The sequence below is a fragment of the Pimephales promelas genome, chromosome 18, assembly GCF_988280905.1.
Source record: "Pimephales promelas chromosome 18, fPimPro1.hap1.1, whole genome shotgun sequence".
NCBI lineage: Eukaryota > Metazoa > Chordata > Actinopteri > Cypriniformes > Leuciscidae > Pimephales > Pimephales promelas.
In genome coordinates, this window is record NC_142786.1 from 25,631,798 (window position 1) to 25,703,886 (window position 72,089).

General features: G+C 37.2%; 1 protein-coding gene and 1 long non-coding RNA gene across 2 annotated transcripts; one reads left to right on the plus strand and one right to left on the minus strand.

The window, feature by feature from the left end:
* Positions 1 to 5,194: 5,194 nt before the first annotated feature.
* Positions 5,195 to 6,745, plus strand: LOC148970993 (uncharacterized). The gene is made up of 2 exons (XR_016147331.1): positions 5,195 to 5,623; positions 5,697 to 6,745. It is a non-coding gene; the product is annotated as an uncharacterized LOC148970993 (long non-coding RNA).
* Positions 6,746 to 25,076: 18,331 nt separating this feature from the next.
* Positions 25,077 to 57,001, minus strand: angpt2b (angiopoietin 2b). Its single transcript, XM_039681013.2, has 9 exons — positions 56,204 to 57,001; positions 47,258 to 47,404; positions 41,068 to 41,189; positions 37,290 to 37,522; positions 36,943 to 37,067; positions 34,036 to 34,137; positions 31,435 to 31,601; positions 27,801 to 27,931; positions 25,077 to 26,098 (listed from the first exon to the last, which is right to left on the minus strand). Exons 1-9 carry the CDS (start codon positions 56,483 to 56,485, stop codon positions 25,938 to 25,940), a joined length of 1,470 nt encoding a protein of 489 aa, XP_039536947.2. The 5' UTR covers positions 56,486 to 57,001; the 3' UTR covers positions 25,077 to 25,937.
* Between the last annotated feature and the right edge of the window lie 15,088 nt (positions 57,002 to 72,089).

The following is a 72,089-nucleotide window of genomic DNA, read 5'->3' on the forward strand; positions in this document are numbered from 1 at the left end:
AATCAAAGACTTCCCTCTAGCCGCTATAAAGTCTCAGTCTGTTAATTTCCTCAAGGACCCAGTACCTCAGTCCAGGGTTTAACCTTTCTGAGCGTACCCTTGCCCTTCTTTTGGCAACAGCACTCTTTTGACTTTAAACTCTGTTGACCTTGCTCTCCTCTAAGAGGATGTGTTACCCAGACTGCACATCAACTTCAAACCTCTCAGAGAGTCCAGTCTATAATTTTTTTTTTCCTGACATACTCAATACACACCATATGATTACTGAGTTCATTCTGAGAAAGTAATTTTTTGAACCTTTAAATTTCAGTAATGATGTATTTACCATTTTAATCTGTTAATTTGGTTTACACTACTCTGATGGTCCCTTTCACACATTCTGTTTAAGGAATGTATCCCCTACATGTCTACCAACTCTCAGAGAAGTGTTGGAAGAGTATTAGTGGACTTGTTGGGTTATGCTTAGAATAAGTTACTTATAGTCAGTATAATGTCTGTTGAGAGACCATCACAATAAAGAGTTGGCTGATATTAAGCAGACAGACTACTCTAATGAGAGTTAGTTGACATAAAGTTGTCATCAAAAATATCACCAGTTGTGTTCCGAAGATGAACAAATGTCTTACGGGTTTGGAAGGACGCAAGGGTGAGTAAATGATGACAGAATTTTTGCTTTTGAGTTAACTATCGCATGTCATGGTCTCTGAGAACATGGGAGGGGTTCTCTTGCATTCATCTCATTGACCTTCACAAACAGCTCTGCCCTATTACTTACGTCAAACCGCAATTTCGGTCTACAGATGATAAACCTTCTGTGAAACTTCAGGAGGGTCATGGCAGCATCAAACATAGCAGAATCATTGATGGAAGGCCCAGGTCTCTTTGACAACTTATTTTCCTTGGTATATCCGTCACCCATGTTGATTCCATTAGCTGTTGCTGACGGAGAGCCTAAGCGGCTGGGAATATATCAGTCTGGTGTCAGGCAATGCAGAGTGACTGAACCCTTAAAGCATCGCATTCTTCTTTAAGAGCCCCTGGAGGTCTGCTCCACTCTGAGAAATATACAAGTGAGTGATGATAGTTTCAGTGTCAATGTGAAAGATTGGATTACACACTGCCTATCTACTCTTGAAAAGGGGCATCAAGGTAACAGTAATTATCAAACGGTTATGTTGTGATACAACCGTGAACTTCGGCCTCTGATTATAATGTTGAAATGTTCTGCTGTGACTTGTATGTATCTTTTACCCTGTGGTCCCCTTCACACTACAGTTCACAAAATTGAGGTCAGTAAGATTTTTTGTTAAATAAATTAATATAAAAATTCAACTAAGTCTAAATAAATGGATCAAAAGTAACAGTAAAATCTATTTAAAATAAAGACTGTTCTTTTGAACTTTCTATTCATCAAATATATAATATCCATTGCAATAGAGAATCTATAGTGACTCGGATCTCGCGTTTGTCGAGGCAGCGCGTAGATTCGGTCTATTCTGCAATAAAGATTCTGTGTGGGTGCGAGGCATGTACAGTCAGCTCCCAAGAGTGCTGGCTGTGTTCATTGAGAAATATTTTGACGCACACAGCCGTGCGTTTTGGGTGTTTTCTGCCTCGGGCACGTTGTCTTTCTTCTCGACAGATGAAAGCCAAATATTGTGAATGACTTGAATCTCGCGTTGCCGAGGAAGCGCGTAGATTACGGGGCTACAGTAAAAGGGACACACAATCTAGGAAATAATACTGTTTTGTGCGAGACATTCACAGTCATCTCCTGGGCATGCTGGCAGTGTTCATTGGGAAAATATCTCGACGCGTAGGCCTACAAATAATCCGTGCGCTTCAGGATATCGGATGTTTCAGCCTCGCACCTGTTGACTTTCTTCTCGAGGGATGAAAGCCAAATATATTGTTATGGCTACGAGACTGTAAATAAAATTAAAACAGTATTGTTGGTGCCCTATTATGGCTGCATTTAATTCTGATGAATTAAAATGGCGAGCAGCGAACATCAAGAATCGTTTTCAATTGTTCCCTGCCGGTCCTGCGCTTCAGGGTATCGAAAACGAGACGAAAATAGCAGGGCTGTACACCCCGTGGAGGGATACGAAAATCGCTCCTCCACGGAGCCCTCAGAAAATCGATATTTGTATCCAGCGTCAGGTGCGCTTCGGGACACATTGGTTTTCAGCGAATGCGAAGCCAGTCTCTAAACCGATTTCTGCTTACTCTGACTCGTACTTGTTCCTTCAGAGACTCGGTCTCGGACCACAGTGGGAGGAGAAGGACTCGTAATTTTCAGGCCGATTCCTCGAGATTTTATTTTCCACCGCATTTTTTTTTATTTTATGTACATTTAAAAAAAAAAGACACACAACACATAACAACAATAATAATAAAATGCAATGTTGACGGTCATTATTTGAAAATGACATCCCATGGTGCAATGCAAAGATACTGCCGTCAGAGCCATTAGTGTCTTCAGTTGCTGCCTGGTGTGAGTGGTGGCAAAATGAGCAACGAGTCTGCCATCATCAAATTCGCCTTTCAGAACCACAAACCATTGGTGACCATACATCTGCATTATATGACTGACAGACAAGAACGTTTTTTTTCTTGAAATTATCAAAACTACTGCAGAAACTGACATCTACATCTTGGATGCCCCTGAGGTAAGCTAAAGCACCAAAAATGTATTTCAAAGTGAACTGCCTTTAAGACGTTAAGATGACTGCTCTAAACAATTCCCAATCTAGCTGAGTCTTTATGCCTAACTCTTGATTATTAACTGGGGTGATATTAAATCATGAATATCAAAACTGATATGTCGGTACAAAATTTTGTCTCGGACTTGCTTCCTCAAAGACTCGGTCTTGACTCGGACTCGACCCTTCAAAGACTCTGTCTCGACTCGGACTCGAACCTTCAAAGACTCGGTCTCGACTTGGACTCGACCCTTCAAAGACTCGGTCTTGACTCGGACTCAACCCTTCAAAGACTCGGTCTCGACTCTGACTCGATCCTTCAAAGAATCGGTCTTGACTCGGACTCGACCCTTCAAAGACTCGGTCTCGACTCGGACTCCAACCTTCAAAGACTCGGTCTCGACTCGGACTCGACCCTTCAAAGACTCGGTCTCGACTCTGACTCAACCCTTCAAAGACTCTGTCTCGACTCGGACTCGATCCTTCAAAGACTCGGTCTCGACCCGGACTCGATCCTTCAAAGACTCGGTCTCGACTCGGACTCAACCCTTCAAAGACTCTGTCTCGACTCGGACTCGATCCTTCAAAGACTCGGTCTCGACTCGGACTCGACCCTTCAAAGACTCTGTCTTGACTCGGACTCGACCCTTCAAAGACTCGGTCTCGACTCGGACTCGAACCTTCAAAGACTCGGTCTCGACTTGGACTCGACCCTTCAAAGACTCGGTCTCGACTCGTACTCAACCCTTCAAAGACTCTGTCTCGACTCGGACTCGATCCTTCAAAGAATCGGTCTCGACTCGGACTCGACCCTTCAAAGACTCTGTCTCGACTCGGACTCGTTCCTGCAAAGACTCGGTCTCGACTCGGACTCAACCCTTCAAAGACTCTGTCTCGACTCGGACTCGATCCTTCAAAGACTCGGTCTCGACTCGGACTCGACCCTTCAAAGACTCTGTCTCGACTCGGACTCGACCCTTCAAAGACTCGGTCTCGACTCAGACTCGATCCTTCAAAGACTCGGTCTCGACTCAGACTCGATCCTTCAAAGACTCGGTCTCAACTCGGACTCGACCCTTCAAAGACTCTGTCTCGACTCGGACTCAACCCTTCAAAGACTCTGTCTCGACTCGGACTCGATCCTTCAAAGACTCGGTCTCGACTCGGACTCGACCCTTCAAAGACTCTGTCTCGACTCGGACTCGACCCTTCAAAGACTCAGTCTCGACTCAGACTCGATCCTTCAAAGACTCGGTCTCGACTCAGACTCGATCCTTCAAAGACTCGGTCTCAACTCGGACTCGACCCTTCAAAGACTCGGTCTCGACTCGGACTCAACCCTTCAAAGACTCTGTCTCGACTCGGACTCGATCCTTCAAAGACTCTGTCTCGACTCGGACTCGATCCTTCAAAGACTCGGTCTCGACACGGACTCGACCCTTCAAAGACTGGGTCTTGACTCGGACTCGACTGTTTTTTGAAAACCAAAGGACTCTGTCTCAACTCGGACTCGATCCTTCAAAGACTCGGTTTTGACTCGGACTCGGCAAAGGCGGTCTCGTCCCCATCACTAGAGAATGAAATGCATGTTAATTCAGGGTATAAAGAGGACCTGAGATAAGTATATTGCTGGGGAAATGTGCCATGTAATACACTGCATTTCCATTATTAAAATTAATTCCCATGAACTCGTGTTTCAGAAGAGTCTTCTCTAGCTGCATTTGAGCATCTCAAAGCTCCCTCTTTATATAGTTTGGGGTAAAAAAAAAATAAAACAAATATGCAGATCAGAGACAGTAATACTGACAGATTAGAATTTTTGTCTGTTTGCACTCTCTTCATTTCAGAGACAGTGCCAGCAATCACAACATCCAATAAGCAGATTCAGCCCTCTTCGATGGGAATGGGAATCTGTCCCCTTTTTTGGAGTGCAGATTAGGAAATCAATATTCTTATCCCTCTTGACATTTTTATTAACTTCATATCCTGCACATTCTCAGATCCTGAGATTGCCATGCACAGCAGTCACAAGCTGCAAATGTCATAGGAAAATAAAATTATAGGAGATCTCGAAATTTCAGTCAAGAAAACAGCTAAATGACCTTCCGTTTCAAATACATTATACAGCTTGTTTTATTTCATTCTGTCTGTGAAGAGTCATATACTAATTATATTAAGGACCGTAATGCATTAGCTTACATTTGAATGAAAAACACATTTATTCCTTTCTTTGGAAATCATTTAATTTATTATGCGTTTTTTCATGGAGTGAGAAGGTATACATTTATTAATGTTAATTACCTGTGTGCATGGTTGGACATAATTCATAAAAGTGTGGTGAGGTCTCTAAACAGGTTTCATTGGACAAAGGTAGACAGAAAAACAAAGTTATTAGATTTTTTTTTAGGTTTAGAAAGCTATACAGTGATTAACACAATTTGAATTGGCCTCTGTTAAGGTAGTCATTTATATTGTTTTTTTTTTTTTTTTTTTTTGTGTGTGTGTTTTTTTTACTCATTTCTATTAAATGGCTCCACCAGTTATTTGACTAATTACAGAGTAACTGTTAAATTCACATGCAGCAGTGAGTGTGAACTGAGATGGAGAAAAACAGTGAACATACATACTGTACATGTCTCTGATAACTTGAAAACTCTTGATTAGAAAGAAATGTGTGAAAATTGAGCCCTATAATATGGTGTAACCAGGGTTTTCTCTCTCATGCCATGTTTTTACAGTCAACAAGCAATTACTTTGTGGGTTTGGCAGAACGAGATGCGTGTCTATGTGAAAAGAATATGCAATTTTCCTCCAACAGGAGTTCCCTAAGGCCTCGCTGTCTGCTGAAGGAATCGTCTGCATCTGTGCTGGTTGAATCTCAGTTCAAAAGCTAAACATCACAAAGTGCTGTGGAAATTGTAAGTATATAATCAGCGTCATTGGGAATTCATATATACTGTATGTACACACGCTCGCCCCTTTCCATTTCAGGAAATGATGTGATCGCCTCTTGAGATAAACTCAGAAGTGCAAATGCTTAAGGGGTTTATCCTGCTGTTTAGAAGAGCGCAATGCATTTTAGGGGGCATAACTAATGTCCTTGAACATATTGCTGCTATGGCTGGTTATTCTCATCTCCAGCTAATGAGCTTTGCTGAAATCACAATTACCGTCACAGTGAACGAATTAATAAATGAACGGGTTGCACCCTGCTGGTGAACTCTTATGTCTGTCATTATATATTAATCATCAGTTCTCTCTATGTCTTGAATGAATCTGACTTTGTTCAGAAGGGGTTAACCCACACAATAATAATATTAATTATTATTATTATTTATTTTTCTTGTATTGTCCAAAATAATTAGAATGTCTTTAATGGCAGTAAATGGAACGCTACAGAGTGTTCAAATGTAAGCTAATGCGTGTGTGTGTGTGTGTCATGATTCTGCCTTAGTGTTCTTGATTTTCCCTGGTCGTGAGGCAGGATCATGACAGAATCATGTTTTGTGTACAAGCACATGGTCTGTCATTTGGGCCATGTGCTTGTGTTGTCTTGTTATGTAACTCCGCCCCCTCGTTACCCTCGTCTTGTCATTATTGTCTAGTCAGTTTCACCTGTCCTCGTCATTAGTGTTCCCTTTATAATCCCCTTGTGTTTGCTGTCCTGTTTCAGTTCATTGTTTGATGTTGTTTGATATTGGGAGATATTGGGAGATATTGGGAGATATTGGGAGATATTGGGAGATATTGGGAGATATTGAGAGATATTGAGAGCTATTGAGAGATATTGAGGGATATTGAGAGATCTTGAGGGATATTGAGAGATCTTGAGATTTTTTCCTGTTTGTTAACGTACTGTGAGTACCTTGTGACAGTTTTGTCTCGTGAATTACTGATCCTGTTTCTGTTGTTAGTTTATAGTCTAGTTTGTCAAGTGTTAGTCTAGTTTAGTCTTCCCTTGTCAGATTTGCCCTTGTTTTACTCCCTCGTGGGTTTTGTTTTCGCTGTTTTCTGTCTACAATAAACCTTTTGTGATTGCATGCTGTATGCGCTTGGGTTTATCCGTCACCACCATAACAGTGTGTGTGTTTGAAAATATATGCATTTTTTTTTTTTTTTTTTTTATGATAAGTACATGACTGGAATATGCATGTTGAAATCAAACAGAAATAAAACATAAAAAAATAATAAAATCAATTTAACCTTATTTTACAGTATGTGTGCTTATAGTCTATAACCCAAGAAAGTATAGCAGTATACAACGCATTCTCACCCCAAGGCGTCACCTTTGACCATGCTTCAATATTTGACGTTTTAGGCGCCCTTTAGCGTCACTTACATGACGCGATCCTACGGCGTCATCCAACTGACGCTAAAGGAAATGCTTATTATTTTGTTTCGCACAAAATCGCAAATGGAGGGAGAATTACCTTTGACCCTTACCGATTTGTTTGCCAGTATGTTTTTTACACTCTATTTTCCAGGGTACATGTTCCGTATATATATATATATATATATATATATATATATATATATATATATACAGTATATATTTAAATGATTATAGTACTGACTGTTTTCCCCTGCATCAAGACCAGACTCATCAAGTCTCTAATTGCCTTGACTTAAAAAAATAAAATAAAAAATAGGGCTCAGTTGGAGAAAAGTACTGATTCGTATTGGCTTGAAGTGATGTACAGTACATTTAGCTTTAATTTGAAGGTCAGCTCCCAGCAGGCATTTCACTACTGCAGATGCCAAACTGTGTGTCCTAACCAGACCCGATGTGATAAGGGGTTCTTCTCAAACGGAATGTTACTGTCCTTCCTAGTCCAGTCCTTCAGAGGCTTAGGCTACAGTCCTCAGCATTAAACGTTAGAATGGGACGGTCTTTTAAAGGGATAGTTCACTTTGAAATTAATTTTTGATATGTTTTAGCTTACCTCAAGGGCATCCAAGATGTAGGTGTCTTTGTTTCCACAGTATTTTCAATTTTGATATTTTTAGGTCAAACCGTTCTTGTCTGTCAGTCATATAATGGAGGTTTATGGGGTCCACCTCAAAGAGCATGCACAGAGAAGTCCAAATTAACATAAACTTAGTCCCGGTCACATTGGAAGCTGGGCACTATTTTTAGGCGCTGTGTCATAACATTACACCTGCCGCACTCATGGTACGACAGTGATGTTTCCTGATTATTACGCAGGATTGAGAGTATAATTCCTAGTCATATCAGCCTAGAAAATGGCAACTTTACATTTTCTGTCTGTCTTAGTGTACAATGTAACTAAAGAAGAGTTAAGTTTTAAATAGGAAAAATATCGAAACACTTTGGCATTTTTTTTTGGGAGAAATGGTAATGGTCTTGTGCACTTCAATGATGTATGCTATATGCTAAAAGTGGGACCGCCAGAACCAGAGATCGGCTGAATGGATTCAAAAAAGGTCAAACTCAACAGTTTAACTCTGGGGGAGTTGTAAAATGAGCATATTTCCCAAAAAAAGTGGAGTATCCCTTTAACATTATTAAAAACACATAGTGTGACATAGTTTGACTGACTGACAGAGTGGCTGAAACAATCTTTGCAGAATGCACTTGTTTGTTCACATTGAGTTGACAGTTTGAACGTTCTTGTTTCCTTAAATTGTTTTCTAGATCTCAAGTGAGTTAGGCTGAATGATATTCAAACTCATATTAGACCCTTATAACATAAAACAAATAAGTAATAATATGTCACAGAAATACAAACTACAAAATACAATCCCTGGTGCTCCTCGTGTCTGGTTAAGAACATGAACAAGACATATTTCAATAAATTTAAAAGAAATCATATTTTCCTTTTGAAATGTGTCAACATACTGGTAAAGTGGTAATAGCAATGAATTAGTATTTTCTTTGACTGAAAAAAAAAAAGGTAATTTGAATCATTGTTTTTTTGATTTGCAGCCAAACACACTTGCTAAACAATTGAACAGATTCCTTTTCATAAGTATTTGAGAGTGGAAAAACAACCCCTCACACCTCTCAATCTCTGGATTTGACTTTCATGGACTTGAAGAGAAACAAGGGCTTGATGAGAAACAGGCCCAGAGGTATCTAACTGTGGCGTATCTAAACACCCTGAAGTCCAAACATACTTAAGTTGCCGTTTTCTTTCTCACAACATAAATTGTGAGAGTCTTAGCTATTTTTTAAGTCCTTAGGGCTGTGTCTGGCATACCTCATATTGGAACTTTAATAAAAAAAAACAACCCTCTTTTTCAACACACTTATACATACAGGGGTAGCCACAACATTAATGTTTACTTATGGGACAATTAAACTTTATTTAGCATCTTTTTTTTTTTTTAATATATAAAATAATCACCATAAAATTATTAAATTAGTTAGCTATTTTCAATGCAAACAGCACATCTCTTGCTGAAACTGAATCTGTCAGTCAGTTTCTGAGAAAATTTCCGAGACTTCCTAAATATATATTAGGATAAATTTCAACCTCGTCTCTTTCCTTTTTGATGGTTTTGGAGTTCTATATGCCATATAATTTATAGCGGTTACTATTTGTTAGTAAAACCAAACCATTTTGGTTACCAATGACTTTTATTATGTATAAAATATATTCTTTTATGTCTTAAGAATTAACATCTTTGAGTAAACTATCGTTTTAAACTAAATGAAGATAAGTTCAAGTTGAAGCAGTAAAATGGCTAAATAAATAAAAACATCTAAAAATTGAAAGGGTTGCATAACATCTACATTTTTAACTAAAATTAAAATGAAGATGAAAATATAAAAATAAAAGCTAATTCTAAACATTATGCATAGCAATAAAAAGTGTAACTTGGCTGTAAACTGACTAATGAACTTTGAATATCATGGAGGAACACACTCATAAGGTTCATTTATACCGCGACTCTTGAATGAAAAGTTTTGCAAATTTGAAATGGCTCAGTGGATTCTAGAAGAGTGTCATTTACTCCCTCTCTCTGCACAGCTGCTAAATGCTAGAGCAAATTAAAAATGCTCATAGGCATATTTTATCATGCTACTCCTCACCTAAAATTAGCTGGGGTCAAATACAGTTCCTCTTCAGAGTTGACTAGAGTTAAGACTCTTCTGACCGTGGTGAAGTTTTTCTTCTTCATTCATCCTGAAGTCCTTTAAGCCCACGAGAGACCTTAAGCGTTGCTAAAGGACCCTGCAGAGCAGATGTGCCGCCCACCTGCTATATAAACACTAATACTTTTCATTTGCTTCTCCCCTTCTTCATCATCTCCCTCCTGTTTCTCAGTCTCACTTGGAAGCTTTGGGCTCTCAGAACAGGTGATGCATGCCAGAGGCCTTTAAACACACACACAAACTTTTGCCCCTTCTGACACGTAGTGAGGCAGTCATGTGGAGAACATCATGGCATCATGGTTCCTAATTTAAAGTGAACTGAGTTTTCTATTGGCATTTGTCAATTCTGATTGATACATCACATGACCGCTTAGCTGAATTATGATATTTTTGCCAAGTACACTGTATATTTTTTGAATCTATTTCTATTTATTGTTGAATTCATCTAAATTACAGTAATGTGTTTATATCTGTCTGTGTGTTAATCGAATATCTCTCGAACCGTTAGTCCGATGGATTTCAAACTTGACACTTGACTTGCTTGGGGTACGACCTCACTTGGGGTACGTTGTTTGGATTAATGCAAAAGATATTGTTAAATATATCTGTAAAAGAAGCACACATTGAAGATGTGGTTCAAAAATAAACATTCTACACAGTGTTATTATACATTTGTTACATTATTATTATTATTATACATTTGCTAATTTTTTTAAAAGTAGTGATTCCTTTTGAAAAAAATAGTGATTCTTTTTTTGAAAAAAGTAGGGATTCTTTTTGAAAAAAGTAGTGATTCTTTTTGGGGAAAAAAATAGGGATTCTTTTTGAAAAAAGTAGCAATTCTTTTTGAAAAAAAAAATTGATTCTTTTTGAAAAAGTAGAGGTTATTTTTTTGAAAAAATAGCGATTCTTTTTGAAAAAGTAGAGGTTCTTTTTTGGAAAAAAGAACATTGATTACATTGTTATTATACTTTTTTATACATTTATCACAGGTTATTATACTCTTAATACAATGTAATTATATAGTTAAATTACTTTGTTACATCATTCTTTTTGAAACAGTAGTTATTCTTCTTTAAAAAGTAGCGATTCTTTTTGAAAAAAGTAGTGTAAAAAAATTAATTATACATTTGTTAGTGTTATTGATTAAAAAAATGTACTATACATTTATTAAAATGTAAATATACATTTATTACAATGTAACTATGTTTATTACAGTGTTATTCTAAATATTAAAATAAATTATATACAATATACAATATAAAACATTGTATCAAATAAAAATATATAATAATATAATATGTAAAAATTACAACTTTGAGTCTTAGATCAATAAATCGTTTTGGTTTTTTTGTTTGTTTGGTTTTTTTCAAGATACATGGCTACACGCAGTTGAATATACTGCCATCTGAATTACTTCATTTTTTTTTTTTAAAGCATAGCAATAGTTTTAATAATATTGAAATACTCCCTTTATTATAATTGTCTGCTTCGGCTTTTTACTCAATGATTTATCGTACTTATTATAAACACACTCTTAAGTTGGGTCATCAATTACAACCTGATTGGCCGAGTGGAATGTTTCTGGCTTCCTTTTACAAAAACTAAGTTGTTCATAATGTATCATATCGCCTGCCAAAATTGACTTCTCCTGACCATCTGCTCAGGAATTCTGGAGTTTCACATGACAGAAAAGAAGCACTTTTTTTCAAGCCCTCGTGAAAAATGTCCCATTTATAGCTGTTGTAACACAAACACATTCTTCATCATGTTCCGCAATCTTTAAATAAAACAGTTTTATGAAGAAGAATTGGTCCTTATGTTTGTTGCTAGACTACAAACAATAATGTTAAACAGACTCTGCTGGTTTTAGATAAATGGTACAAGTTCAGAGTTAGGAAATCATTCTTCTCTGGACTGTTGATTTGAAAAAGCCATATAAAGATTGAAATTACAGATAATATTACGAATTGGGATTTGCTGCTTATGAGAAGACCAGTGCTTTAGAGAGGAATACCAAAATGAGCTCAGACATGTGAGAAACAGACAATTATACAAAGGAAGTATTAAAGAGGTTTAAAATAAAATACAATTTCACAGGTTCTTGACAAAGTATCCATTGAGAGGCCATATTTAATGGGCTATGAGGTTTTAATGCAGGCAAAATTAAAAGGATTGCAACAGCACACAAAGTTAAAATGCATCAGTGTCCTTTCTAAATGGACCCTTTGAACCTCACAATTCCACACATTTCTAGGTCACTCTAGGAAGTGGACTCAGAAAGGTAATGGTGTTTTTGCCAGGTTTATCAGCACCTTCTCCTCTTACCATGCTTGTTTCACTTGAAGGATTGGGATGAATTGAGAACGGATATATTGGAGGGTCGAGTGTAGTGACTGAGCACAAAGTGGCTGAGGAACAGTGGTGGCAATGAGCTGCAGTGTGTAGCGAGAGCAGAAAATGTCATCAGACAGGGGGGGGGGAATCAATTGGCCTGAATTAATTTCTTCCAGCCATCAAATATGCCATGACAACTCGTGCATGAGCCTCATTTCTGCAGTTTCAGATGCACTTTGAAGATTAAGATGGAAAGGATGGATTTTTCCAGAATTCTACTCAAGGATGTAACCGAATGGCCAAGATTTAGGGGAAACAAATGTAAAAGTTTAAGAATGTTATTGAAAACTGTAGTGATAGGAGTAGGTTGGCTTTTCAAAACTTTAAATCAATTGCTTCACAAAATGATCCACTCTTTTAAAAGCACTCAAAAAACCTCAAACAGAAAGTAACTTCTAACATGTCTTCACAGACAAGGCTTAAGCAGTCCTAGACTAGTATGAATGTTTGAGTTGTTTTAACTATAATCAACTTGCACTGCATATCTTTTGTCTTTTATCTATTTATTTTTATCTTTTATCTATTTTGTCTCAAGATGCACACCAGCAATGTTTAAAATGCCCTATTTGAACTAAGGCCTAAAGCTAACTGAATCTAATCCCTGTCTGTAAAAGCTGGCCTTTGTAGATAGTTAGTAGGCTATAAGTAGACTGCTTTATATCTGCTAGAGCAGCGCGATTAATCATTAAAATGTATCCATTTATATTTATTTATTTTTTCTGGCAGTTTTTTGATCCAAAGCGACTTACATTTGCTACACATGTCGAGGTCACACACCTCTGGAGCAACTAGGGGTTAAGTGTCTTGCTCAGGGACACATTGGTGTCTCACAGGGGATTCGAACTTGGATCTCTCACACCAAAGTGTCTTATCCACTGCGCCATCACCACCCCACCACCAAATTATCCAGAATTGCAGCCGCTAACACTTTATTTTTATGCTCCCCAGATATTCTTATATACCTTTGCATGTACGTGTAATCTTATTCTACTATTCTATTCGTTCTACTATAGTTAGTAGAATGTCTAAAGTGAACTATTTAAATAAAGAGTAACCTACAACTATTGCAAATGTTTGGCAGGCAAACGCAAGCAACATTCTGTTCATTCTGTCAATCCAAAGCAACAAAACATGAATAAAACAGCAAAGCGGGCATGTTCTTGTCCTGAATCATCTGGTAAAACTGTGAAACGAGCCTGAGACTCACAAGCTTGAGGCAAAGTGGTGTCAGGAGAAGGGCATTTGATGGGAATGGGTCCTGATGGAGCTGATATAAAATTTATTTGGGGAGCATATGGGACATTGTCCGGATAAGCAAATGTAAGCACATGTAATGTTCGTATTTCACCTGACCTGTATTTGTCTCCACATTTTTTTATCTTATATAGAGACAACAATTGCACTGGAAAAAATAAATCTGTGCAAGTTACAGTATGTTAATAAAATGCAGCTGTGGTTGACAGACCTTAAAAACGAAAATGTAAAAATAAAAGTTTTAAAAAGATCAAATGCTCGTGTTGCTCTGTTCTGTGATGCAAGTTCGTGAATCTCCTGTTCGAACTCGTAGTCATTTGGTTCATTCAGAGCAAGGCGAGCATTTGAGCTTATAAAACTTAAACTTTGTTATTATTATTATTATTATTTTTAAATAGCGATCGTTTCGCTTGATAAGACCCTTATTCATCATCTGTAATCATTTAAAGCCCTTTGAACAGTTTGCAGTTTGCACTGAAACTGTCTTTTGTACCTTGAACCATTTGGTTCCCATTGAATGTTTTCATCAAAAACCTTAATTTCTTTTCGACTGAAGAAAGAAAGACATGGACATCTTGGATGACATGGGGGTGAGTAAATTATCAGCAAATGTTTTTTTTTTTTTTTAAAGTGATCTACTCCTTTAAGAGGGGTGTTGATTTCGCAGTGGATAAGACACATGCCTTTGGTGTGAGAGACCCGGGTTCGAATCCACTGTGAGACACCAATGTGTCCCTGAGCTAGAAACGTAACCCCTGACATATATAGCAATTTTAAGTCACTTTGGATAAACGCGTCAGCTTAATGAATAAATGTAAATGTAAGAGAAATAATGTTTATATAGAAAATTAAGAAAATCTCTTTTCCACAGTTTTCACAGAAACTGTTCACAGAATTCTGGGAATGTCAATTTGCATCTTGTCCTTTTTCACTCCCAAAAAACATGTGAGAAGAGATGTCGTCACAAGAGGGAGGGGGGAAATTTTATGATTGGGGGTGGGACTAATTTTATTTTTTATTTTTTCAATCGATTAACCTATAATCAGTAGAAGCATTCGGCGCAAATTGACTTTACATAATTGATTACGTCAACACATCTTTCCAGCCCAAATTCTGATTAAAGATTATGAGAGCATATGTATTTAAAATATATATATGTGTGTGTGTGTGTGTGTGTGTGTGTGTGTGTGTGTGTGTGTGTGTGTGTGTGTGTGTGTGTGTGTGTGTGTGTGTGTGTGTGTGTGTGTGCGCGTGTGTGTGTGTGTGTGTGTGTGTGTGTGTGTGTGTGTGTGTGTGTGTGTGTGTGTGTGCGTGTGTGTGTGTGTGTGTGTGTGCATGGATAAATAATTTATAATAAATACTGCAATATTTCCTAAACAAATTAGATTTGTATTTTTTATTTCTTAAACAGTATTTTAAGAAATAAATTTATAAAATGACATGCAATGTCCCATTTTGATTTACTAAAATAATTACGATCTACTTGTTACTTTACGACCTAAAGTAATGATGTTATACAAAGGTCAATAGAGCAGAACAACAAGTACATTTGTTTCGGTCCATTAAAGAACATTTTAAAAGGCCACAGCAAAACTTTTTGAATGGAGGCCTGAAATAGAATGATATCCCTCCCTCCATTTCTCCTCATTAAACACACAAGGTCATTGAAAAATCGCTGCCTGTGCCTGGAAGGGTTGCATAAGTCAGGAAACACATGCAGCAGGTGAAAGAACTACAAGGGGGGAAAGGAGAGGCAGCACCAAACGTATCATAGTCTTTCACTGCATCGATGCGTCCGCACATCTGATATCTGCCCAGCTTTTTAAATGTCAGGCCTGAAGGTATTTGAATAAAACATCAACCTGCTTGCTCGAGTTCATCTTTGCCTCAGCTTTCACAGCCGTGGGCCGTCTCCTAGCAGTGACCTCCATCCACATTAAGAGTCAGAGAGGTGTCGCTTAAAACTCACCTTACCCTTCAACGGCACTCCCAAAGAGCCACTTTACTCTCCAAACAAACAAGGAGACCTTGAACAAACCTTGACAGTGGTTAATAGTCAGTTCATAAATGCATAAATAAAGTGTTTATTCATTGTACACAAACAAGTTCATCTGTCCATGCCACTGGTTAATGACAGTCCATGCGTCTCTAAACATAGGATGTTTTCTGTAATGATGAGTAATGATGGACAACATGGCCAGTGTAACCAAACCTCATTACCTCTCCCCGTTCAAAGGCAATGTGTTAGCGCTGCGGGAGCTCTCTGAGGATCACTGGCCATGTGGCCTAGTCCCTCTGTACTGTTGCAACAGTAACAACACAGTCTCATGAAGATGCGTATCTATACCACGAGTGTCATTTCTCGTGGCATTTATACGCCAAAAGTGTTTTTTTCGTGTATATGGTACGCACTAAAAAACCCTGGGTTAGGTTTAGGGGGGAGGGGGGTGGGGAGTTCGTGCGTATTATACGCAAAAAAGTGCGTATCATATGTACGCGAAAATCGCGTGCCAAATACACGCAAAAACTGTTTTTGGCGTATAAATGCCACGAGAAATGACATTCGTGCCATAGACACGAACTTTCATGAGATCGGGCTGACAGTAATGGTATCCGTGCAGAGGTGAAGCAAGTGCGATGTGGTATGTTTCCTCAACGCTAAAAGAAATGTAAGGTAATCTTATTTTCTAGGCTTTGAACAACAAACTTAAAAGCCTTGAAACGCACAGCATTATTCAATGTGTTGACGTGATTTACACTGAAACGGAAAGACATTTCAAACAGCTCCTCCCTATTTTAAAATAGCCAATAGCGTTTTGTTTATATCACAGCTCGGTCAGAGCCGTTGAGCTCAGTAAAGCCGCAGTTTCCTTCTAATCTCTAACCGTTTATCCTTCCATTCGCCTCGATATTGCTTGTAAAATATAGCATTCTGTGCAGAATTCAAATGGGTTTTGTGACCCCTGCGAACTTCATTCGCCCCAAAGGAAGGTATGTACAAATATTTAATGTCTGAATTGTGCCCTGTCCCCTACATAGTTCACGTTGTGCCAATCGCCATGTAGAAAATAATAAACGTGTGAACAAGAGATTTTAGCCACAGCTTCAACGTCTATTTATCATATAGGGGGCGAAATGCTTTAGATTCTAGAGTGAATTTGATTGACCCATATTGGTGGAAGTGAGGGACTACAAGTTTTGAATGCTTATGTCTTATAAATACGAATTTTGTCATTGCGTTGGAGCACACTGACGCATACGGTCGTCTGACGGAAGCAAGATTTAGATATGATATTTTTCTTATGAACGCATAGCTTCACTTAAGAAGATACAGTATTTAATAACCCTGCAAAACTACTTTAATCATGAATAGATTCGCTTTAATGGACTTCCATAGTCATTCAGCCATTCACTCCCATTATTTAGCCTTGAAGAACCAGGACATTTTTTTTTCATATATATATAACTCGGATTGCATTTATCTGAAAGAAGAATGTCGTACACCTGGGATGGCTTCAATTTTCATTTTTGGGTAAACTATCCCTTTAAGGCCGTGTGTCCACATCAGTTGAAAACGCTTGGTGCTCGGCTGAAAACGCCAAGCTGTGGGCGATTGAGAGTGCAACGTTTTTTTATCAATTGAGACGGTTTGCTTGCTATGATCAGGGATTTCCGTGAAAGTCATTTTCTTGAATCTCATTTCACTGATAGTTTGTTTCTAAATTGTTTCTATATAATAATGTTGAAGCAATGTAAAGTTTTTAAGCATGTATTTAAAGTGTAAAGCAAAAATGTGCTTTTTTTGCATTAATTCATGCATTTTGTTCCATAAATATGCTTGCTGTTGTTGTACAAGGAAAATGTGACAGCTGGTCGGTGTGGTATTTGTCCCGCCCCTCCTCCACTCTGATTGGATGGCTGGAAAAAAAGTGACAGTGATGAGCACTGCGTCGATAGATGAGACCGGACTGAGAACAATGGAGAGACCGAAGGTTATGCTGCGTTCCAGGCAGGTTTTTGAGAACGTAAATCACGACGTCAAACCACAACTCACGACTTTGTAGCATTCCAGTAGCCTGGGAAAACCCAGACAACTTCACGGCCCCAATCAGAAACGTTGGGGCGGGCTTTACACGATGATGACAGCGCTGAGATTTTGAAGCAGATTTTGTAGCCTACATTACAAAGATGGATGCCGCCATCAAACATCACTCGTTCGAATCAGCTATCGCATCTGTTTTAAGCGATTTGAATGTTTCCTTTTTGTTAAAAATCGAGCAAAGAACAACACTCTGAGATGTTTCTGAGATCTCCTTCATCGCTCTGATTGGTTTTAGGTCTGCCCGCGACGTCCGTTGGTGACGCCCCTCTGGAAATAATTTGTCTATGACGCTTTGCCAGACCATAACTCAGTTACAACTGAGAATGGTCTGGTTTTAACCAGGCTAGCATTCCAGGCCAATCACGCCAAACTACCTGAGCGCAAGGAATTGTGGTAGCTAGATGTAAACAAACCAGCATGGCGGACCTTACGGGGCTTATGCGCATTTGTAATAATTTATGTCGCCAAAGGTGCTTACTCCGTGTTTATTTGAGGGAAACAGAAAAGGAAAAACGGTGCATAAGGCAAGATAAGCCGTTGTACCTTTTACTTTACTTTATTTGCAAATGTATTTGGTATTAATTTATCCTTGCACTCAATGGACTGAATACTAGTTAACATTATTTTGTCCTAAAGTGTATTCTCACTGTGTACCGCCTGCAGAAACACTGCATCTGTAGGGGCTGCCATTGTTGTTTTGTATGGTTTCGCGGGCTATGTGACGTCAGAGCTCGTAACTGGGAGTAACTGGAAAATCACGGATTACAGGTTGCCTGGAACGCGGCATTCCAGGCAACATGTAACCTGTGTTTTTACAACCCGATCTCACGACCAAGTCGTGCGAATTCAGCGAATGATTAAAAAGTGGTTAATTCGTAACAATTCATACGACCTCACTCGTACGAATTAGTACGATTTTGCTAAATCGTACATATTTTACGAATTGGCCAATTCGTATGAATTCGTACGAATGACCTACCCCTCACCCCGCCCCTAAACCTACCCATCACGTGGGTTTAGACAAATCATACAAATTCGTTACGAGTGAGGTCGTATGAATTAGTACGAATTAGACACTTTTTATTCATTCGTCGAATTCGTACGAATTGGTCGTGAGATAGTGTTGGTTTTTCCAACCTTATACTCGTGTAAGTACACTGGAACGGCAGTCAAACCCGTGACTTTCCACCTGTGAACTCGTACGAGTCGTACTAGATCGATGTACTCCCAGTGACGAGATTTGATGTCACATAGGTGAGTTTTCAGTATTCAGGGGATGATGAGCGGAACAAAAAAGTATGTGTTGCAGAAAGATTTGTCAAATGATAATGTTCAAATTTGTGAATTTCTGAAGTTTTCAACATCATAGGCTATGAATGCATCCAACTATTGTGAACTTTTAGGTTTATATAATTCCTACGTACGTGTGCATTTGTTTAAGTAGCGTGAGTTTAAGTGTGTCGTTGATGCTTTAGGGTGCATCATCTCATCATCATCATCATTTTCAGAAACTAAAAATCTCTTATTTTGTAGATGTCCAACTTTTTCCCTATTGGAATGCATAGGGAAATTAAAACTTATAAATGTCAAAGCTGCAATTAGCTCTAATTGCGCCTTCTGGATGAATTCATGATGTGAGTCACGGGGAGAGCGGATACAAACGGGGCTATTCGCAGTGCTTAAGGAAATAAAGGTTATTAAAATGCATTTCTAAATGAATTGTGATCATTGGTTTTCTGCACTGAAATTATAAATGGCAGCTCTGATGTGAAACATTGTGAGCACAACATCTGCTGTGGGACTTACTGTACTGTGCATTTCAATTAGTTTGGTCCACACAAGCCCCTTATATTCTCATCGCTCGTCAACAACACTTGCAAAGTGTTTTGTTTTTCAACTAAAACTTGTATCTAAATGCAATGTTTCCTGGCATTTTGATTGACGGCTGGTGGTGTACAGTGAATTTGAAGTTGACGAGCCGATGCTCTATGTACCCATTCAGTCAACAGAGCTACTTCCGTTCTTTTTTTCGTGTCTCAGCAAAGGAGACAACCAGGCCCGACAGAAGAAAAACTTTTTTTCCATAACACAGTTTCCTCTGCGTGTCTCTCTCTCTTCCTGCCTCATCCTAACACACAGGAGGTAGCCAGTCAACAAGTAGCCAGGGGTCATACCAGCAATTTTATTTTGCTCTTCTTGTTCGCTCCTAATACATATGCTATTGGAAGAGAGGAGTTTTAAAAAGGAATTTAATAAATAAAGCTATTAACTCATGGCCTGCATTTTCCACCTAAATCAAATATTTATTTTGTGCTCTTGGTCAAGAATGTGCCTTGCTTTAATCGATTCTGTCATGATTTTTTATGCTTTTATTTAAGTTCTCTTATACCTCAGGTGTCAGGGTTTATACTTATTATACTTAAGCTTAAAGAACAGCCCGTTCTCATCCCAAGGCGTCATCTAACTGACGCTTTCGTCCATCCGTCAACATCTGACGTTTAGGGCACCCTTTAGCGTCAGTTAGATGACGCTATCCTAGTGGTCTAACCCTAACCCTACCCCAGACCTAAACCTACCCGCGTCATCTAACTGACGGTAAAGGTAAAGCGTCAGTTAGATGACGCCCTAGGATAGCGTTATCTAACTGACGATAAAGGGTGCCCTAAAACGTCGAATGTTAACGGATGGTCAAATGTGTCAGTTAGAAGACGCTTTGGGATGAGAATGTGTTGTAAAGAAACTAAAAAAAGTTACCTTTTTACAGTAACATCATATTTTCGTTATCATAGTTACAATGCATGTTCTACTCCTAGGATAATAAGCAGTGTTGTAGTCGAGACCACCTCACTCGAGTCCGAGTCTAGACCGAGACCAGAGAGAGTCGAGTCCGAGTCAAGACCGAGTCCATAGAGAGTCGAGTCCGAGTCGAGTCCGAGACCAGAGACGGTCGAGTCCGAGTCGAGACCGAGACCAGTGAGGGTTGATTACCTAATTTACTTTTATTTACCAAGAGAAAACCTTTTTTTTTTTTACTGAATTTACTTAGAGTTTAAAAAATATGATCAGTTTAGGGTAAAAAGGCCACATAGTAGGTGGTGTTAAAAGTAATTTTATTACAATTTGTCATGCGCAGTTGTGCACTAGAAAATCACCAATCACTGGGCGTGTCAATCAATTTAAAGAAATATTTTATTAACATACAGCATACAACAATCATGAAAAATATTTTGAATTGAACACGAGTGGACTCGGGAATAAGTCCGAGTCCTAAAAAAAAAAATGTTCGAGTACGAGTCAATTCCGAATCCAAATGCACACGAGTCCATGACAAGACCAAGACCATTAAAATATGGTCTCGAGACCGAGTCCGAGACGAGTCCGAGTCTCGAGTACTACAACACTGATAATAAGCATGTATTTATTTGCAGCAGATGTTATTTAGTAGGATTTTATGCAGTTAAAATAATGTAAATGTCACAAAATAGATATTTATCCCGATTTTTGACAAAGATTTGTCGCAACCCAGATAGCAAACTGACATTGAATCAACGTGGAAACATGACATCGAAACAACGTTGATCTGACATTGTTTTGCTCATCGAATTAACGTTGAACCAACGTCAGACGCGTCATTCTTTCAAAACTAACGGAAAATCGACTTGAAATCAAAGTTGTTTCAACGTTATGAAAGCAAACCAATTTTCGATTTTCATTTAGCTTTGAAGAATGCCGTGTCTGACTTTGGTTCAACGTTAATTCGATGAGCAAAATCAACGTTGTTTCGATATCATGAGAGACGTCGTTTCCACGTTGATTCAATGTCAGTTTGCTGGGAAGGTTAGTGTTTAGATGAACTATAAGTGAGCATTCAAAGAATCCTGAACAAATGTACACAAATATAAATATATTAAGTAGCACAACGGTTTTCAACATTGATAATAATAAGAAATGTTTATACTATTCTGATTTCTGAACGATCATGTGACACTGAAGACTGGAGTAAAGGATGCTGAAAATTCAGCCATGCCATCACAGGAATAAATTATAAAACATATTTTGTTGAAAGCAGGTATTTTAACAATGTTTCACAATATTACTGTTGTCATAATTCAAGTCTGTGTTCCCCTGTCTCTTCACATGTTTTCAGTTCCCCATTAGTTTGATTAGTCTCCCCAGGTGTTTTTCGTTAACCACACCCCCTTGTTATCTCGTCTAGCTTGTTTTCCCCTGTATTTATACCCCTGTAGTTTAGTTGTTCCTTTTCAGTCGCTGTTTTGTGTTCCTGCCATGAGTTTCTGTTTAAGTTACATGTTTTTATTTCTTTAAATAAGTCCTGCACATTCCTTGCCCCAACGTGACAACCGTTTTACTGAATTTTTACTGAAACTTTTTTATGACTTTATTGTTTATTGACTAATTGAAAATTGTTGATTGTGATTTTGCATTCATCGCTAAATTAAGCATTGTGAACATGTATGGAAGAAACCATTGGGAATTATATTGTTCCAAAATGAGACTTCAAAGAAGTCCAAATAGTGCTGATCTCGGCCCCCTCTAGCCCTCCTTGTATTTCGAAAACTAGGTGAAGGCTTTATTGCTCTGCTTGCATCCTCTTGAGAAATACCCCTCCTTTTGGAATGACAACAGCAGTGTGCATATAAAAGAGTATCGACTCAGGGATATGTAAATATACTGTTAGAAATAAGAAGCTCAAGAAAAATGAAATGAAATCAAGGTTGAACAAATGTTCACTTCATTGTGTGTTTTTTTTTTCTGAATAGCTCAACAAATTAGAATCTTACAGTCAGGATTTAAAACGATCAAATAAATAAATACAATATAATCTTATTTTTGCATATGCAGCATAAGACACCCCCGACACAGAGAAGGAAAAACCCTAAACTTTGAAGTGCTAATAAGTTAGATCATTCTCCAGCCGAAGCTGACAAATTTTGCAGATGCATTCGCAACAACACGTTCTCTGTGTTTCGGAGACTTTAACAAGCCCATTCTAATGGTCCTCCAGCCTTTTTTACTTGTTAGTGCACATATTATTAACAGATTTGAGCTGCCTTATTAGCAAGGATCACACGATTCCCCCCATCAATTGCCCTTTTTTCCCAGTCCTTCATTCAGCCATCTGTTTGGGACAACGGCATAAAAGAGTCGCCTTGCAATAGTTATGACTAAAGTGCATAAGATGTTGCAAAAAAAAACATAAAACAGTATGATAAGGGGGAGCTGAGTGAAGACAAACTCACAATCAGTTCTGAAATCCAAATACACCGCTTCTATTTGGTTCTACAAACCTGGTGTGCTGTTGCTGTGTCTCAAGTGCCCCCTGCTGGCAATAAGGGACATTTTGTCTTCAACATGATTAGAGTGACAACAAACATGCTACATATAAACAAATAAATTGAGAGAGAATGTAAAAATGGTCTCATCCGAGGTCAGTAGTCTCCGCTTTGCTGAGCCATCAGGATCACACCGTCCCCTGGATTCATTATGGAACATCCAAGTTTACCCGTCTTCACATCCAGTCCTCCATGTGGAACTGAGGCCGGACAAAGATTTATGTGTGGAAACTATGCACACCCTCCCTACTGAGCTTTCTTTCTTCTCCATTCTCTTGCTCAAAGAGATGATAAATTCTTGGAGGTGCTCAAAGGCTCTACTGGCGCAGAACCCCCTGTCAGTGTAGGGCATCTCATTTGCACACTGAGCCAAGTTGGTGTTACGATGGCGTCAACAAATAATATACTCTCCAAGCTGAGGTTCATGAAATGGGAGGAGCCAGCTGTCTAGATCTCTCCTTAAATCCAAACATGATGAAACCCCCCTCCAAGCTTAACCCTCATCTCACCAGCAGTAATCCATCACATATTCTGCAGGACCCATAATAAAGTTGTGCTAGATGTTATGGCGCATGGGGAATGTCTTCATCTATACATGCCGCGCAGTATATGTCAGGAAAATGGTGAGCAAATCAATGCGGAATCTCAGATGAAAGAGAACAGCAGGTAAGTCTCCTCGCTCACTGGCCACGGATGAATGGGGTTGTAGAAGAGAGCATTAAATCATGACAGTAGTAGCATGGCTAAGTGCTGAGTGTGAACATAGGTCAGCAGGCCAAAAGAGAAGTGTTTTTATACAGCAGGAAAGGCCTTTATTGAATGATTCATCAAGCGACTGGCATAGAAGCAGGGCTAATATAGACTCTTAACACGCTGCATGGATGGTCAGTCTTCCACAGCAGCTTTAAACCAAACCTGCTGCTTTTGCAATTATGAAAATGGCAGAGTGTAAGCATAAACAACACTTCATTTACCTCATAGTGGATTCGATGCTGTGTTTTCTAGTAGAGCCGCTCCCCCAGCTGCTGAACATTCAGATCCAAAGCAAAAATAAACCATATTTTACCTGAGTTGCGAATGTGAGATACTAAGCAGTCTGTTGTCGGTTTTGAATGCGATAAAAAGGCATTCAAAATCCTAGTAAAATAATGACAAGAAAAATCTTTCTATTAACTGAGTTGTTGTCCTCATGAATGAATCGTCTAGGCCGGTTCTTTTAAGTGAATTGAGAACGTTCAGTGCAACCCATAGAGATATGAGCATAGATTCCACATTATTGGCTGTTTCCAAGGGCCGCTATATGCAAGCCGTCAGCCATATTGGAACGGTCGAAACACCGGCCCTTGAATACTCAAGAACAAGATGACTTTGCTAAACTAACACAATACAAAAAGACTGAGGCGTCAGCGAATACATAAAAAATGTACCATAGTATAAAACCCGTAAAATTGAGATAATACATATAAAAATACAAACCAAGACATTCTCGCATGTAAAAAAAGATTATCCCAATTCTTCACACTGACCGTTCCAAGATGGCGGGTGCACAGACGTGTCTGGAACGGTCCAATGTATATCTTGCGTATTTACCATACGTCAACATCAGCCGTTTTAGAGTACCCTTAATCGTCGGTTAGATGACGTTATCGGATCCTAACCCTACCCCAGACCTAAACCTACCCCTAAACCTATCTCGTCACCTAACTGACGTTAAACGTAAAGCGTCAGTTGTATGACGTCACAGGATCGTCATGTAACTGACGTTAAAGGGTACCCTAAAACGGCGGATGTTGACGTATGGTCAAAAGACGTCCCAAGACATCAGTTATATGACGTCTTGGGATGAGATTGTGTTATGCGACCAGTGTAGTGAGATTCTTTTTAGTGAATCAAAACACACACCGGTCTGGTTTCCGAACGAACAAATCATATGAACTGGTTCTTGTTAGTGAATCAAAAACATACAACGGGACCAGTGTAATGACTCATCCAACCCTGTACTTTTAGCTCCTGTTAGTGAATCAAAAACCTACAATTGAAACCCGAGAAAATTATTCTTCTGAACGGTTTCTTTTAACGAATCAAACACCGCAACCATTGTAGTGATTCACAAACAAATAACTCGAGCAGGTTCGATTTTGTTAAATCAAAAACTGTTTGATTCCTAAATGAATGAGCCGGTGCTTTTAATTAAGAGTTCGAATATATAAATCAGTCGACGAAACCTTTACTAAAATAAATCGATCAGGGATACGTTTCTCAAAAGGATCATAATCTTAAGTAGATTGTAGAACCATTGGCACGAGGGTTTTGAGTAAGTCAATCAACATCTGTCTCACATAATGAACTTATGTTATTCAAAAGTTATAGTTTGTCAGTATCGAATTTAAGCAATGTTTTTCTTTTTGTAAAACATACTGTACATTCAAATTTTAAACATACATTTGCAACAGAGTTTTTTATAAATGAAGGAATATGCTTGGCGTGTCTGCAGACAGAACTCAGTTGGAAAGTAGGATTCTGTAGGATTTGATGTCAGATGTTTTATTACAAATATATATTTTATAATGAAAGCTATCCTGTTTTAGTGTCTTGAGCACTTTTATAGACGTAAGCTCTCTTAAACCTTTACTAGCACTAGAATGGGAGAAGCAATCTCAGGATATCCAAGGCTGCACTGAAGGGAGGAGGAGGATAGGTTAGTGTTTTACCACACAGACATCGCCCCAAACATCAAGTACAAATGTGAACACTGATCAGCTATTCCAGTTCATTGCATGTTACATTGGAAGAGCTTTGCTATACAGATAAAACATTTATGGTGCAATTTTTATCTGTTTCGACAGACTAAACAAACAAAATAGAGACAGATTGAATGGCTACAATGACATGTGCATAAGCCATGTCTCAAGTTGTCCATAAACTTCAATGATGTCACCAGCTTGTTTGGATTATTTGTCTGTCAGTAAAGTCAATGACCCATTTGTGACAGTTCCTTCCAGCTTTTAGAAGTCCACTGGCCGTATCATCATAGTGGTCATGCTCGCCATCCAGCTCGGCCCTTTCCAGTAGTACCACTTTATACTGTTATAGCGTATCACATTGGAGTTTCCAGAATAGTATATCCCATTGAGATTGGAAGGCCCGCACGCTTCAAACCACCACCCTGCAGAGACAGAGAGCAAACGATTTCAGCTATTTCTTTATTGGGTCAGTTTTCCTTCATTAATATTATAGAGGCCACATCAATCAGATTTTCCTTGAGGGAAAAAAGAAAAAAAAAAAAAGCAGCACCATGTTTTGAAGTGGGGATTGCTGTCAAAGGGTTGTGACATCACAACATGATGACAGTTTAGCTCATTAATATTATTTACATTATCCTAGGTAGTCCTGGAATGGCTATTCGCATAACCTAATTAATATTCATTGGCAAATTTTAGTATTATTTATGGCATTTATAATATTTTTTATTTAATTATATTAGATTATATTTTGTATATTATATTTATAACATACACTAATTTTTACATCTGATATTAATAATAATTATCTGACTTTTTAAAGGAGTAGTTCACAATTCGGGAAAACAAATCTTTTCCCGAGTCAATTCGTTAATTTCATTCGTTGAATGAACCAAATGACACGAAAAAAGATTCGTTCATTTTGAGTTTGAAGAGGAGAGTCACGAACGTGCATCACAGAACAGAGCAAGGCGAGCATTTGAGCTTATAAAACTTAAACTTTGTTATTTATTTTTTAAATGAGCGATCATTGCGATTGATAAGACCCATTGTCTGGAATTGTTTAAAGCCCTTTGAACAGTTTGCAGTTTGTACTTAAACTGTCTTTTGGACCTTGAACTGTTTGGTTACCAGTAAAGTGCATTATATTGAGAAAAATGCTGGAATGTTTTCATCAAAAACATTAATTTATTTTCGACTGAAGAAAAAAATGACATGGATATCTTGGATGACATGGGGGTGAGAAAATTATCAGCGAAAGTTTTTTTTTTTTTTGAAAAACTGAACTACTCTTTTAAATGATTTTCAATAGTTTAAGTTTAGTTAACAATAACAACACTGCATAGGATTAGTAAATTAGACAAAGTATCATTCCGACATGGCATTGAGATAAAATAGAGATGCTTCATGTTTGATGAAATATTTTCGCACAACCTTTTTTACGGTTTTTGATGTATTGTGATGTATTGTATTAACCCATAAGGGCTGGATTCAGGGATGATTTGGAATGTTACCTTTACCTCTTGGAGGTAATGAGGGAGCTTGGTTCCAGCACATCTGATCACTGGCTCTGTTTAACTTTTGTAAAGAGCATCTAAAACTTGTTTTTAACAAGGTCCCTTGCCTTCATAGTTTGCGGAGCACATTTCAGTGCAGATTGTTTTATGGTTCTGTCACAGTATAAAGTATAGGCTTTGGAAAATGTTGGTGTCAAAAGACAAGTCACAGCCAACAGTATTGAACCTGACAGCAAACCTTCCAAACTAGGACTGGTGGACATTCAGGGGGGAAAATAAAAAGGTAAAAAAAAAATATATATGATATGACTCCTTTGAAATGTTGACAGAAACCCTCTGAAAACAGATTTTGGCCATATTTTGTTTGGATCAATGCCAATATTTAATCCAAGTGAACTTGAACTGCTGTTTATTTTTAACAGTCTACAATGCCTCTTCATTCGCAGTTGCCATGAAAACACTTGATACAGTAACATTATTGTATTTCTTGTCTTGGGTGTTGCTGTAAAATTGTTTTCCATTATATGCATATGTAATGCATGCATATATTTTCCATCAGATTACACAAATTTAGAAATAATATATAAATGGTATAGACAAGCTGCAGTACCTCCAGTGGCCATCTGAGCACATTTGCAGCTGCACTGGTCATTGTCGTGATCCTTAGTGCTGAACTGGGTTCCTGAGTGGGTAAGACTACTGGTGCGTCCAGCTGTACCACTGAAACCCCTTGCATGGAGACTGGTGAGAAACAGGCAAATGCTAAATATTTCATCATATGGATAGATACAGAATATGCATTTTTCATAATACAAAAATATTTTTTAAATATAAAAATGATATTTTAAATTGTAATCATATTTTCATAATATAACTGTTATTATTTAAACGAGACCACTAGCGCACCCTCGTGGCCCCATACATTTGAAACCGCCTGCAGGATATACAGCTAAGAGACCACTGAAAAATGATCAGTTTCTCTTGTTTTACTATTAGATGTGTTTGGGTAAAAGTAACATTTTTGTTTTATTCTATTTATTCAAGTGATCACAACATTTCTCCCAAATTCCAAATAAAAATATCATTTAGAGCATTTATTTGCAGAAAACGACAACTGCTTAAAATAACAAAAAAGATGCAGTGTTGTCAGACCTTGAACTTTCATAAGATACAACTTTTTCTTTTTTGCCACTTCTTGCATGTCGAGTTCCAGAATTCGGCTTCACATATCAACTCAGACACATATCCTGTTCTAGATAAATTAACTTAAATACTATACACAAAGTATCACTTTAGGGTACATTGTTTTTTTTATTTTATTTTTTATTTTCACATAATCAGATGAAAGTGTCTACATCTATTACATCCACTGTTAACCCCAGTAAGCTGCGAGTCTGTATAAGATGTTTTTAAGTGATTTATCTTTTTTTCTTTCTCATTTCAGAAGGCTCTAAGACTCATTAATGTGCACTCCAAAGATATTCAGCCTCCATTATCCACAATCCATTGTTGATGCCGTCTCACCAGGAAGGATTGCGAGCACACACGGTGCCAGAGAGAGGACCACACAGCTAGGTACTGCAGGAGATTGTTTTGGCAGGAAAACATCCTTGCACCATAGGTTGCTTGGCTGGTAAGTCCCAAATGGGCTTAACACCCTCGAGAAGTTGCCAGCATTCTCAGCATGCTAATAAAATGCACACTTACCATATGAGGTAAACTAGACAAACATGGTGGGATTTGGCAAATGTTTGTTCAGTATTTCCCCTACCTGTTTACATGCACACAAACACACACTGGAGATTCTGTCTGATATCAATTCTGCAACACACCCATTCAAGAGTAGTATTCCAAATCATTTATTTTGAGTTAAATTTAATATTTCTGGTTCTGGTTCATTCACTGTATAAGTATGCCCACAAGCAATGCATGTTTAATTGCATCCCTTTAGAGAGGTGTGAGATTTGTTTAACTCAGCGATTTTCTGGAAAAGCCTCATGCTTGAAATTGTTTGCCTGGGTTCAGACCGGACTAAAAGCAATAGTAAAAAAAATTGTAGTTTACCCTTAATCTAGATCATCATTTTAACTTATGGACATAATCACACAAGTGGTTTTTATATCAGAAAATGGCAAAGACAAGTAAAAAAAAAATAAGAGAAGAAATTAAACGTGTCGATAAGGGTTTTAAATGTGACTCACATTGTTGCAATTCCAAGTCTTGAACTAATTTTAAACACCACAACATGACACTAATTACAAATAACAATAGATATTGAACATATTCTATTTAAATGACACACAATATCTAAGGAATAATTCACAATGAGCCATTTAATTAGAAATTGAATTGTCTCTCAATGGCTGCAGCTTTTCTGTCAATAGTGAAGCTTTAAGTTTAATTGCTTCAAAAACAGCACCTCTACCTTATACCTCACACTGCAACGCATTCTCATCCCAAGGCGTCATCTATAGGTTTAGGTCTGGGTTAGGGTTAGGGTTAGACCAATTGGATAGCGTCATCTAACTGACGCTAAAGGGTGCCTAAAGCGTTGGATGTTGACGCATGGTCAAAAGTGTCAGTTAGATGACGCCTTGGGATGAGAACGGGCTGTTACACTGAGAAATGTCGTAGCTTTTCAGTTGCAAAACTATTTTACTTATAAGGTCACAGAAAACATAGACAACAAGTTTCTGGTGGTGTATGTTTCTGTGTGTGTGTTTGTTTTGTGATGCACCCGCACCTTTTAATTACTTTCACATGAATCAAATGAAGTGACCAATCAGGAGACAGACAATGAATGACGCAGAGGGTATGAAATGAAAGCGGTAAGGAAATGGAGAGAGGGTGTTAAACGTAAAGGCAGCAGTGAGGCAGACAGTCACGGCTCGAGGTTCTCTTCATTCATTGCATTGATGCATTAATGAGTGAGTGAGTGAGAGAGAGACAGAGGTAGAGAGTGTGTTTGTTCTGTATGTTTTATGCATGAGAGAGCAGGGAGGAAAAGCATCCTTCCACAGATAATAAAATGTAATTTATAGTGATGAAAACGTGGAAATATACTGGAGATTTTATCTTCTGTTATTTTTGTTTTTCCAAATTCAGTTGGAATCATTTACGATAAAGACACAATTTTGTGGGCCATGGCTCTCGCTGCTGATGTCTACAATGTTAATACGTAGGAACCATCTTCAAATGTTAAGCAGGAGTTTTCATTTTGTGAGTGGGTATTATAATGAGACTGGTGCTGGAACTCATCATTTTTAATGTTTTGTTGAGTGATTGTTGCAGTTGAGGAAAGAGATGGCCGCACACAGCTCTGCACTTTTCTACAGCTTGTTATCCGTTCCAGTTCAATCACAAAACAAAATGCAACCAAATGTGTTCCTGCCATTGGTAAATGTTAAAATCTACTTATGTACAGCTACAATTGTGGTTCATTCAAACAAAATGTTAAATTAGGGAACCCTTCGTGCTTAAAGCAAAAACATTGCCACTAGACCAAACATATTTTACCACATCTGATCACATCTGAGTTTATCTGAATTAAACAGAAATGATCAGGAAAAAATCGTTGGCACATTAAATCATTCTGCAATGAGCTTTAAGTGTTCAGAGATGTGTATGTTGCTTGTATAAAAAAAAAAATATGAATCTAACCTAATTATTTTTAATTAATTGAGCCAAAACCAAAATGCGTTAGGTTGTGCCCCGCTCTCCCCTATAGTCAGTTGAATGTCTGTTGGGGGACCAACAAAATAAAGTGTTAGCAGATATTAAGCTGACAGTCTACTATTACTCTAATGACAGTTGACATGTAGTTGAAAAGTTACTTATAGTTAGTAGAATGTCTAAAGTGGACTATCGAAATAAAGTGTTACCCAGTTTGTGTGTTTCCCATTTGAATGGTCTGAGGGGCTGCCGCTTACACTGGGACTATAGGCTTTAGCTTCAATTTTTTAAGAAATTATTCTCTAATCAGTTGCATATTATGTCATGGATATATCCCTCGAATGGAATATTGCAGTCTCTTTTGTCTTGCTCTCTCAGATATTTCTCATGTTCGCCCAAAATTACTAATTATCTGATTGGGAATGTCTGACACTGGTGCATACACACTGTAATAGATATGCCAGCCGCGAAAGCTTGACAGGCGGAGGGCGGGGCTTAGCGAAGGGTCAATTGTATGCCTCACAACAGTTCATTAACATCTAGAGTCAAGAGAACATGAAACATTCTGGTACCTGTACTTCTTATCCTCTCCGTCAATGTAGAAATGGTCATATTGAGAATAAGCCTGGTGTCCCTCTGCGTCTTTGAGGTGGACCTGGAGAATGTTGTCTTTTGATGTGGTAAGCAGGTGGATGGCATCATTTCCTAACCAGTGTTCTCCTGACGGATCTCCGAATCCCTGCCGCATAAGAAAAGGAAACAAAAAATGCTTTATTTTCTTGACAAACACTCTTCACAATCTCTGACAAACAGAATGGAAGTACTCAAGTACAATGGAGAACTCCCAATTATTTACATATACAACATTTTGAAATAAAGTATTTATTATCATGTTGTAATTATTACATTATTTAAAGGTGGAATACCTAAGATTTTTGCATTAAAATATCCAAAAAATCACAAGGCCAGTCTTATATATTTAGTTAAGATGATAACTTACAATATTCCAAATGTTTCAAACATGTTTAAATCGCGAGAAAATTGAGATTTTAACCAAGGAAACGGGGCGTGTGAGCTGGGAGTCGCCAGTCAATCGCGTCATATCCACGTTACCTCAGTTTCCGCTCAGTCCTGGACAAATGTGGAAGTTGTAGTTATGCGTTAGCGTCTATCAAGCAACAAACGTCAGCTTGTTTCGGTGTTGACCATTTAAAATGAGTAAAACTTACAACAACAACCCAAAAAAAACATAAATTGAAGTCACCATTATGGTGATCGGTGTTTGTTTTAAAACGACGGTTTTCTCCTTGAGTGATTCTGCTTGTTAACATCAGGTGTCTTCAATGTTGGCAATATAAAATAAAGAGTTCTCAATTAATCTTTGACGTCTGTCTGTTAGCGAGATATTTTTGTTACTTTTTTGGTGTAAACTTTACAAATGGTAAACTTTTTGACAAATTATTACTCAATTCTAATTTGTTAAATTTAATTAATAATATTGCTTTTCTTGCGGTATTTTCTTTCATTACTTTGCCTCATCCATGACAACTAATTTTCGATTCCCGTCTGACTGATTTATCCACGGTGGAGTTGAAAAAAACAGTTCCCATCATTCCGCGTTCCTCCAAGGTGTCATCAAGCAAAGCCGTTGTTGTTGTTTTGAATGTAGCGCCCTCTAGCGGCATCTAAATCTTAGGTATTGTAGCTTTAAACTGATTTTCAAAGGTATCCACAATCATTTTATTTGTGTGGATATATTCAAACATTGATTATGAATTAATTTTACCACAGTGAACAAGCAGAAGATGACAGCTGCTTCACAACCAATTTGAAATTTTAGTGCGACTGCCATTAAGAGGTCAAATGTGACAATCGTTTGCAAATGTCGGAGATAGAGGAAAGTCTGCTTCAGAAGAACAATCCTTGAGTTCCATATCACATACTAGTAAAGTAAACATTTCAAAAGACCTCCTGTAACCATAACAAAATGTTGCATTTCAATTTGCTTGGACCAGCAAATGAGACGGCACTTTTGATCACTGTGAGATGTGGCAGTGCAGTTGGGCATTCAAATGCTTCAATGCACACGTTATCAACAATCTACAGGGGCTCCCGGCTCCCACGCTCCATCTGGGGCCAAATATTTATCATTCAGTTTTTAAAAACATTTTTCTTAGAAAACAAGGAAGAAGAAAAAACCTTGTGCTGTTCTAAAGCACTCCCAGAGCAGCCATAGCAATTTATCTGTTGAAGTAGCCCAGGTGAGATGAATTACCACGGTTTTCGCATTTAAAATTCGATAACAGTAGTTTCCAAACAACTCAGATTTTCTGGGAGATATTACGTTTTTAAGTAGACCCTGATTTTAAAGCAAGCATTACTAACAATGTCCAAGCGAAAAGGACTCTCTTTACCTTCTGTAACTTGTTTTAAATGATGGATGCAAAGTGTGAATAATGATGCCCCCATTTAAATTCAAAATGTCTCTTCTTATCTTTTTTTTTTTTTCGTCTTAAGGCTTCAAATGACCCTGTGACCGAATTAATATATACTCATTCTCCCACATGGAGAGGGAATGCAGGTGTAACAACAGAGGGAGACATGGGAATGCAGAGACGGCCAATCAGAATTCTCTTCCTCAAGGAAAGTTCAACAAGGTCACCAATGCATCAGTATTCTATGGCTATGCATCAGATGCCACATATAAGTTAGACTTTCCCCTTCAGTGCAGGTTAAATATGTGTTTTAAATGTAAGATGCCTCCGATTAAATGGTAGAAGAAGCTTGCTTTCACCAAGAAATCTCAATAAGATATAGACAGGCTCACATTTAAATTATACTGTGTGTCTTCATTAAATGGGTGTTCATGCTTCATTGTCTTAAACGAAATTAAGAAAAATGAGTTAAGCAATCTTTAATGGCGGCATAAAATAAAAATTCCCGCAACTTTACAACGTTCACCTTGTCAGATAAGTGTTTTTATTATTATTATTTGAATATGTTTTTAAAAATTGGATGCATGAAGATATGCTTCATTCATTGTCTGTGCTAAAATAAATTATTGTGGTTTAAAGTGAATTTGAAGCCAAACTGTGAAAGATAACCACAATAAAGCTATCTATACAATTAAATGGTTCAAATATGGAAAGGCTATAATTGATATCAGATCCTACCAGTTTGTAGTCATTCCAGTCACGGTTGAAATCGACTGATCCATCATAACGGTGCTGAAAGACAGTCCAGCCTCCTCCTCTAGTTTTCATGTCACAGAATACCTGGTCAGAAACAACCATACAGGAACACATTCATACTAGCACTATACAAATATACTTTTTATCATTTATAATTTTATATTTTAATAATAGAGAGAAAGAGAGATAGAAAAAACGACACGTGTGTCAGTTACTTAAGGAACTAAAAGAAAAGTTATAGTTGTGAAAAGCACTTCTAGTTAGAATGTCTAAGGTGGACCATCGAAATAAAGTGTAACCATAGTTCATTTTCTTTTGAGCTAATATTTGTGACAAAACTATGGTTTTCAATGGGTTATTTAATAAATAAATACATACTGAGAGACCCTTTGTAGGTGCTGTGTTTTCTTAAACAACAACAACAAAAGCTATGGAAATTTTACATTATTTCATTATTACAGTAATATTTTTGTCATAATTTGCTGAATACAAAAACACACACGCTGCAGTTTAGAGATTTGACTGGTCAAACTACGGTAATTTCCCAGGATATGCCACAAAGCACATTTCAACTCATGATGTTTTGAATTGGGATGTTTCAGAGTTAATTATGAGGCCTTTCTTACCTCTAGGTTCTCTGTACTGACAAAAAAAAACTGTGACTACAATCCTTTTTTAATATGTATGCAGAGCGAGACTGGATCGCAAACCACCACATTTGGACTTCTGATGCAAGACATTCTGTTGCTTTGTCCAGCAAGGTGGCGGGTCCTCAGGCTATGACTACTCAATTTATTTATTTATTTATTTATTTATTTATTTATTTATTTATTTATTTATTTATTTATTTATTTATTTATTTATTTATTTATTTATTTATTTATTTATTTATTTATTTATTTATTTATTTATCTTTTGTTAATTTGGTTATCCACTGTGCAATGAACTTGCTAATGATGAATTGTCCCAATTTGAGCCATACACTAAACTAAGTCTACAGTGCAGGTTAAACACTAAACTGTTTAGTGCTCTTCCACAAAAACTTTTACAATCTATTGATTTAGTATTGAACTCAATACAACTTAACAATTTACTGTTTTTGAGTGAAATAGCAATTTAGTTTGAGCTATGAGCAGCCAAAATAAAATAATAAAAAGGGCAGCTCGTTGGATTCCATCATCTGAATCCATCAAAACTAATTAAAGCCTATCCCGTAAAGGATTTTCTTCACAAATATTAAATATTTCTAGCCTGTGGGTGTCAAGTGAAAACATTCCAAGTAAATATCCTCAATATGATTTTTCTCCAATTTTCCCAGCTGTTTCTGAGAAAAAATAGGCTTAAGGAGAAGGCGAAAAGCAATAAGTTCTTCTTGGCAAAAACAAAAAGTGGAATAACAATATACATTTCCATCCCTTGGCGGGACAAACTCATTTAACAATACATGCTGGGCTAAGACCTTCCATTATGAAAGCTAATCAAGGTTTAAAGACTTAGCACTTGTATTAATGACATCTGTAGAGAGGGTGCATTTGAGGAATTGATTTAATTCATATTCAGCACAACATATATTTCTTTTTGCATGACAGATGTGAGATGTTCTTTGTTTTCTGCTTCTGAGCTACCCACTTCAAGATGACAGTCAAATTTTCCAGTGATATTTTATCTCTTGCAGCATTTATAAAATGACAGACACATTTATACAGTTGTAACACATTTATACAATCGTAATTTATATCAGAATACTTTGCACAATTGTATCATATGATAATGAAGCTTGAATTTAAAGCGGATTTCAAACTCATTCAGGGCTGTTCAGTCACTGTTTTCCACTTAAAAAAAAGTTTTCTGGCCAAAATATATTTAAATGTCTCGTAAAAATATATTGTAAATAGCACAGCTTAATTAAATGTATATATTTTTCAAATTGAAAATATTTTTAAATTTTCAAATACCAAAAAAATGTATAGGCTAATACACTTCTAATATTCTAACTATATTTTTGGTGAATTAAAAATGTTTTAATTAAAAGCACTATACTTTTTGGCTAATTATGCCAAGAAAAAAGTGTCAGTACTAATCAATATCCCATATAAATATCTTAATTTGTATCGTTAAAGAAACAAAAGAGAAAAAAAGAGCTATTTAAAACTCTCCAAATGAAAGGAGCCACCCAGTGTGCTGCTCTGAGGGGTGGCACAGTATGAAAGGGTGGTGATACTACATATACCAGCTCGCTCTCGCTCACTGCATTAAACCATGTGTTGGCAGGAAGCTCCCGAATCTTTGCCAAACACCTGGCGCCTATGCCCACAGGAAATGGAGGGGAAGATGAATGAACGCACAGGAAAATAATGAATAACAAAAACAATTTTAGCCACATTTTTAAAATGTTCATCACCCCAAGAGCCAGCCAGAAATTAGATTTGACTCAAAATCAAAGCTCAATCCTTGGGTGGTTTGTTTGTGGTTCAGTAGGCGAATATTTTGAAATAGATGCGGGAAATATTCACAGTTAGATGCACCGAGAAATGGCTTGCAGGCCTGAAATGTTTGACTGACTTCTTGATTTGGTTTTCTGATCAACGTGACATTTTCATCTTAGCCTTTTTTTCAAAGACGTACTGAAATTGCATTACACTAAAACATGTTGTCCTTCCAGATTATAATGTAGCCCTCAAAAACAACACAAAGAACTAAATGTCAGGAGAGCTCAGTTTCTTCTGCAATCAAGATACATGCCACGATTCATGCTTTACAAAATGATTTTGTATTGCATGCAATATATCATCTTTTTTCTTTTTTTTTATTTAAATTTCATGAAAGTGATTTGAAAACCTATTGTCCACATTAGTTGTTTTAAAAAAAAAATTGTTTAAATCTACTAACCTTAATTTTCTGGGTGGCGTTGAGAAGATGAATGTTGTATATCCCACTTTCTGTAACTCCCGATTTGAATATCTCAGCACAGTCTCTGAACTTTAACATCTCCTTTTCAATTGGAGTGGAAATATCTGAAAATATATGGGACATTTAAACGTTTATGAAAAAGAAATAGAAGGTTGATTGGTTTGAGGCGAGCAATACTGATTAAAATCTCAATCTTCCTTGAATGAAAAAATGCCTGATTGACCACCATTGGGAATTTAAGCAATTGCCCTGTTCAGAGAGACACTTTTGTTCCCACTGAGCAGGTCATATGCAGCTTAGCCTGATAATGTGAAGTTGGCACTGACCGTTACAGTGAGAGACCATAGCCAGTAGCTGCTGCACTGTGTCAGTGAGTGTGGCCTGCTGGCGTTGGAGAAGTGTGCTGTTACGGGTCGAGCTGGCCAGTTCTTCCTCCAGCAGGCTGACCAGGTGATTCTGTCTGTCCAGAAGCTCCAGCAGCTGCTGCTTTTCCTGCTGGATGACCTGAAGCTCTCTGCTGTGCTTGGCCTCCATAGCACCAAAGCGCTCTTCCAGGTAGCTGAGAAGAAACACACTGGCTGGTTCCAACACAGTCTCATCCCAAAAAGTCATATAACTGACGTTTTGGGACGTCTTTTGACCATACGTCAATATCCGCCTTTTTAGGGCCCCCTTAAACGTCCATTTATAGGTCAAAAATAGTTTTTTTTTGTTTGCAAATGATATGCACTGTAAACCCCTTGGGTGGGATTAGGGGTGTGTTAGTGAAATCTATTTTGGGTGTATAAATGGTACGAGAAATATTATTTGTGCTATAGATATGCACTTTCATGAGATTGGGCTGCATATACGGTCTTGCATATTTTTTTTAGAAAACTATTTTTACACTATTGCTGATAAAACAGTCCAACAGCAGTGGGATTTTTTTTTTTTTTACTATTTGTATAACTCCACTTTGTGCGTTCCAGACCATCAGACTGTGCATTAGTTGTGGGGATTTTGTACAGCGATGCAATTTTAGTCTTAAAGGTTTCTGAGAATCATTGTTGAACAAATTGTTATCATTGCATCTAAACCAACAACATGTTTATTAGATCCAATACCCACTAAACTACTGAAAGAAGTGTGACCTGTAGTGGAAGAGCCACTTCTCAATATTATTAACTCGTCTTTATTTTTAGGTCATGTTCCAAGAATATTCAAGCTGGCTGTAATAAAACCTCTCATTAAGAATCCGCAATTAGATCCAAAAAATCTTCCACTTATGTCTAAAATACAAGAAAAAGTTGTCTGCTCAATTGTGTTCTTTCTTGCAAGAAAATGATATCTATGAAAATTTTCAGTCAGGATTCAGACCGCATTACAGCACAGAAACAGCGCTAGTTAAAATTACAAATTATTTACTTTTAGCTTCTGACCAAGACAAGTTCAACATCAATCTACTCGACTACTCGATCTTAGCGCTGTGTTAGACACTATAGATCATAAAATACTCTTGGATCGACTACAAAACTAGACAGGTGTTCAGGGATAGGCATTCAGCTGGTTCAGATCGTACTTATCAGACTGTTACCATTTTGTCTGTTTAAATGGGGAAAAATTAAAGTCAGTTTTTAAATTTCAGTAGACTATGGAGTGCCACAAGGATCGGTTTTAGGCCCTTTGCTATTCTCAATATATATACTGCCACTTGGTAACTTTCCACTGTTATGCTGATGACACTCAATTATATTTTTTATCACGACCAGATGAAAACACTAACTCATCTAAATTGACAGAGTGTCTTATATAAAATATAAAGATATAAAATATTGGATGACGTGTAATTTCCTGCTATTAAATTCAGATAAAACAGAGGTATTACTTATTGGTCCAAAAAACTATCCAAAAAAACCTCTTACCGTACAACTTTAGACGGATGTCCTCTTACTCCAATACAGTAAAAGACCTGGGTGTCAGTCAAACAGTACTGGGATGTTTTACTGATTGTATAATTCCACTTTGTGCATTCCAGACTGTCAGACTGTGCATTAGTTTTGGGGATTTTGTCTGAAGGTTACAGTGATACAATTTTAGTCAGTAAGGTGCAGTAAGTGATTTCTGAGAATCATTGTGCCGATTGTGTTCATTGTGCCGATATTAAGCAGAGAGTCTAATGACTATTCTAATGACTAGTAGTTTACATGTAGTTGAAAAAAGTTACTGATTTAGTATGATATCTAAAGTGGACTACTGAAACACTGTGTTGTTACCACAAATGCATTTATAAAGGAATTCATATGGAATTACTAGTGTTGTACAATTTGTGTTCCTGCAACAGACAATGGCATTTGGATAGGGAGCAGTGTAATTTTGTCATGCTCAGAGCAGATTTTTGTCTGCATAAATTGTGCCTATAGACAAACAGTTTGTCTTATTATAGTAATTGTCGTATCAAATCCTAATGTTGAGCACTTCACCCTGTAGGTAAATAGCTGTTTGCTCGCTCCCGCTGCTCTCAGCACAGATGACACCATTGAACAAGCCTCTCAGATTCCACATGTGAGCCTGAGAGGCTGGTAGACCTGTAAACACCTGGATACCGCTGCCATTCACAGATGGTGTTGTTGCCTGGGCTTCTTTATCAAAATCAAAATCAACAACTCTCTGACAGGTTGTGTGAGCTGGCACCGTACCAAGCTCCAAATAAAGACAATAAATCCCACAGGCCTGATCTTTATGAGTACGACTAATGACTTTGCTGCAGTTTTTTTATTGAAACAATCCACCCACACAGATTGAACAAGCTACTTTCAGCTAGTGGAAAGAAACATTCCCTAAATCTTTCTTCACTTTCTGTTTCTATTCTTCCAGCATGCATCCTTTCAAAGGGGATCTGCACTTGAATATTGTCAAATTATTTTAAGATGATTTGTTTTTTAATCATCTTAATTTGTGGAGATGAATTATTGTTGTTTAAGCTGCAGCTTTATTGTAAAAGTACCTTGTAAAGGACCAATATTTTATGTTATTGTCCCATTTTTGAACAGAGAGTACATTTCCACAAACTGCTTGCATATTTTAATTTGAGTTAGCAGAAAGATGCGTAATCACTGAGCAAATATGTCCCTAAAGAACAACAAAGAAAGATACAAACGCATTTCCTTTATTACTGAAGCTCAACAGACAATTTACTGTACGTACCAGAGTGATGTTTTTTTTTATAAGAAAGGTGATTGCAGCCATGCAGCATCATTGTTTATTTGAACCCAATTATAAAGTCATAAAAGAGCTGTGAAACTGGTGATGCTTGTTTTAAAACTTATTTTCAGTATATGAGATAGTAAGCACCTGGAATAAACAGGGAACATGAGAAACATCTCTTTCATTGACGAGATGTCTTTGGGCCTATTTATACCTGATATTAGTTCACCCAAAAATTTACTTTAATAATTTAATTTCATAATTTACTCACCCTCTTGTCATTCCTAACCTAAATGATTTTCTTTGTTTTTTGGAACATAAAAGCAGATATTTTGAAGAATCATGGTAACCGTGGTCCATTGACTTCCATATGGAAAATAATGGGAACCGAAACGGTTTGGTTACCAACATACTTCTCACTCTGTTCTGCAGCTTTGGAATAAAATAAGGGTGAGTAGTGTTAGTTCACCCCAAAAATGTAATTCTTTCATCATTTATTTAACCTCGTTCAACTTCAAAAGATATTCGTTAATGCGAAGCACAACCCCACTTGCTTAACTCATGATAACAAACCTCATTGGTTCCTGCACATCAAGCATAGACATTTCAGTTTACCATTTTTGATGTGCTCAATGTAGGTGTGTACGTAGATCAGTGTTTAATAACTAGATCAGTGTCCAAATAAGCTCTTTTTTGAAAGAGAAAAAAATGGGCAAAACAGCAGGGAATATGATATTAAATGTTTTTATGTGTATGAGATGAGCAACTGTACTATCAAAGGTCCATCTTGCAAGTCGTTTTCCTTTGTAGCCCGTTTAAAAAATATGCATGAATGTGCTTTTGCATTTGTTATAACTTTAGAGACAGAGCTCATGTGCACAAGGGTGTGACTGAGACGCTGCACGTTTACAGACGACTCACCTGTTTTTGTCATTGAGGCGGGAGACCTCCTGGGTCTGCTCTAAGAGCTGCTTCTCCAGCCGGTTGGTGCTCAGAGAGTACTCCAGCAGCTGGATCTCCAGACGACTGGTTTGGTTCATCACCTGCAAACAGGCCCACATGACAGACAAGCGGAAAATAAGATTACCTTTAAAATATTGAAAGACTTGAGAGAATGATGGCGCTTTTCATGTCCAAGTACTATGGTTTTCATCTTTGCTTGAATGCAAATGTACAGGATTACATTTTTTTTGTTGTTGAACGTTGAAGGTAGTACCAGATGTTTCCCTGCAACAGTAAGCCAGCCAACTTTATTCAAGAGCAATGTTTAAAGTAGCATTGTTGGAAACAAATACAGTCCTAATCAGGGTTAAAGGAATAGTTTAACCAAAAATTCGACCACAGAACACCAAAAGGAACAATCCAAATACTGTGCTGATTGCATTTTTCCATTCAATTACAATATGGTGGACTAAAGCTTTCAAGCTTCAAAAAGGATGCAAGACCATCTTAAAATGTCATAAGTCAAATGATAGTTTCTTGTGAGGAACATCTAAATATTTATGTAATGATAATCTTCCCTCCAATAAGCTGTAAACTGCTGTGATCAAATTCTTTGATTGACAGATCGGACAGTTCTCAGTTCTGTAGATTTGGTTTTGGCTTCCTTACTTGGGGACACTTAACATTCAACAATATTATTGATCTGCCTGTATCGACACCATTATATGAGAAGTGAACTGAGCTGGGGTGCGTTTCCCGTACAACTATGTAGTTCGCTGTTTCACTACCATAGTACGATGTATCGTTGGAAAAATCAACTAGCTAGTCATAGTTGTTTCCTGAAACCCATTGTCACAAAGTATCGTTCAACCACGTTGGTTTTGAATGTGGTGGAGTAATAACTACTCCTTTAATGAAACTTTTTGAGATCCAATTAACGCTAGATTTTTTATAAATTACAGACATGTCATCTGAGGACTATTTCTAATTGTTCTCAGTTATTTTGCTTTATTACCAGATTCAATATTTGGCTCGTTCTTGCATAGTAGAGCAAGTTCGCACATGCGCACTCTTCATACTCGGTACTTTAATTTTTTTTGAAAAAATAAAAGACGTATATTTGTATGTATTCTAAATAAAAGGCATCAGTTGTAGCCTACTGAATGCCAGCTTGCTTGTTTTGCTCAAGGTAAGGATTTATTACATCCAAATGCCATTCAATATAGAAACTATGCTTCTAACCACAGCTCCAGAGCTGTCGTTCAAACCAAACAACTTTGCGATGCTGTTTGCGAATGTTCGTTTGAACTATTGTTTCGTTGAACTATGCTGATGATAACTACGGAACTTGCGACCACAGTTGGCGATGCTTTGAACGATGTTGAACGATGAACCTTTTGAACGATGCTTTCGGGAAACACACCCCTGGATGATGACATCACTGTTTTCTCCAGAGTGGCTGTATCCACCTTTTTCTGCGCCCGTTCTATTTCCCATGATTCATAGCGGGTTCAACTGACTTGACGGTTTTCTACTTCCTGTCGAAGTATTTGTTTACATAGAAGGCTAGCACTCTAGTCCAGACCACTCATCTAGAATGATAAATTATGTAGATCAGTGGTCCAGACATTAGAAAAATATCAGTCCACATAAGCGTTTTATATTCACTGACATGACCGTTCTGAAAGCGACTTTAAAACTTTTACAGAGATCAAAGAAAAAACACAAAGAAACCTTTCTTTCAAGTGAATTTCGTTTTTCACTAATTGTATCTTAATTTCAATCAATGCTTCATCAACCAATTGACTGGTTTTAATAAATAAGAAGTATATAGTAAACAATAGATGATCATGACGGAGGTGACAGCGCGCAAACTGGACTTTGGTCTCATGAATTAGACTCAGCGTATGCCTAACCTCACAGGCCTAAGAAATGACTATGCATCTTCAGCCCATTCTCACCCCCAAGGCGTCACCTAACTGACGCCTTGGGAAGCATTTTGACCATGCTTCAATATCTGACGCTTTAGGCGCCCTTTAGCGTCAGTTAGATGACACCCTAGGATTGCGTGTAACCCTACCCCCATCCCAGACCTAAACCTAACCGCGTCATCTAACTGACGCTTTCTGACGCTCTAGGCGCCCTTTAGCGTCAGTTATATGACGCGATCCTACGGCGTCATCTAACTGATGCTAAAGGGCGCCTAGAGCGTCAAATATTGAAGCATGGTCAATGGTGACGCCTTGGGGTGAGAATGCGTTGGCATCTTTGAAAGCAGAGGTAGACAGGAGTCAAAGGGCTAACCAGCCTAACCTTTTAGTACTGTTATTATGCAGCAGTCGGGGTGATAGAAACTGTCGGATGTTTGCTGGATTAGGGAGATCGTGCAGTCTTGCATCAGCTATCCTTTGGAAGTTATGAAGCAAAGAAAAACGTTCATTTTGTTTTTATCTGATGTAATAAAAAAATAACGTGATCAGATCACAGATGTTTTTGGGGTTTTTTTTCGATTTAGTTTAGCGATGTGGGGATGACACAATCTAAAACACATGGCAAAAAAGCATAGACCAGACTCGAACCGGAAGTTGACTACCGGCGTCGTCGTCGACGTCATGGCAGCGTGCATTGTTTAGAGCAGAAAAAGGTGGATAGATAAACTGAACTAAACTTGTATTCAACAAAAATTAACCATCATTGAATTTACTTAAGCTGGACTATGACTCTATTTTCTTCTAGATGTGCTGTACAGCCGAAACAAACTTTCTTGCATTATCATCACTGTAAAGCTTCTTTAAAATAATTTGTATTGTAAAAAAGTGCTATATAGATAAAGGTGACTTGACTTGATTGTAGGTGCATGGAAAAGGTCTTCAAAATTTGTCCCTTTGTGCTCCATGGGAAAAAAAAAGAGAGGTATGAATTTGGAACAACATGAGGTTAGATTAAAATTGATTAAACTGTTTCCTTGAATTTCTGAAGCCATGATCAAGTGATCCAAAAAAGTCACACACAGTTCAGGGGTGATTATCCCATTTTGCCTGTTCATTCAAACAGCTACATGTTTTTCCAAGCAGCTCTAACACAGCAAACATAAGCCCTGACAAGCACAGCCCAATATTTTTTCAGGCTGTACTATGATGTTCAATGAACTGCTGACTGCAACTAAAAGATAGCAAAAACATAGCAGTGTGAAACAATTACTCTCTGAGAGTATAAACACTAAGGCTGTTTTAGTTGGGATATTTTCACGTTTTCTCTGATTCTTTTCCAACACTACTCTATATGGCCACTTAACCTTGCTTCTGTTGGCCATGAATTTAGATGAGTAAAAAACCATGCACACATTATCCAAAATAGGCAGCAGTGCTTTCAGTGTCAAATGCGATGCACTAAGGCCAAATTTTGTGAACTCGCTTAACTGTGCAAGGATAAATGTTATTAGGGACTTAATAGACCTATCCACAAGTTTCCGAGGGGCGCTCCTGTAAAAAATAAAGTGGGTGAAACTTCCGGTGAGGCGGTGGAAGAAGCATTCCAATGGTATTTTGTGTGTTAGTTAGCAAAGAGGCTAGCTGTTCTTCGGAGAATTATTTTACTATTTAAAGACACAAATCTTTATGAGAGATGTTGTTACGGAGCTCAGGGACAACATGTGCTGTTCGCGGTTGTATGTATAACCGGACTAAACTAATTCAGTGGCTTAAACGTGATTGTTTTGAACATAAGCTGAAAACGAAATCAGAGTGATCCTGCCAGAGCCCGTCTCTGATCCTGCCAACGACTGTAGTTTCCATCACCTCCCAAAAGACGACGAATCTTCCTGTGTACATTTGTTTACATTCTTAATATTCTATAAACTCTATCAGCATGTGATTGGCTGTTCGCTACTGATGTTGCACCTAAACTCAGGATCAAAGCCTGTGTTGACAGAATACCAAATGTGCCAGTAATGTATTCAAGTAGCACATTCATTTATAATTATGAATAAACTCCAAAGCACAATGACTAAGTGTGTATTTTTTATTTTAATTGTTTGTCAGCTCGCACAACTGTCTGTCACCATGCCTTGATGAGTATTGATTATTAATAATGTTATTATAATACTCCCAATCAACTACTGCGGAGGGTAAAGGTACTGTCATTTCACCCTTTTTAATTTCGTTGAGGTTGTGTTCCCACATCGTTAGCTACTGTAGTTTGGATCGCTATAACTTGAATGACTGTCAACTGTTAAATGAACGAGTGTCAAGCATGTCAAGTAGCACTTTGTTTACTTCAAACCGGCCACTTTTGACGCAAGGCCTCATGGGGCGTAGGAAATTTGTGGATATAATAGACCACTTTAATTGACCTATGGCTAAGCCACACCCTCAAGCGCGATGAGCCAATCACAGTGTGCAGCTAACCCAATACACTCGGACATTCTCTGTTTCCACGTCCATTGAAATCCATTGCAGTTAGTCAGTTTTCATTCATTTTTTCTACTCATTTTAAAGGGTTAGTTCACCCAAAAATGAAAATTCTGTCAGTATTTACTCACCCTCATGTTGTTCCAACCCCGTAAGACCTTCGTTCATCTTCGGAACACAAATTAAGATATTTAGGATATTAAAATCGCTCCTGCATACAGTCCATAGGCTTCTTGAGGGACTGGCTCTTGCTGTCCTCGAAAAGTAATTGAAGACATCGTTAAAATAGTCCAAGTGACTACAGCGGCTCAATCTTAAGTTTATCAAACGACGAGAACACTTTTGTGCGCAAAAAAACAACAAAAATAACGACTTTATTTCAACTATTCACTTCCTTCTCCATAAGCCTATAGTCCGTTAACGTAGTGTGATTGCGTAGAGCTACGTCACACGTAGGCTCACTATTGGTCGACGCTGGTCATGTGTGTGTGATGCGTGTGACGTACAATAACAGAAGCTTACGCTATTAAACTAGTAAAACTAGAGAAATAAACGAATAGTTGAAATAAAGTCGTTATTTTTGTTGTTTTTTTGCGCACAAAAGTGTTCTCGTCGTTTGATAAACTTAAGATTGAGCCCCTGTAGTCACTTGGACTATTTTAACGATGTCTTTTATGACTTTTCGGGGACGGCAAGAGCCAGTCCCTCAAGAAGCCTATGGACTGTATGCAGGAGCGATTTTAATATCTTAAATATCTTAATTCGTTTTCCGAAGATGAACGAAGGTCTTACGGGGTTGGAACAACATGAGGGTGAGTAAATACTGACAGAATTTTCATTTTTGGGTGAACTAACCCTTTAAGTTTAAAATGGTCAAACGGTGTGCATGGGGTACATGCAGCTCCAACAGGTTCCCGAGAGGCTGGGCGAAGGTGTGTATTTTTTACCCTTTCCCAAGCCACATCTCAACCGAGATAAGTGTCTGCTTTGGATGAAGTTGTGCGATTAACTTATGCGGTAGACCACAATGCCAACTAAACGTGGATAAATTAAACAAGAATGTCTACATCTGTTCTAAGTTAAGTCAACAACGTATTTGAACGTTGTCTTTAAAATCCTAACATTAGAAAACTTTAACATTAGCTTCTAGCTGCATTGTAGCCTACATCATGTCACTTAGTTTCATTAAAGTATCTGTAAATAACCGAGATAACAAATGTTAACAATACTGTGCAGAATGATTCATGTAAAAACTGTAGCACCAAACGGTGATGGTAATGATATGCGGTTTATCACATTTACACTGTGACCTGTACATTTTTGCCTGGAGCTGCTGAAGCTTTTCATTGACCTTCTCAACAGTAAAATTATTAATATAAAACCTCCGATGCATAATTAAGGCCCTTTAGGTGACTTGGAGATGATATTTAATCTTTCTGTCTCCAAAATCACCAATTGCCTCCTGTGAAATGTCTCCTACTGTGACCGCATGTCCCCGAATGTTGACTGTTTGTCTGAGTGAGTGGAGGGGGCGTGGCTTAGCCATAGGTCAATTGTGAGTCACCAATGCAAATTATTGAGCAGTTTGCTTGCTATAATAGAGAATGTTGAATAAATTATGGCGTGAGAGGTGCTCATGTGACTGCTTGTCTTCAAAATGTGGTTTAAGCCATTAGAGAAAAACCATTTCACTGCAAAGACAGGCAGAAGCTTGCTGCAGTGCCATTTTTATTCTGGTAGTGTCATCTGATCAAGCTCACCTGTGTCTCCACATCTGTCAGTTTGCGTGTGTTCTCTGCTGATTGGCTTAGGAGATTGGTCCCGATCTCCAGCATGGTGGCTGTCTGGGTGTGAATGACATTCCGTTCCATCTCTGATCTCACATTCTCCTGAATATAGTTCTCCAGCTGTAAACATGACATGAGAAAAATCAACAAAAATACACCTCCATCTCCATCTAATATTCTTGTACATAAACAACTTTAAGCATGGAGAGGCATAAAAACAGACTTTCAAAAACATTTTAATTATTCCAAACTTTCGACCGGTAATATGTGTGTAGTAAGTGTGGAATAAATCAGGTGTTATTTTTTAATTCAATGTTTTCAATTTCAAAGTCTCTTATGCTCACCAAGTTTGCATTTACTTGAGCAAAAAATAGAGTAAAATATTATTACAGTTTAAAATTATGGTTTTGTATTTTAATATATATTACTCCAAATTGGTTCTAAATTGTTATCAATTATTAATAATGATTGTTATTGTCAATGTAGGTTGATATTTTTGTGGAAACCATGAAACATTTCTTTCATGATTCGTTTATGAATACTATACGTTCAATTGAACGTAGTTCTGTGGGGGGGAAAAATCAACGCCAACAGGGGGTCACCTTGATCCGACTAAAATTTGGCAAAACCGACAAAAAGAGCATGTCTGTCTATGTTTGTTGCTGTCTGTTGTTGCAATGAGCCTTTAGTGAAAATGATATATAATATTGAAAAGTGCCTGAAACAGCACACAAACAATCAATATGAAATGCATGGTCTGAAATCTGCTGTACATTCAATCTTACTGACAGTGCTTGACTCCCTTCGGACAAATGGACTTGAGTGCACACTGTACAATTATAATGAGGCAATACAAATATGTCCTCATCCATCTCCAGTGCCATTGTCTACAAACAAATGACATCTGCACACAAAGACCGTGACACAGTGCACTTCATACCATAAGCACAATGCAAGGCATTGCTCAGCCATGGCTACTGAGACACTGTTGTGAACACGCTTAGGTAAACTAATTTTGTTCGCTTAGTTTAAATCATCATTGGGCTGTGATACTAAGGGAGGTAAAAAATAAATAAATAAAGATCATGACCATTTATGCAAGCTATAAAATCGAGCCACCAAGCATTTGAGAGTAATAAACCATTCACTGATTGATGTGGCCTTTGCAAAAAATAACAAAAAGTGAAAGAAATCCTGTCAAATCTTCACTGTACCATGTAATTTTTAACGTTTTTCCAAGGATCGTTTTTTTTTTTTTTTTTTTTTTTTTGCCAGTCCCTAAGTGAGCTTTGCAAAAAACTAAAGTGGCATTGATTAAACTACCTTTAATCTTGCTGTTCCGCCACTTTCAGTAATGAACATTCACAGAGTTTTAATTGAGTTAAATAATGAGGCATAAAAAAACGGAAGTGAATTAAAAACCAGCCAAGTCCATTTGTATTTTCCCATTTCATGGAAAATGAGATTTATTATTAAACGGGGCCAAATATGAACACTCCGGCTGTGAAGCTTTACTGAAAACAATAGGCCTACTCAAGGACAGTTGAGCAAGAATAATTTTATTGAGCAATCTTTCATTTCTTTAGAGGAATCGTTCATCTGCAGAAAAGAAAAAATCTACTCACCCTCATGACGTTTTTTATCCCTATGGAACACAAAAGGTTTTGTAGTGAACATTCAACATGCATGTTTTCTGTACAATTACATTTTGTGGTGAACTATAAAAGCAGATTTTTTACTTTTTTTTTTACACTTTTGATCCAATGACATTTGATGTTACTGACATCCAACATGCGCTATAGGTGCCATATTTAGCATTTATGCTACTATTTTGACATTTTTGGAGATTGGCAGCCAATAATGAAGAAAAAAATAACCATTCGGGTTTGGAATTACATGAGGGTTAGTAAATAATGACATATCTTTCATTTCGGTTTGAAGTATTCCTTTAATCCACTTCTCTGTCTGTCTGTCTCTCAGTAGTTTTCTTTTTCCAATCCTTTTTTAGCAGGACGTGTCAGTGCATCTTGGCTGCTTTAAACTGAGAGAGAGAGGCTGCATACGCAAGCAGAAGATCTGTCGTAGAAGATTATTTTGGATTAGAATGCAGTGTTAAGAAAGGATGTCGGGAAGCCAAGAAACTATTACAGCAACCGCATGTGTATATTTCACGTAGGAACGTGTTCTTGCCTGAAAGAGAGGTGACTTTTTTCACCTCTAAAACAAAAAATACAAAGGTATTTTGGTTTGTTGTGTCAGTACAATGACACAATAAGCTTGTGATTTTTCATGCTTGCTTTTCTTTTTCTCTGAACAGAGCCTGGATAAATGTTTCAGGGCAAGAGGATTTGTGTTAAAGGTAGGGTAAGAAATTTCAGAGTGGCTAGCAATACCAAAGCCATACTTCACTGTCAGGAAAATCTGTCACTGGGGCGGTACCTTTTCAAAAAGGTACACTTTAGTACCTAAAGGATGCATATTGGTACCATAATTGTACAAATATGTACCATGAAGGTACCAATATGCACCCTTTAGGTACAAAAGTGTACCATGAATGTACCAATATGCGCCCTTTAGGTACAAAAGTGTACCTTTTGAAAAGGTACCGCCCCAGTGACCGCTTTCGTACCTTTTTTTCTGAGAGTGTTCCTTCAAAACACATGAACACACTGTAGATTCTGCTAAGCATCACGAAATGAGAATCTGTGTTAAATTAACCTCATGTCTCTAAGCACATAACATTACAATCAATGTAAACAACTTACAGAGCTTTAGACTGCTGCAGATTCATTTTGGCATTGATAGTGTTGACAAAAAAATGCGTAAATCTGAGTCTGAGGACATGACCAGCTCCAAGTAGAAAGTCACAGTTTACCATCTCACATTTACAGTTACAACATGGCGTGAATGCATAACCTTGTTGTTTTGTTTCAGGAGGAACAGTAAAAGGGCGCTGCTGTTTTTTTTTTTTTTTTTTTTTTTGCAGCACTCGGCGACTGTCTGTACACAACCTTACAGAACCCAATGACGTGTGATGTGTGCAGGAGCAGGGTGTACAGAGGTATAGAAATACATACAGTATGTTGACAGGCAGGCATCAGGTATTCAGCCTACCCTACACTCTCAGAAAAAATGTACAAAAGCTGTCACTGGGACTGTACCTTTTCAAAAGGTAAACTTTTGTCCATTTTAGGTGCCAATATGTACATTTAGGTTCTAATATGTACATTTTAGGTGGTAATATGGACATTTAGGTTCTAATATGGACAGTTTAGGTGCTAATATGTACCATTAAGGTACTAATATGCACCCTTTAGGTACAAAAGTTTACCTTTTGAAAAGGTACAGCCCCAGTGACAGCTTTTGGACCTTTTTTTCTGAGAGTGTACTTAAAGGGACACTCAGCCCATTTACATTAAGATTTCCATTGTTAGAAATCCAGTCATACTATTGAATGGGTGTGCAATAGTTTCTCATTTTCCCCTGAGACGAGAGAAACCTGCTATTTACCTTTTTCACTTCTTCCTACAATGACGCAAAAATCGTCATTTTACGTCATTGTAGGAGGAAGTGTAAGTGGGGGGTGGGGGGGGGGGGGGTTCTGTAAAGACTACAAGCACTAGTCCACCCTTTCAATCCCGCCCATAGGGGGTTGGACCTAATGAGCTAACAGACCTATCACAGATCAGTGCCATTGCGTTTGATTTCACCGGCAGAAACTTTGAAAATATGGACGATACTAAATACGCACACAGATGCATTATGGATAGGGTTGGGTACCGAAACACGGTTGGGAACCGGTTCTGCCGTAAACGGTAATAACCAGACCTGAGTCTCTGTGTCATGAGGCGCACACACGCAAAGTCTCTCACTTTCTCCCTCTCCCTCGTGCGCGCACTATACGGTCTGATCTATCTCGCATGCGCAAAATCAATGATGTGGAGTTACTAACTGAAAGTAGTGACACTACCAACTCACTATATATTTCTATTGAAGTTTGTTTCCGCCACGGAATATATATTTTATAACATAAGTGTGACTTATTGTAACGTTGCATTTATGAGTAATAAAGTTAGAATTACGGGATATAAACTGGCAATTGCGAGAAACTGCAAGTTCATAAAAAAAAGTCTCCTAATCTCTTTGTTCCTACATTTTGTTTTATCAATAAATAAATATCAAGCCGCACAACTTTTTTCATACATTTAATAAATGTAAATAAAATTTGTCGTGAGCACCAAATCAGCATATTAGAATGATTTATGAAGGGTCACGTGACACTTCAAGACTGGAGTGAAGATTCATCAGAGAAATAAATTAAATTTATATAAAAAGAAACTTTTTTTAATTATAATAATATTTCACAATATTACTGTTTGGCCAAACAAAGGCAGCATTGGTGAGCATAACAGAGTTCTTTCAAAAACAAAAAACAAAAACAAAAATCTTAGGAACACTTAACAATCTAATGCAGCTAACAAGTGGAATATGAAAACTACTAACTAACAATGACCACCCACAGAATTAATGCGATTCAACAGAAGTCATGAGGCTGAATAAAAATAATCCCTACCAATAAAATAATAAAATAGTCCCTGACATGTAATTCGGCATGCATGCAAGAACATACAGGATTAGCTTATGTTTTCTTTAGGGGGGTTCTCGAAGACCCTGGGGGTCAGATAGTCATGTGGGAGTTTGGTGTGTGTGATACAAATACACCGTCTCATGTGTGGCCTCTGGCCAGAATGTCTAGTAATGCATATGCAAAGCAGAACATCAGTGGTGTTGAAAACCCAGAACAATCCACTCAGCAGCGGGCCAGAGTTCAATGCTCTCCAATGCTCAGGAAGCTGCTGCTTCTACCACGCACTGCACTCAATGACCGGAGAGGGAGTGAAATAATAATTTATACAACATTTGGCCTGCTGGTGAAAGCGTGAATATAGGCATGTCAAGAGGGTCTGTCTGGACCGGTATTTCTTAGATATACTGTAGTGGTCGCTTTACCTTTTTTTTTCTATACCTCCTACCGACAGACAAATGCATCTTGTGCCAGATGTAAGGGCTGTAAAATATGAAAGTGAGCTGACTCATGAGTGATTTTGACCCTTTTTATAATCTTTTGGCATGCAGGAGCATTTCAATGGGAGGCCTGAATAAGGAGACAGGCTTTCTAGACGGCCAATAGTCTGGGTGACAAACAAAGCATGCCAAAGCCTGGCTGGAACATTTATTTTTTTTAAGCAAAGGACAAGGCATATATTAGAAGTGCTCTTGCCGTTCAGAGGACCTACATAATAATCTGCGGTGATGTGACAAGTTATGACCTTCTGATTGAAACATAGTGCGAATGGCACAGAGATAAACTGTCTCAAAACACACAGTTTATTTGAATTACTGTGGGAAATGACAGTGCAATAATGTTATCAGACTTTAAATGACCTTCACTGCAAAAACAACATTATCTCAACCATCCACACAATAATCTGCAGGTTTTAACTGTTGGTATCTGTGAAAAGAGCAATATCCATTTTAAACAGAATGTTTTGGAGATAAGCCTGAATTATGTTAGTCAGAAACACGCTGTTATAATGTTTGGCAGAGAACATGACATCGAAGTTAAATGGACGTATCAAAGTCAGAATATTACTTAATGTGAAAAGATTCTTTTTTTTATCCATGCTTTATATAAAAGGGACAACACCGGTTGACACTGTACTACATTTACATTTATCAACTGTCTACAACCGATTGCATCAACAAAAGTTATTACACTGTAAACAAATATTGTTGGTTTAACTTGAAAAAGTAAGTAACCTTGTTGCCTTAAAATTTAATAGTTAATACAATGAAGGAGAATGATTTAATCATCAGAAACTCAAAATTATATGTTATCTGAACTAAATAAACTATTTAAGTTGATTTGACAAAAGAAAAAATGTAGTGATTACTACACTGTAAAAAAAAATATTTTTGGTTTAACTTAAAGTAAGTAACCTGGGTTGCCTCGAAATTTTAAGTTGATTGAACTGGAAAAAGTGGGTTAATACAATGGAGATTAATTTAATCATCAGAAACTTAAAATAATAAGTTATTTCAACTAAATCAATTATTATAAAGTTGATTTGACAAAAGAAAATATGTTGTGATAACAAATCTTGAAAATATATTTTTTTTACAGTGGGTTAAACAGATACACTACACTTCTAAAGGATCTTCATCCAGGAAATCGTGCTTAAACTTGTTCAAGATTTACCTCTCTCTTGGTCTCCTTCCCAAATTCAATAACCTTGTGAGGATAATGTGTAATGCAGATTTGGGACACATCTACATGCAACAAACATAAATAATATGCATAAACTTGTCCAATGTAAATTCTGGATCTTGAAGCAAAACCACTTGAGAACACCCAACAAAGTATGAACATTATTTTTTGTACAAACGTAAGCAAAGCCCACTTACAATCAAACACTGAAATATATTAGTATTTCCATGAACTCCAAAATAATTCATGACGTAGTCTGAAGTAACAGGACATATTTACAATAAGGTTTTTAAACGTCTAAAATGTCTTATCATTTACTGCTTATGTAGTTGTCTTGCTACTTTTTAGATAATAATTGAATGCTTTTATTATAGATTGTGCTCCATTAATTGTTTATATACCGACTTGTAATGCTGTATTTTAGTTTATTTTTTTATTTCTTGTGTATTTAAAGTGTGATTTGTAGAATTTAATGTCTAACTATTTGTATGTCATGCACCTTCGCTTTATCTTGGCCAGGTCGCCGTTTGTTCTCTGCGTGCTTAATAAAGGTTAAAAAAAATCAGATGCTCGGCCGCCTATACTGTGTGATTCACCATACAAACACATTGTGGTTGACAGAAACCAGTGTTGGTCTGGGTTGTATTTCCCATCACGGCTCTGTTCATGGTTTTCCAGGATGTCACACAACCTGTTCGCATCTAATAATTGGGCTATGGCTTCTACCAAGATTGATTTATTTGTAATTAGTTTGGATTTTAATTTGGTCCCACTTCATATTAAGTGGCTTTAAGTACTACTGTATACTTAATTGAAATTAATAATTTGATACAATGGACTTATTGTGTACATACATGTTTTTACATTGTACATATTTTAAAAATACCAGCATGTGATTACAGCTATAATTACTTAATGTAATTACATTTGTAATTACACAGTTGACCCATCCCCTCACACCTTAACCTACCCTTAAACCGACCCATACCACCACACCTGTCCCTAACCTTACCCGTATCACACCTCAATAGCAGCAAAAGTGTTTTACAATACAACAGGAACACAATAACACACAACGCATTCTCACCCCAAGGCGTCACCTTTGACCATGCTTCAATATTTGACGTTTTAGGCGCCCTTTAGCGTCACTTACATGACGCGATCCTACGGCGTCATCTAACTGACGCTAAAGGAAAGCGTCTGTTAGAGGACGCGGTTAGGTTTAGGTGTGGGGTGGGGGTAGGGTACACGCGATCCTAGGGCGTCATTTTACTGACGCTAAAGGGCGCCTAAAGCGTCAGATATTGAAGCATGTCCAAATGCTTCCCAAGGCGTCAGTTAAGTGACGCCTTGGGGGTGAGAATGGGCTGTAACACATTGTACTTATTGTTCAATGTAAGTGCATAGTATAACCGCTTAATAAAAATTTTTAATATAGATCCCTTAAACACTAAAAATACTGAATATGCTAAAAAATAGTGTTTTCTTCTCTCTTTTAAAATCATGACAACTCTCAGAAAAAAAAAATTAAACAGCATTTGCTGATAAGGTGCTACATGAGTATAGTCTACAACCGAAAGATGCACATAAATACGCAATATAACCTCATCTACCGACGTTTAAGGGGGCCCTAAAAAGGCGAATATTGACGTATGGTCAAAAGACGTCCCAAAACGTCAGTTATATGACGTCTTGGGATGAGACCGGGTTGGCAAGGACAGTAGGGGTAACCCCAGTGTTGGGTGTAACTAATTACTTTACTGTAATTTAATTGCTTTTCCCTTGAAAATGTAAAGTAAGGATTGCTCTCCATTTTTCTGTAATTTAATTACAGTTACTTCTGATGTAATTGAGATAAATACTGTGCATAGATCAATCCGATCTCACAGCGATTCGTATGCATTTTATGAGCTGGCTAAATAGGACCGCACTTTTGCAAATTCGTGTGAATTTTTATCAAATATGTATGAAAAAAAGTGAGAAATGTCATGAGATCAGACATAAAACAAAACAGTGGGTTTAACATCAAAAATGTTTTGTCTGATGTTAAAAAGTATGTTTTTATAATGTAACCTTCTCCACCTTGGTCAGTTTAAGGATAATTCATGCAATTTTATAGTATTTATTTGAAAGAACTAAAACAGATTCATGTCTATCCTTGAATTATTCAGCTGGTTGAGATTGATATGGGATTTTGAAAGTAACTAGTAATTAAAAGTAATTAAATACTTTTTAGAGAGAGTCATTTTTAGTAATCTGTTGAAGAGGTAATTAGTAACTTGTAATTAATTACTTTTTTTGAGTAACTTACCCAACACTGGATAACCCCCTAACACATCTAGGCAGGTGGTGCTGGGGAAGGTGCGGGGCTAGGAAAATTCCCACGCACTGAGCTGAGCCAATTCGGGACGGAAATAAATAGGTTACATACTGTATATAAAGCTAACAGATTGATTGGCCAAGTAGTAGGTTTTAAGAGAACCAATCAACTGCCTTGTTAGTTATCATGTAACATTTTACCATTTAGCAAATATTCACTGACTTCCCTGATCAGGACGAACCTACAACCCAATTTGAGAATCACTGGTGCTAAAAAAGATGAACAAGCAACAGACAGGATGAGGTTTAGGTGGATTAAGCTAATTCACTACCTTCTGCAGCCACTGTGTATTGTTCTCTGTTGCACTCTCTAGGGTCTCCAGCTTCCTTTCCTGCCAGGTGGGTTCAGCGTGGGGCGACTCTGGGGCCGAAGGCGAGTCCCGCTGGAGGGAGTTAGTCACCTGGAAGTCCCCCGCAGGCCGGCACTGCTCCACCTCTGGAAGGATAAAAGTGTAGTGGCAGGGGCCATCCTGCACCTGGTGCTGCCGTCTTTCCGAGCCAATCGCCACAACCACTGCCGCTGTCAGGTAACACAGACACGGCAGCCAGCCCATCCCAGGAAAACGCTGACCGTTGGAAAGATATAATCCAAGGACGGATGAAATGTGGGCACTCTTCTGGTAGCAGGTTGGATGAGAGAGCTTTGCCAGGATTATCTCTTGTCCAAACTTTTCTGAAGTTCAGAGTTATCTGCTTCTTTCTTTTTCCCTTTTTCTTTGCTTGATGGGTCGATCTCTTTCTACAACAGCACACTTGTAGAAATGCAGTAAAAAAGCAATACTATCCACACGAAATCCTGGAGAGGAGAGATCGTTTCCTATTCCTCTCTCACTTTACGCTCAGGACAGCTCAGAACAAGAAACATCCTCTCTGTTTATTTACCCTCTGAATAGTTTTTTTCAGTTTCCTGCTTTCTTTCTCTCTCTCTCTCTACCATCTCGTTGCGACTGTCCAGGGTTGGAAGCTTAGAGTTTGGGAACTTCTGCTTTTTAAGGACTAAGTCTAACATCCCTTTTTTTTTGACACATAATCACTCACCCCCTCCTTCATTCTCCCTCTCTTGCCGTCCCTCTTGCATACTCCCCCCTTCTCTGTCTCGACATTGAGAAGCTGCAAAAATGCCCACAGCAACCACCACAAAAAACTAAACAAATAGAGAACATCCACTTTTCATTAACCCCCTCCTTCTTTCATGTTCTACCCCCTGCCATCTCTCCCTCATAGCAATGGTTTATGAAGCCACACCTGCACTGCTACACAGGAAAAAAGAATGAACATGGTGATAAGACATCATCAAGAGTTAAACTGGGATTTTTTTGGAGGTTTGGAGGATATCATTTAATGATAATTATGGAGCTGTTTTATGGGGCACTGCTTTGATTTTGAAAATACAGATATACTGTGAGGTCAAAAAGTTTGAGATCAAAGTCTGAGAACATCTTATTATTTATATAATACATTATTAATATACTCTAATTATTATAGAAATCGTATAAATATATTTTAGAAAAATTGTATTTAAAAAAGCAAATTAAATAAATATAAATATGACGTTATGACTTGATTTTAAAATTCTGCAGTTTATTTCACTAAATCTGAAATTTAACTTATAACTCATATTGTTATGCTGAATATAATTTAAAATAAATAAAACTACTGTTAAATTTATAGTAAAAGAACAGCAGCTGTGGGTTCCAGAAATTCACAGTTAAAAATAGGATGATAATGTTTTAGCAATTTCGAATTGCAATTTTAGTGTCTGTTTAAATTACACCTTGTAACCACATTCAAATTAAGTTATAAAACATTAATATGTTAACATTAACATGACATATAAACAGGGTGAGTACTTGACATGATCCCCAAACAAACAGTACCAAAATCAGATTTTTAGAGGAAATGTAACCCAAAATTTACTTTACTGACAACATACAAAAAAGAGAAGAAACAATTCTACAATTCAATTATTTTGTGATGTTAAATCACTGTCCACCATACTGTATATGGTTAGGAGACTACCATATACACAACGCATTCTCACCCCAAGGCGTCACCTTTGACCATGCTTCAATATTTGCAGCCCATTCTCACCCCCAAGGCGTCACTTAACTGTCATCTAACTGACGCTAAAGGGCGCCTAAAGCGTCAGATATTGAAGCATGTCCAAATGCTTCCCAAGGCGTCAGTTAGGTGACGCCTTGGGGGTGAGAATAGGCTGATATACAGTAAAACTTAAAATTGTCTCCACGTAGGGATCTCAAACTGGGCCTGCTTCTAATTTAATGTAATTAAGTAAAGCTTGAAGACTCATAAAATTAAAGGTTCTTAATTGGCATTGATGGTACTTTGACAGTAAAGGGGTCTTTGCTATGGAAAAAGGTTCTTTAGATTATAAAATGTTCTTCAAACTAAGAAAATAAAAATGCTTCTTTTATTAATTTTTTACTGAAAGGTTCTATTTTTTTTTTTTTTTTGAGAAACAAAAACGGTTGGCATCACTTCAACCAAACCTTTTTCAAACCATTATTTTTAAGAGTGAATAAGCGTATAGTGAAACAGTGAAACAAACCACATCTCCACTGCATATGAAAAGGAACTTATTGACAAAGAATCTGCAAGTTATTTTTTCTTATCAAATCTGGAATCGCCAGACTCAATTTAACCCCCATTATTCCCATAGTGTAGACTGCAGACTTTGTGTTCTATTAAAGTCATCCTTTACATCCATTTCTAGTTCCCACTGACTACAGCTTGGCGTTTTAGACTGCGTACCATCAACTGGTATGAATAACACCAGCTCTCAGAAACATCTGACAGCTTAAATCTTCCTCGCTCCTTTCATTTGCTTTTGCCAGACATAAAGCAAAATTTAACAGAGACAATCCCATTCACTTAAACTGTTTCCTTTTACACGTTTCCACGCCATAATTCATAAATGGTTTACACTTAATGGAAAGTTAGTAGCTATAAAAATCCTGTGGGTATATAAAAGGATTAAGTTGCCAGCACAAACATAAATTAATTGTCTATACATATATCTCTTCTTCGACAAGAGCTCTCCCTCCCTCTCCTTATCTTCTTTTACGTCTACCAAAACTGCCAGGTTCATCTGTCTTGCTAAATTCTTTCTAAATAAGAACAGTCTGCTGGTAATGATGTGATGCCTCAAATCAGGGTGTTCTAAAGAGTGTGTGGGCGATGTTTTGCAACTTTCTGAATGCCTTGATTGTCGCAGTGTCCATCATAGAAAGTGATTAAAAGTATGCATAGCTGTGTGAGGGGGTAGGCAAGGTCACAGCAAAAGCTAAAAGCTATGATCAATAGTGCAAATGCGTGCAGAGAAACTTCAGAATATGATATGGTTTGTTTAGGTTCAATAGTTCATCGTAACAGAGCATACCACTCATTTTCCAACTCCGACTGGTGAAAATAGTCTTGTTTCATCATTTCCAAACTCACTTTCATACTGCGAACCATGTGCTGATGTTTTGCTTGAGTAGAAATGAAGTGATTATCACAACATGAACACAGTAGTGATTGATATTAAAAATATAAAAGAACAAAGACTACATTTTCACTAGATATTCCAAAAAAAAAAAAAAGTATCAAAGTAATCATGAGCATTGTTTTTAATATAAGAAAAAAAAACCACTCAAATTAAGGTTAAGATTCAAAGACATTACATTATTGTGGCAAACAACATTGAATTCACATTATAAAGCCTAAAAATTACATTGCATCAAGCATGCATTTTTTAATTCCTTATAACAGAACTGACAGATCAGAGATTGTGATCAGTGATTTATTTTCATTATTGATTTTTTGAATGAATGAATCATCCTAAATTAATGTTTTAAAGGCCTGATGATAATAATAAATGAAAAATATATTAAAAAGATAATAATTATTATTAATATTATTATTATTTAAAGCTCTACTTGTAATTATTTGTCAATTTTGAACAAAAAAAGTTACGGGCTACAGCTTTAATATTAAATTATTCTATAGAGATTCTACTGTATGGTTTTTATGGCCACTGTATAAAGACAAGTGCTCAGAGTGAAAAAAGAAATAAATTATAATACATAAAAATTAGTTAAAATAATAATAAATATATAATTATTTTTATTAGACCGACATGCATTTTGTTGAAATGATGATGTTGTTATTGGCAAAAATGCATGGGCATGTTATTTTACTTCCTGAACAAGTGTGCACGTGAGTCTGAGTTGCTTTTATATTCACGTGAACTGCGTTACAGTTTCAGTGCAATCGAACTCAGACCACCTCATACAGGTAGTCTCAATTCAATTCAATTCACATTTATTTGTATAGCTTTTTTTTTTTTTCTTTACAGCAAATGCATGTTTCACCAATTTACAATTTAGAGTAATATGTTATCAGGTGTGACTGTGTCGCAGCTTAATGGGTAGGTTTAGGTCTGGTTTAGGGTCTGAGTCTCAAATTGATGCTAAAGGATGCCAGTCACCTTTATGACGCCTTGGGTTCTGCGTGTTAAATTGATGCTAAAGGGTGCCATGTGTGTATATTTCGACGAAATGTCATATGCCGTCATATAAAGGATGAGAACTGGCTCGTTTTTTTCATACAAACCATAATCTATTTCGAACTATTTTGTTATGGGGCTTTTTCGAACTAAAAAGTCCACAACAGTAGTAACTCAAAAGTAAAAGGGCAGAATTCGAGACAGAAGAGAATTGAAAGTACTTAAAGGACCAGCCATGTTAGAACATTGGCATTGGTCTGCGCAAAGGGCTGATATTTTAATAACCTCCCCAACGATTTTAAATCAGTCAAACTAGTTCTTTTGTGAAGTAAAACAAGTTGGCCTCTCTATAAGGGCAGAAAGGGCCTTCTTTCTTGAGCCTGTCAAAATGCATGTGAGTGAGGACAGCTTTGTTATTTCAGTATGGAGAAAAGAAACAAGCCTTCAGGGTAATATCAATCGCCATATAATGTCTCTTTCAGTGGACTTGTCACTCTACACGAACAGCAAACCAAACCAGCTCTCACAACATGGAAAGATGACAGAAAACAGTCCCTTTAACAAGAACAAATCATTATTGGCCACTGTCCCTATTGTTGTATAAAATCTGTTCAGCATTCCAAACCCTGCATGACTTACTTTCTTCAGTCGAATAAAAACGGATTTTGAAATAAATAACTCAAAAAGTGGATGGTGACCAGGGATTGTCAAGATAGAAAAAAAGCACAAAAGCATTATAAAGTCATTTTTTATAGTTTTAAAGACTAATAAACATGTTGATATTTTCTGATATTCTTGCTTGACATCAATGGCCACCGTTCATTTTCAATGGAAAAGAGCAGCTTGGACATTCTGCTTTAAAAAAACGTGATTTTTGTGTACCACATAGGGGTGTACACGTGTTTGAATTGTCATTTTTGGTACAGGTGTTTCATTTTGATACATATTTGTACTGAAAAAAAATAGTGTAGTTTTAATCAATGCACAAGCGGAACTTCTCCTTGCATTGAACAAAATAGTACGGAGCCCCACTAGTCCCACTTTGGCAAAAAAAATTAATTATAACTATCTTGTGGCATCAAGATAGTAACTTGTGGCCTCAAGATATTAATCCGTGGCCTCAAGATAGTAACTCGTGGCCTCAAGATACTAACTCGTGGCCTCAAGATAGTAATTTGTGACCTCAAGATACTAACTCGTGGCTTCAAGATACTAACTCGTGGCCTCAAGATAGTAACTCGTGGCCTCAAGATACTATGTCGTGTCCTCAAGATACTATCTCGTGGCCTCAAAATAGTAACTTGTGGCCTCAAGATACTAACTCATTTATAACAGTATAAGTTGTACATTACACCGATTTTTGTCGTTTTTGTCTGTACTGACAGCACTACGAATGTACAAAAAAATGAGCTCAATGTTAAAATTGACCGGAGTTCTCCTTTAACTCAAATGGTTCTGGCCTGATGAAACAACCTTTATCTATCCCATGATGTCATGAGAGAAGTGCATGTTCAGCATCAGTTCTAAATTTACAGGGGGGGAAAATGCATGAAAACATATTCATAAACTATAGCAATGGTGATGTCATGCAACGCCTTTAACCTCTGACCCCACCAATGTTATTACACAAACAGGCCCTTATTTCCATGGTGACATGACAACACATACATGAAGGCTATGATTTCCAGAGCCAGGGTAATTTCACATCTGACAGGTCTCAGTGGGAAAATCATCTGGTATCCTTTGTCTTGTCTATGGATTTTATTTTATTATTATTATTTTTTTAAATGACAGTTTTATTACAGGATCTAAAAATCTTGCCACACAGAGTCCTGTAAAGAACTTTGATTATTCTCCAAAAAATGCATTTTCTTAATTTATAGCAAGATAACATGACCTTGCATGAACCCCAGAACTGCATTTAAAAAAATGATAAATGCACCTTTATTTGGAACTTTAGATCATCTAAGAGCAAAAAGAAAGGTTTAATAGAGTCAATAAAACAGGACATTAATGAAAGGGGATCCAGATTTTCCAGACATTTACAGTGATCTCCTCTCTCGCCGCTGAAGGTTTCATTTTTTTTATTGTTAAAACTACATCTGAGGGGTTTAACTGAGGTCAGTGCCTGATATTAGACATACATCATGCACTCCTTTATTCAATACTCCTGTCAAGATGCTGTAAGCGTATCTGTTTTTCATTGTTATATTACGACCAACAACTGCTCTGATTGCTGCGTTGTAAAAAATATCACTGTTCGCTCCATTTTAAACCCCTAAAAGTCCTCATTATTCACAGCAAGCCGCTTGTAAAAAACATTTGCCCCCACAAACCATTTTAAAATGATTTCTAAGCAATTAAAGCAATAAGTGAAATGTAGATGTAGTCATAATGTTCTAGTGTTTACATGTTAATCTGTTTGAGATAGAAGATCTCTATGCTAACAATTTAGTCTAAATGATCTGCTATCCTTAATTCAGGTGGTTAGGAGTCGTCACTGCTAATCTTGCTAATCTATTTTTAAATAGTTATTAGATTAGATTATGCTGTCGTAACTGGAGGAGCTAGGCAGTTAGACATAATCACACTTCATGTCATGCTAAGCCATGTAGCATGTTAATCTAGCATGGATATTTGTCCTGCTGAGGACCTGCAGTGGCCCTGAACATATGTGTCATGTTTAAGGCATAATGAACTTTAATGTGGTTCACATGTTGTACGAATGGTTGGTTCAGTGGTGGTTGGGTAATACGCAGAAATTTATGGATAGAGAGCTTATTAGAGCCAGCTGTCTTTCTCTTTATGCTGTGTGTGAATCAGGAAGTTGTTGCCCCCCACTCCCCCACCCCCCACATTTGTAGCCTTTGCCCTCCCTACACAATGTCCTGGAGTGTGTTCAAAAGATCTATCTCATTTTGATGTGTGTGCCTGGAGGGGACGGCATACATGTGCAACCAGGGGTTGATGCTTGAAGAGGTTTATATCTCTACATTCACACATTTACTGGTTGTAAAACAGGTAACATTTAAATGACAGACTTTTTTTATACAGGTGTCTGTGTGTTTAAGGCTATGAAACAAATCAACCAAACATCCAAGGCACTCGAATTGTCTATACAAAAGTTAAAAAGCCTTTATTAGAGATCTTTTATCCATAAAATGTTTATTCGCCTTTAGTTTTGCTTTTCCACTTTTCCGCTTCAAAGTGGGTGGGATTAGTCTGACCATTATAGTTTATCCGCTCCTCGGCAACCAACTCGAGGGACGTCTGCACTTTGTCCACTGACCACGATTCAGCCATTTTATTTCTTTTTTGGAAGTTTCAGACCCAAATGTCCAGATCAAGAGGTGCTGAAATGTTTGCAAAGGGTCTTATTATGAGACTCGGTGAAGATCTTAGAGAGCTGGTCTTTGTCCAATATACTGTATACTATATGTGTATGGTGGCCTATAGACACGCATTGTAAACTGTGAATAAGAAGGATTATTAATATTGTTTGAATGAATACCTCCACATTTCTGCAAGCTTTCTCCAAAATTTGCGAGCCCGTTCTCATCCCAAGACGTCATCTAACTGACGATTTTGACCATACGTCAACATCCAACGATTTAGGGGACCCTTTAACGTCAGTTAGATGACGCGATCTAATACGCTAGATAGCGTCAGACGCTATCTGACGCTATGTAACCCTACCCCAGACCTAAACCAACCCGCGTCATCTAACTGATGCTAAAGGTAAAGCTAAGTTAAAGGGTACCCTAAAACAATGGATGTTGATGTATGGTCAATAGCATAAGTTAGGTGACGTCTTGGGATGAGAATGTGTTAAATTTGCTGATCAAATTAGTTGATTTTACTCTCAAATGACTTATGGATTGGTCAAATCTTTAAGGATGATTTTCTTGGCGTCTTATGACCATATCATCTCGCCAGCATTGTCTGGCGTACGCTGGGGGAATTGTGGCTTCATATTATAATACATTCCCATCTTTCACCTTGTCTAACAGACTTTGTCCTTTCCCTCCCACTTTCATATTATGAGTTGTGCTAGCTAAGCGTTTGAAAAAAAAAAAAACAATACATCAAGTAAAACACCTTCAATTGTCCTATGTATAACTGTAGATCTTTCACAATTAACTCCTCTATAAATTGTAATCAGCCGCATCACCTAGATTTACTTTTTTTTAATACACTCAATTAGCAGAAAAGCTCTTAGGCACTGAAGTGTTTTTGTATGGGTAATGTTTAGAGACAAAATGGAAGTAGTAAACCAACCTTTTTACATTAAACTAACATCTTCAAACAGAGATTCCAGAAATAGTCCAGTACAAATGTTCACAGTATCTATCAAAACAACTAGGATCGGGTTCTCCAATGACTAAATACACATAACACCCTTGTGCAATACGCATGTGTATTCAGCTCATAAATAAACATTAACATGCTCTTTTCCTTTTCCATACAACACACAACATCAAGCGCCATGGAGTTCACAGCCAAGGAACTCTACAGGTCCGAGGGAAAAGACTGCTAAGCTCCCAGTCAGCTTTTTTACTCTGATGTTAACAAGTGTTTTTAGTTTCCTCAAATGGTGTCACCTGTATCTTCTTGGGCGAGTATAGTCTTGCCTCCTGCTGGGGTTTGTTTCATGGTGCCTCTGTTCCTATAGCTGTTTTCAATTTTACAGCCTGTAGAGGCTGTCGGGAAACAGCAAAACTGTCTTCACACTGTAAAAACAACACAGAAGCTGCATCTGAAGCAACATACAATATATGCCATAACAAAGACTTAATGCCACATGGCAGCAGATACTGAATACAAGAATCTCACATCACTAAAAATAACTCTGCAGTTTGTCGTTTCCAGAGCACAACTGACAGAAAGCAAGATGCACACTGAATGGGATGAAAACAAAAAAGTTGTATGGTTTATGCAACTCTTCATTTACATAAAATCCTGAAGTATCCGTGTTGTGATCAAAAATAGTGCTCAATCTGCTTTGTGATTAAAAGTATTTCTTTACTGTAAGGATATACTCGGCACAAAGCAGCATCAGGAGATATTTTGAATTTCATTAACTATTCGTGTATCTTTCACAGTCAGAAATGTCAACATAAAGGTTAGTGAACTAGACTGAACATTTTCAGTGTAAAAGTAAGAACGTAGGAAGTAACATTACTGTACTGAATTTATATGGAAATGTGTATTATAAACAATATGATAGCAGTGGAATGAGTGACGTTAGACAGTAGATGTAGCACATAAAATAAAAGTTGCATCCTAAAGCACCTACTTTTTGTTATCCTGGAACAGTCTTTTGTATTCAAGTCATGTCTCATATATGTTGTAATTTACCTTTCATTACAGTTTACCATTATTTCAGCATATCTGAAAACTTGTGCACTGTAAAAAAAAAAAAAAAAAAAAAAAACGTGTTCAATTTACTGTAAAATACCGGCAGCTGTGGTTGCCAGAAATTTACCGTATAAAATACAGTAGCAAGAATTTACGGTAATAAGGTTTTACAGGCTTAACTTCAAACTTACAGAAATAAACCATATTTAATTATCTGATATACTGTTAAATTATTGACCATTTGAAGTGTAAATATCTGTTTTATACCATTGTAATATACTAAGATCCATCAATTACAGCAGTAATAAGAGTCACATGATATATGGAAACTCATCACATGTAGCTCTTTCACAAGAAACGTATTACCTATAGAAGCGGCACAGTGTCATTCACTCAAACATTTAACACCATAACACACATGAAATTTTAAAAAGGCAATAAACATTAATTTAACAACATTAAATGTCACATAAAACCCTACTGTACCTTACTGATTAGAAAAAGACTAAGCAAACTATGAAGAAGCAAGTTATTTCAACAAAAATACATCAAGTGTAGAGTGTCACGCAGGGAATTGTGGGAATGTCAATTTACGTTTTTTCACTGTAAATTATACGATGAGTTGTTCATTTTCACTTTAAAAACTGTAAATTTAACAGTATTTTACAGTAAAATTACACGAAATTTACCATAAGATCTATCACAGTTATTCACCATATATAGTAAGGAAAGGTTCTGTTAACCATTTAACAGTTTTTCACGGTAGCATTTTTACAGTCTTTTACTGTTAAAATCACGATAATTTTTTACAATGTAATTTATCATAATAAAAAGAGCGGCGCCTCATTGCCATGTCATTAGCTGCAGTGCCGTCGCATGGATTGTATATAAAAAACAAGAGAGGCTCGGGAGCGCACATGCACGTCACGTCCAATGGATTTTGAGGGAAAATCCGACCCAGAGACTTCACTTAATACTGGCCTTCAGACGTAATAGCAAAAAAGTGGATCATTGTAATGTGCAATTACAAACCCTTCACACACAGGCAAAAAAAAAGTTACATATAGCACCTTTAACAGCACAAGGAATAACAGTCAATGTGATAATGTTTACAATTCTTAAAGTGACAGTATGCGGCCGACAAATGTGACCACCGGAGGGGCAGCCTTCGAAATGAGACACAGCTACAGATGCGGCCAGTTCATTCCCATAATGACCAACGCAATTTATCAAGAGCAGAGCAAATTAGCATAGGGTCGCCAACAAGCAGAGTCGATCACTATCAGGTGCGGGTAAACTACTAAAAACACAGGCATGGCAAATTAAAAATAACATGGCCTTGCAAACGATGTGTTCCAATAACGTGTTCCACTGGCATTCCAAATAAATGAACATAAGTGTAGAAAACTGGACCTCTTGGAAAAATTAAGTGTATATCTGTGATCAAGACCTCCATACATTTTTTTCGAACTTGGAGAAACTTTGGTGCAAGTCATTGTAATTAATTAGGAAGGAAGTTTTAGGGACCAAAATGTTCCAAGGTGTTGCTATCATGGATTAAGATATTAAAAGTATATGATAATCACAAAGCTCTGACAGAGAAAATTTTCTGCAAGACTGGTGTGGATTCTGGGGAACATCATGTTCCCAGTGAATTATCGTTTTAATGTTCCATTCGGAGCAAACAGCCCATTCTTCAAATAGGTTGTGGAACCTCACTAGATGATTTCATCAGGCAGAGAGAGAGAGAGAGGCGGAGAGAAAATGAGCAAGAAATCATTTAGACGGATTGATGATGATGAAGGAGCAGCAGATCGCTCTAATTGTAATACGTGGGTTTATCACTTCCCAAGAAACATGTCCTGCTGTTTAAGTGGTTTGGACCAGAGTTCAGGAAACAAAAGAAATCTTTGGGTTAGGCTTCCATACAATGGTTGCCAATAAGAAGAAACTCATTCAAGGGCTGTTCATTATCATCAGCTTGTGCAACACCATAAATCATACACCGTAAAGGCAGATAATTTGGGTATTTCTGCCAGATATGAGGGCATCAGGCTGGTCTGCAGATTTTTGCAGAAGTACACAAAGCCGTGATTTTTATGTGCACAAAATGAGTTTGCATAATCCAACAGCTGCTTTAATCAATGTGCTGTTGATATCTGTGAAATTATTTGTTGGTTTTCATCAAGTGAATCATGTAGCCTCCAAAATTAAAAAAATGTTATTGATTTACAATGGTTTGAAAATTTGAAAACGGACAAATAAATCACACACTCTTCTGGATTAGAATAACACTGAAATGAAAATATGCAGAAAAAAAATATTAACTATTTTAATAAAAATAAAAAAAAATTATATATTTTAATAAAATAAAAAATATTAATTATTTAAAATATATTAATATATATATATATATATATATATATATATATAATGTCTTGCCCTGCATGCTTTTAAAAGTCTGTTCCAAATGCTTGTGATACTTTACCGGACAAGGCTAATGACCAATCTCAGAATGACTTAACCTATAGTTTCCCCTACCTTCATCTTTCAAACTGGTCCCTGTGGTATTCATTATAGGGTATATGCGGTTGCATAAACATATTTAGAGGTCAGGGGTCACCACACACTCAACATTTTTCTTCTCAATACACGCTCACTCATGAACGTGACAGGACTTACTACAGGGAACATTTGTCTTACTGCATCAACTGGTAAGGTACAACTGAACTTATATGTCGCCTTCAACAATTTCAACCAATTAAATGTTGGGATTAACTTAACTATATATGTATGTATATATATATATATATATATATATATATATATATATATATATATATATATATAATGCCCATTTGAATGAATGCACTGTGGTTCTGAATGTGTTTTGCCCAGAAAACATCCCACTCAGCAGATGTGAAAACACGTGAAAAGTCCCTCATTTACATTCAAGCTGTATGTGAAAGTCAATTTATGTGCATGAGTGCGTTCACATTCACGTCCGAGCAGAGCATGGAAAGTGAATGTAAATTATGTGCTTTACAATGATAAACTGTCAGACAGAACTATTCATTTTGAAGCGCAGTTTTCATTACATTGTATAGGCAAAGCAAAGTCTTAGATTAGTTTAATGTGCACATTCAGCTTCCTCTTAATTCTTGGAAAAACAAAAAGGTATTTACAAGATCGATTTCTATTTGCAAACGTTGTTTAAATCCATCCATTTCCTGAGGGTTGCATCAAACACATGACAAGCCCTTGTAGAGAAGGTGTAGGTGTGTGATGTATCTAATAGCTCTATCAAGTCAAAGGGGATAATCATGTTTTGGAGACATGCGAGGAATTGAGGCAGGCTGATAATATATTTAGCGGTGGGGTGCTGTCACAGATAGTGATACACACTGAGCAGTGTCATAAAGTGTTCAACAATCTGCAAACATCTCAGTGTCTTGAACAAATTACGCACCCTCATTGTGTCTTATTTGCTATCTGTGCATTGGTTAAGCTGAGTTTGAACATTTTCATGTGGAAAAAAAGGTACAAAATCTGTTACTGGGGCTGTACCTTTTCAAAAGGTAAACTTTTGTCCATTTTAAGATGCTAATATGTACATTTTAGGACAGGTATAGCTACATTTAAGACAGGTGCTAGTATGTACATTTAGGTTCTAATATGTACATTTTTGGTGCTAATTTGTACATTTAGGTGTCAATATGTATACATTTAGGTGCTAATATGGACATTTATTTGCTAATATGTACATTCTAGGTGCTAATATGTACATTTTAGGTGCCAATGTGTACATTTAGGTGCCAATATGTACATTTTAGATGCCAATATGTACATTTAGGTGCTAATATGGACATGTATTTGCTAATATGTACATTTTAGGTGCTAATATGGACATTTATTTGCTAATATGTACATTTTAGGTGCTAATATGTACACTTTATGTGCTAATATGTACATTTAGGTTCTAATAAGTACATTTTAGGTGATAATATGTACATTTTAGGTGTCAACATGTACATTTAATATGGACATTTATTTGCTGATATGTACATTTTAGGTGCTAATATGGACATTTAGGTGCTAATAAGTACCATTAAGGTACCATGCACTCTTTAAATACAAAAGCATACCTTTTGAAAAGGTACAGCTGTTTGACAGCTTTTGGACCTTTTTTCCTGAGAGTGTATGAGGTTTGAGCAGAACATATTTATTTACTGTCTCTTGTTGTGAATTCAGCAGAAATTCCTTTTCTGTGCAAGAGTAAAAACACTATACAATTATTAGAGAATGAGACTGAAATTTATTACTGCAGAAGGCATTTAAACCAAGTTAGTTAGCCAGCCTAAGCTTATCAAATATACATAATAAACTGTTTTTAAGGAAATTTGGTTCTGGAATACCCACGGTTCAGAGACCACGTGGCTGCAGTCACAGTGCTGTATCGCATATCCAGTTGTTCAAACAAGGCCAAACCCTCTCTTCAATCATCCCGCTGGAATATATTGTGTTTATTCTGTGATTTTCAGCTGGTCAGCTCTGGGGCACTGGTCCGAAACGAACTTTGTAAAAGAGTTAAAGCATAATGCCCTGCCATTTTGCCTACGACTATTTAGATCAAAGCTCTGAAGCTATCGGTTTTGAATCTTGTATACTTTGATTTACCTCTGTGCAAGTTTGTATAACTTTAAGTGTCCACTTCACATATTATTTATATTACAGCAGGCACTGGACTGAGTTTTACTGTTTATAAGTGACCTTGGGATTTTTTGTCTTTATTTTTGTTTTCACATCCCTGAATTAAATATCACAAGGAACACATGACTAATATATTTCTGCATTCATTACCCTTCAAAATCCTTTTATTTTAAGTTTTAATAAAAACAAATAATACTTTTATTCAGCAAGAATCCCTTCACTCAAAAGTGACAGTAAAGATATTTACATTTTTACAAAGGTTATATGTTTCATATCAGTGCTGTTCTTTATCGAGATTTTCACAAAGAAATGTCTCAAGCACCAAATCAGCATATTAGAGTAATTTCTGAAGGATGTGACACCAAATACTGGAGCAATGATGCTGAAAATGCCATCATAATATTCATAAATTTAATTTCAAAATATATTCAAATAATAAAATTATTTTTATTTGTGTTAAAATAACATCTGACGACTATTATTTTGACAGTTTTGAATGTTTAGCAACCTTCTTTGGGAAAACATCCTCTAATAGATTTTGAAAAATGGCTTATAATGTAATTAGCCTACTACTTCAAGATTGACTTAAGTAGATTATGAGTGGAAAAGTACTCTAACAGTCATCGTTTTATCATTTCCTTGTCTTTTATATAACTTCATGTGGTCTTTCCTTTTTATGCCTTACAAAAAATATATCTACAAACATGCCTGTAAGAAAGGTTTACTTGTTCAGGCAGTGCCCGGCAAAGCTTCACGAGTTGCAAGCCTGACTAAGGTCTGCATGGTGTTCAGTCCTCCTACTCAAAACACTGGTTGCCATGGAACCTCAGCTGTGGTTTCTACCCCATCCTCTGCTTTCTTTTACTCTCTCCATCCTTCTTTGCTTTCTAATTTCCTCATGGCATCCCCCTCCCCTGCTGGAGGCTGCAATGTTGTAGAGTGATATTCCCTTTTCAGCACTCTCTCTGTTACTCTAAAATCAGCCAGCGTAATACAGACATCACAGTCCTTGTCCAAACAGATGGTCTCATTTTTGGGAAAGGCACTAATCCTGGACCAAAGATTAAAGATGCTGCACTGTGATTCGAGCTGTGCGAGCCCTTTGAAACTCTAGACCCTTTACTATATGTAGTGTAAAGTGATAGTTCACTGAAAAACAAAAATTGTCATTACAAATCTGTAGAACACATAAAATTGTATGTTTTGAAAAACATCTTAGTGTTTTTTTTTTTGTCCAAATAATGTCAGAATGGGGTTTTAATGTTTTAATTCCCATGAATTTCACTGTAGAGGCAAAAACTGGCAAAAACAGTTGAATCATTCTTAAGAAAACCTTATTTTGTGTTTTGCAGGAGAAAGTAAAGGTCACACAGGGTTGAACCACATTAAGGTGCAAATTATGTTTTAATTTGGAGTAAACTATTCCTTTAAAAGTGATGTGTAAGTTTGGTAAGACTTTATTTTGATTCTTGTAAATACCTTTTTTCATTATACGAACTATAAAAGTACTTTAAAGAAACTATAAAGTAATTTGCAACTACGAGTGAATTACCAGTCATTATTAGAGTATTAGTGACTGTCTG

Coding starts and splice junctions, on each gene's coding strand:
- angpt2b (XM_039681013.2), bottom strand. CDS start 56,485: ATGGGCTGGCTGCCGTGTCTGTGTTACCTGACAGCGGCAGTGGTTGTG. Junction 37,523..41,067: donor CGCCTCAATGACAAAAACAG/GTGAGTCGTCTG, acceptor GTTTCTTCTCAG/CTACCTGGAAGAGCGCTTTG. Junction 26,099..27,800: donor TGCTCAGATGGCCACTGGAG/GTACTGCAGCTT, acceptor CTGTCTCTGCAG/GGTGGTGGTTTGAAGCGTGC.